This window comes from Protomyctophum parallelum, assembly GCF_964188405.1.
Source record: "Protomyctophum parallelum genome assembly, chromosome: 15".
Classification (NCBI taxonomy): Eukaryota; Metazoa; Chordata; class Actinopteri; order Myctophiformes; family Myctophidae; genus Protomyctophum; species Protomyctophum parallelum.
Window position 1 is genome coordinate 23,471,455 of NC_139710.1, and position 61,157 is coordinate 23,532,611.

The following is a 61,157-nucleotide window of genomic DNA, read 5'->3' on the forward strand; positions in this document are numbered from 1 at the left end:
ACGACTAGCAAAACAAAAGCAGATCCACAAGCTCCCAACGTGTCCAACTTGTAGATCTGCTCTTTGCGCTATTGCTTAAACGTTTTTGTATTTGACAATACAATGGCCAAATGAAAGTTGTGATTTTGTGCAACATTATGGTCTGCCTCCGAACAGACAATAATGTCACAGCCTCAGACCCCGGGTTGTGAAATGTTAGTTTATGGCCCTGCACAGCCTAAAGACTCTGCAGCCACAACATATTCAGGCCTTAATACGTATAGTATTCTGGGTTGGCTATCCATTATTTCCCCCTCTACACCAAATCTCTGCCAGTTCCACAAGCTCACAACGTGATCTTGTAGATCTGCTTTTTCTGCCCCCCCCCCCCCCCTCCCCCTCCAAAATAGGGACGCTAGGGTTCAAGTGGCTAATGGCTCCACTTCCCTGCTTCCCTCCCCGTGGCCTTAGAGGGCTAATTCTTAAGACTACAAACACGTCTCGTGTGGCCTGTATTGTACAAAGCCTATCCAGTGACTAAGGCCCGACGCGGGGAGCACCTTCGAAGAATGGGAAAAGGAAACAGTGCTGAGAACCTCTGCGGTTTGACACGGCTCCAGAATCCACTCAAAGCCCCGCGAGCTATGCTTTAGTCGCGCGCGGGTGCCGCGCGGCCGAAAGCTGGGGCCCGACCTCCAAGCTCACAGTGCATCTCGGGAGCGACGCATTGTGAGCTTGGAGGTCGGCAGCACCGCTTTCGGTCTCCAGTCTCCCTGGCCCGCCGCCAAATTGAAGTACAACTGTTTCCTTTAGTGCCGGGCCGAGGGCCCAGCGCCTTTTTTACATTTTTATATTCAGCAGAGACGAGCCCCGGAGAGGGAGAATGTGTGTGCAAACCTAAGCGGTGTTAAGAAACGGCCCCGACAATATAAACACTATCACAACTCTGTCATTTTGATTTATTTGCCCAACCTGGGGGGACTTTAAGGTAAACCATCGTAATACCTGCCGCATAGTCCTGAAAAATGACTCTGTGTAAATGTTTTTGGAAGACGTGTGTACATTTCATTACCTCCGTTAAGACCGTAATTCTATCGTTTCTTTTCTGCCGGGGGTGGGGGGGGGGGGGGGGATGCTAATAGACAGGGCGCTCCGAGACTCAACCTGCTCTCTTTTTTTGTTTACTGTTCCTTGCCAGAAATAAATATTCCCGCGTCAACCCTCCTCCGCCTGTTACAGATTGTTTTATGAAACATGGTGTTTACTCTGGGCCCGACCTCGTCTGAGCGAGTCCTCCTTGTAGGTCATGCACCGCCGTGCTCGATTTAAAGTCCTTTAAACAGGGGGGGGGGGGGCATTATCAATTAATTGGAAATGCAATGCTGTGTGGAAGGACAATTAAACAGTCATCAGGGCAGCGGACTGGACTAATGAGTGAGGAAGTTTGAAGTGGAGCGTAGGAAGGAAGCCATTTCTCTCGGAGCGTCAGAGGAAGCCATCCGCTGGGTTCAGGTCGTTAACTCCAGGGTGACAATCCCGACTGATAAAGGACCGCTGACGTCATCAGAGTTCAGAAAAAATCAAGGTCAAATGGTTCATGTCCAAAAAACCTACCGCGTGGAGGACTCTCTGGAAGAATATATTAGGGAAATGGCCAAGATGCCCCCTGTGTGTGTGGTTGTTGAGGCTATAACGCTGATTGGCTCCATTTATGATGTTTGGAACATTGATGCCAATCAGACCCCAGGCCATCACTTGAAACATGCCGCCTGGATGCCCCGAATGTTTATCCCACATCACATGCAATTGCATAATATCAACAAAGAATTCTTCCATTTGCTTTGCTCCTCTCGGCAAAGTGCAACGAGTGAGTGGGAGAGCGTGCAAGCAGTTTGTGCTGAATTAATTGACAAAATTGCGGAATCAGAATGAGGATCAGAATTGTTTTTGTGCAAGCCTCATCATTCTAAATGTAAGCTTTCAGGAGGGGGCAGAGAGGAAGAGCAAGGAGAGAGATCAAAGATAACTAGAAAAAGTGCCCCTCTGGGCACAGGTCTCCACCAGGGCAAGTCAGGTTGTGGCCTCCTGGTGGCGCTATAATAAGCCAATCTTCTTACGCCTTGGATGGCAATTGGATGATTTGAGGCCTTTTGTTCCAAAAATGTTAATCCATCCATCTTCAACCGCTTATCCGTAGTCGGGTCGCAGGGGCAACAGCTCCACCAGAGTGCTCCAGACATCCCTCTCCAGAGCAACATTAGTGACTTCCTCCTGGGGGATTCCGAGACGTTCCAAGGCCAGTGAGTCGATGTGTTTCCTCAAACTGCGCCTTGGTCTGCCCCGGGGTCTCCTCCCAGTGGGACGTGCATCGAGGACCTCCCTAGGGAGGCGCCCGAGAGGCATCCTAACCAGATGCCCAAACCACCTCAGCTGGCTCCTTTCCAGGCGAAGGAGCAGCGGTTCTACTCCGAGTCTCTCTCGTGTAACTGAACTTCTCACCCTATCTCTAAGGGAGATGCCAGCCACACGTCGAAGAAAACTCATTTTGGCTGCTTGTATTTGCAAAAACCCACCTGTTGGTGGCCAACAGGCCAATGTAAAAAAATGGTGGGATATATTCCTTAGCCTAGTAGGAACGTCTGTGAAAGATTACACGTAAATTGCACGCTGCGTTCATGATTTGAGGCTTTTTGTTAAAAACGGGCCAATCCTGTAAACTTTGAAAGTCAATGTTAGCCAATCAGGATGGATTACGAAATATTGGACAGATCCGACTTGAGCACATGGCTATCGAGATACTGTGTAACCATTTGCAGGATCTTTGGACAAACTATGGAGGAAATGTGTTTTACAAAAGTTTGGCATCGACCGGGTTAACGGTGCCGGAGATTAGCTGTACACAGACGGACGGAAGGACACACGGACGGAGTGCAAAACATACTCTCTCCCCATGCCTTTGGCCTGGTGGAGATAATTATGTACCTGCATATAGCATAAAAGAGGTTGCAGGTGTGTATAGTCTGTATACACAAGGTTTAAAGAAGAAATCGGTGTCACACACTGTGTGGCTCCATGTGAAGTTATTTTTTGTTAATGTATTGACATTAATCCAGCTGGCCTTCAACATAATTACATAATTAATTGTGATGAGGGCCAGCATCACATAAAAACAGCTTCATTATGGAACCAGAGTGTGCAGTACTTTTTCGTTCTTTTTAAAGTTTGACTCATAGTCAGCACAGCATTTGTATGCTGTTTCACAGTGTAGAATGCTGGTGGTTGGCTGCGAGACGTTTAAAAAAAACGTTTTACGCCCTATTCATACTTTATTATTTCCGTGCCATGAATAGCCGAATCATACAGCTATAAAATGTGATGCATTGGGAGTTTGTAGAATAGCTAGAATAGCAATTTTTTACTACGCTATAGTATACACCGTTGTGAAATGAAGCATAAATGTAAGCATTAATACCCTTTAACACTACTCCCACGTATCTGCTTTTATTACTCAGCTTGGTTGAATGCTTGATTCTGATTGGTCAATCGCTGAATTCAGCGGTGTTATTTCTGAATAATGACCGATAATGCAGCTCTATAACAGACCGCTGCCTAATCAAAGGCTCCGAGCACCTGGCTGCACTGCTTGGATCCAACATGACAGCCAAACAAACACACACCGCTGATTTGAAGCGAGAAATGGACGATGCAGGAAACAGAAAATTGATTTGATCAACACTAAATGTTTTTCCGAGGCGGCCGTGTTGCGGTGGGGTGCGCACGCTTATCCGACATACCATAGGACCGACATCGATCGGCTTAAGGTTGACGAACATGCGTTAAGGTTGGCGACCGGATTAAGGTTGACGAACATGCGTTAAGGTTGGCGACTGGATTAAGGTTGACGAACATGCGTTAAGGTTGGCGACCGGATTAAGGTTGACGAACATGCGTTAAGGTTGGCGACTGGATTAAGGTTGACGAACATGCGTTAAGGTTGGCGACCGGATTAAGGTTGACGAACATGCGTTAAGGTTGGCGACCGGATTAAGGTTGGCGAACATGCGTTAAATTGGCGTATTGTGCTGCTCCGTGCTTGCGGTTATGGTTAGGTTAGGGTTTGAGGTAGGTTGTCGTTGTCGGACCAATAGTATGTCGACACTAAAGCCTGTACCCGTTGCGCTGGGCGGACAGATGGAAATTGGAAATGATCAAGTAAAGTACAAATAATCAGTGGTGGAAGTTACTTTCCACCACTGCAATTTCATGGGATTACGTCCGCTTGTTGCTATACGCTCTACCTGAACACTCGCCTCAGACGTGTCGCTACGCTCTACCTGAACGCTCGCCTCTCAGACGTGTCAGGCACTTTCATTGTGAAAAGCCCATTAGCACATCGCAGCAGTCTAGCCTTAAGCTGTGTAATGATAGCCATAATTAATATACCGGTAAAGCAATAATCTCTCTAATGGTCAATGGAAGGATTTTGAGTACCCTGAAAAGTTAAGCAAGCGAATTGAATGATATGGCGTCTACTGCAGTTTCCAGGCTCATGATGCATATAAGCTCTCCGAAACCTGTAGGTAACGTTTTTCAGTTTTTCCCCCCCAAATTCCCATATGAACGAAAGGACTAAATGGAATTAGGAACATCACACAGGGCTTTAGTGGAAAGCAGGCGTTATAGTCTCCGGTCATTACCTGAAGCCAAGGGCAATCTGCATTCCTGCTGGGTCCAATGATCTCACATTACTGAAGCTCGAAGGGAATCTGAACTAATCACTTCTGACCATCGGCCAAAAACGTTTCCAATGCCTTCAACCAGATAGAGAGCTATGCTTTTGAACATTGACTGAATGGCATCCTGAACACGCAATCGAAAAGTGTCTCTATATCTGCCATGTGGCCAACAATGAAAGGACACAAATAGCTAATCTCACGTTATCTAATTGAAACAAAGAGAGCCTGAAAATGCACAAAGACCTGCGGGCAGCTGCAGAACAGGTACGAACATACCGGGGGCACATTCCTGGTACGACTGGAACCAGAATGACCAGAGCTATCTTCTGACTACAGGCTGCAAATACACTTTATTATATCTACAGTAAGTCAGCGGTTCTCTAACTTTTATCGTCAAGGACCCCATAACTCTGAGAGTGTACACATTAGTTGAAGTTCAATTTGAACAATCTCAGAGTTACAGACCTGTGCGGGTCCGTTTGGAACCCCCCCCCACCCCCCCAAGGAACCCAGAGGGTCCCTGGTCCCCACTTTGAGAGCCACTGATGTTTTTAGATTATGTATTAACCACTTAAAGGTATATTTAGTGATTTCACTTAATTCAAATATCACTTTTTTTGTTGTGATAATCCTCCCTACTATAGAGTGTGCTGACCATATAAGGAGTTCCTCCCTGTCCCCAGTTAACCCCTGGGGTCCAAAAACCTTAGGTTTCGTTTTTGGCTAGGTGGCCAAGTCTTCATCCAATCATGATCTGTCGCAGTTAAGCCCATATATGGAGATCCTGTCATCAATATTGGCCAGCAACTCATCTGCAACATCTGACCTCAAACCCTTAGATCTCCATATATGGATTGGATATACTGTATGTCAGAACCTGTCCATATGTTGATCCTTCCCCATGCATCCTTCCTCTTCGATGTCTTCATTTTGACTTATACCTGTCCATTCAAATTTCAAGCTCTGCCGGCTGCCGCGCCCGGCAGCTGGACCACCTGTCCATTCAAACTCTAGACGGACCGTCCCCAAAGTTGTTAGTGCAGCCGCGCCTGGGTACTCAACATGCCCGGCCCTACCTGAGCCCTCATCAAACCCTGTACACTCAAGAGAACGTCCCCGCTACCACCCTTAGATCTCCATAATACTGTATGGAGCTGACCTGTTCTGAGCAGTCTGCCGTCGGATGAGGCGGATGTGTGCACGCTTCTCGGCCCTTGGGCGTCTTACTGGTATTAACATTCTCTACCATACACTATGTACTAGTTATGTAAAGGATAATAATTTGCCTAGGTGGTCATTGTCGGGAGATGAAGAACACAGAGGGAAAGAGGAGCTCCGCACACCGTTTTAAAAGCTCCCGGAACTATTTATTGACAACAGAGCGGACAACAATACAACGTTTGGGCCGAGTCAGGGGCCTTCGTCAGGTATCTTGACCAGTGCTGTTTACATGGCTGTCATGAAACAGCAGTAAATCAAGCAGGGCACAGCAGGTGCTCCGAGGGTTTGATTAGGCATCGGTCTGTTAAGCGGTCTGTTATCAAGAAATAACACACCGCTGAATTCTGCGATTGACCAATCAGAATCAAGCATTCAACCAAGCCATGTAATACATTGTATTAACATCCTCTACCATAAAGATGTACTAGTCATATTAACATCCTCTACCATACAGATAAGTTATATTCTATTAACATATACTCTATACCGTACAGAAGGGTTAAAATAAGCTTTCATTCATTGCCATAGGTTCCGGATCGCAGCTTTATTGCCAGGTGTAAAGAAAAAAATTGATGAATGGATATGGTCCAACCACACAGAGTTTATTTGTTCACGTAAAGATTAGGTGAACACTAAGCAGTTACAAGGATATCTCTGTTTGGACTGAGTGGCACTGTATGTGTACATAGCTATTATTTCATTACTCCGCTAAGATAGCGATTTAAGATCCTCAGATGATTGAAATTCCTGACCCGTGCTAATCAGAGAGGCGCTTGCAGTTTGAAAAAATGTTATTCAAAGGAATGTGACTTAACTTAAAAATGTGTATTATGGGGGTAGAGATGAATACGAGTGCCTTCTATTGACTTTCCAGTGTGTGATTAGTCTGTTTTAGGTCCCCGGAGAGGTCATTCTCCACTGTCCAAATATCAAACTATATTTCCTCACATACCAAATGGTGGTATGTTATTCAGTGTTTTAATAAAAATCCAAGCCATTGGAGAGCTTCTGGAATTTCAACATGTGGACTTGGGGAGGTCAGTGCCGAGCTGGAATACAATCATAATAAATGGACAAAAGAATGTACCCCCCCCCCCCCCCCCTCCCCCAGTAGAATTCAAGTATGTTATATATACCCCAATAGCTCACAACAAACGGCTTCGCAAAACATAAAGGCGATAACGAAACCTCGCAGAGAATTCTGGAGAGGAGTTGGAAGTTTAAGTACACAGGAGCGTCGGGAAAGGGTTAATGTGATATCGCGAAGCTATCTGGTGCTACCTTGGTGAGTGGATCAAGCAACGAGACTGAATGAGCTTCGTACTGAGAAATTGCAGATGTCGGGCAAGAATCTGCTAGTTTCACTATTTCTGAAACTTCTTGTTCCGTTCCGTAGCGCAGTGGTTCCCAAACTATTTCACGTCAAGGACCCCCAAATTGACACTATAATTTGCCCGCGTACCCCCATTTGAAAACATACGCCAAGGAAGATTTTTACGGCTCTGGCAGTGATTCTCAACCCGTTAATTTCAAGGACGCCTAGTTTGACATGCATTCGTCTACGGACCCCCATTTAATGGCATTTCAAATGGATTGAAATGATTCCATTTGTACATAAGGGTCCATTTGGTTCCAAACAAACTATCATTTAGCTGGGGACCCCTGGAACTCCCTCAAGGACCCCTGGGGGTGTCCGGACCGGTGGACCCCACTTTGGGAACCACTGAATACTTGCTTCAAACGGATGCCACTACCATGATCAGTGGGACATTCTACAACACAAAGTCCCTTAAAATGGCAGAATTAGTCGATCTACAAACTCAAAACAACACGTTGTGAGCCTAGATTAGCTATTTTCTGAATAATTTTGAAAGTGAAAGACGTGGTTACGCATGTCTGTGGGTTTCATCGGTACTGAAATATTGACACGCAAGAGTTTAACACTTTTCACATGCACAATATAGACTGGCGCCTTATTTATGCCAGCAGCTATACAGTACCTGTAGTGTACCAGGGAATGTTCATATACTGCAAACATTCACACATTCATATATAGACACCCAGCAAAGCCAGATTTGAACCCACAACCTCTGTGGTGGTGGTGGGCACACTGGGCAGGCACTTTACCACTGCACCATCCGAACGCCATGCATTCACACACTCGCATGACCGCTTTGCTTGGGTGGAACAGAGGTAAAGTATTACCATAGGGCAGGCAGTGGCGGATTTAACAAAGCAAAGCTGAAGCAGGGGACTTCTCCCGCGCGTGCGAGGCGGTCTGCGTAGTGCAATAAACTGTCCCTGACCATAGGGGTTTGAATGCACCACAGTGTAGCCGGTTTGGCTGAACACACTTGGTCACGTTCGGCCGGGGAGGGTACTTTTGCTTTACTAGTATTTACTCTTTGCTACTTTTTACTTTCGCCACATCTCAGAGATGTTTTGCTCCATTAGGATTCATTGAAAACTTTAGTCACAACTTTTAGATGTTGATTATTATTATTAACAAACATAGGCTACATTACAAAGTTAAGCTATCTGAAAATAGCGTATCTATACTGTTTGTAGGCCTATAAGCGTGAGCTTGTAGATCGGCCATTTTCTTTTTGGCTTTTCTGCCTTTATTGATAGTAGATAGTAGGTAGATAACTAGTATCAAGAGAGCCATGAAAGAGGGAGGGAGAGAGACGGGGGGAGACACGCAGCAAAGGTCGTCATGAACGGGACTCGAACATGCAACGCGGGACATGGGAGGTTAGAGTGCTATTATTCTGGGGGGAACATTACCTGACAATGGCAGATCCACAAGATCCTAAGAAGTCTATAGCATCACCTAATCTGGAGGGAACATTAACCTGAAAATAGCAGATCTACAAGGTCACACCGCGACGCGTTGTGAGCTTTCAAATCAGCGAAGATGTTTGGTGTGCATGGAACAAAAAAGACCAGACCAAGTACAGAGCCAAAGGTCAAGTTCACAAAGTATTAAGCGTTTAGGTTGTTAAATGTCTTGAAAAACACACGTTTAACATGAATCCAATATTGGGGGAGGGGTCCCTGTTTCATCTCTCTCAGTACGACTTCCATCACTGGAGGCAGAACTTGGCTAAAACATGATGTAGGCTATTTTCGGCGGGCGTAGGTCTAACAACACGACACCGCCATACGTAGGTCTAACAAAGACACCGCCATACGTAGGTCTAACAAAGACACCGCCATACGTAGGTCTAACAAAGACACCGCCATACGTAGGTCTAACAAAGACACCGCCAATACGTAGGTCTAACAAAGACACCGCCATACGTAGGTCTAACAAAGACACCGCCATACGTAGGTCTAACAACACGACACCGCCATACGTAGGTCTAACAAAGACACTGCCAATACGTAGGTCTAACAAAGACACCGCCATACATAGGTCTAAAACACGACACCGCCATACGTAGGTCTAACACGACACCGCCATACGTAGGTCTAACAAAGACACCGCCATACGTAGGTCTAACAAAGACACCGCCATACGTAGGTCTAAAACACGACACCGCCATACGTAGGTCTAACAAAGACACCGCCATACGTAGGTCTAACAACACGACACCGCCATACGTAGGTCTAACACGACACCGCCATACGTAGGTCTAACAAAGACATCGCCAATACGTAGGTCTAACAAAGACACCGCCATACGTAGGTCTAAAACACGACACCGCCATACGTAGGTCTAACACAACACCGCCATACGTAGGTCTAACAAAGACACCGCCATACGTAGGTCTAACAAAGACACCGCCATACGTAGGTCTAACAAAGACACCGCCATATGTAGGTCTAACAAAGACACCGCCATACGTAGGTCTAACAAAGACACCGCCATTCGTAGGTCTAACAAAGACACCGCCATACGTAGGTCTAACAAAGACACCGCCATACGTAGGTCTAACAAAGACACCGCCATACGTAGGTCTAAAACACGACACCGCCATACGTAGGTCTAACAAAGACACCGCCATACGTAGGTCTAACAACACGACACCGCCATACGTAGGTCTAACACGACACCGCCATACGTAGGTCTAACAAAGACACCGCCATACGTAGGTCTAAAACACGACACCGCCATACGTAGGTCTAACAAAGACACCGCCATACGTAGGTCTAAAACACGACACCGCCATACGTAGGTCTAACAAAGACACCGCCATACGTAGGTCTAACAAAGACACCGCCAATACGTAGGTCTAACAAAGACACCGCCATACGTAGGTCTAAAACACGACACCGCCATACGTAGGTCTAACAAAGACACCGCCAATACGTAGGTCTAACAAAGACACCGCCATACGTAGGTCTAAAACACGACACCGCCATACGTAGGTCTAACAAGACACCGCCATACGTAGGTCTAACAAAGACACCGCCAATACGTAGGTCTAACAAAGACACCGCCATACGTAGGTCTAAAACACGACACCGCCATACGTAGGTCTAACACGTCACCGCCATACGTAGGTCTAACAAAGACACCGCCATACGTAGGTCTAACAAAGACACCGCCATACGTAGGTCTAACAAAGACACCGCCATACGTAGGTCTAACAAAGACACCGCCATACGTAGGTCTAACAAAGACACCGCCATACGTAGGTCTAACAAAGACACCGCCATACGTAGGTCTAACAAAGACACCGCCATACGTAGGTCTAACAAAGACACCGCCATACGTAGGTCTAACAAAGACACCGCCATACGTAGGTCTAACAAAGACACCGCCATACGTAGGTCTAACAAAGACACCGCCATACGTAGGTCTAACAAAGACACCGCCATACGTAGGTCTAACAAAGACACCGCCATACGTAGGTCTAACGAAGATGCCTGACATGTTGAGCCTGAAGTTTTGTAGTCCTTTGATTAAAAAGAATGTGAGGAATTTATTTTCCACCGGGCTGTACCGCTGCCAGATGTGAAGATCTGGACTGCCTGCAACTCTTCCATGTTTTAGAAAATACCCAGCTGTCCTTTGGCTGGACTGCTCCATATCAACGTATTAACAATTTTACATTGTGACATATTATCCCATGCATTATGTCAAGGACCCCCAAATTGTATGAGATAATAGAGACTTCTCATGCTTGCTATGGGGATATTTCTTTTATTTATGTTTTAACTTGCAGGCAGTATGTCTCAATAGAAGAGCAGGGAGACCAACCACCCCAATTATTTAAGTTATATTGTAGTAACATACTCCCCCATACAGATTGGTCAAAATAACATTTTATTCATAGAAAAGTACAGTACGTGGGAGCGTACCTATGTTCTCCAGGTTCTATGTTCCCCACTTAGAATAAACCTAAACCTAAACCAGAAACCTAACCTAGTAATTTCAGTAATTATTTTACTTCTAATACTTTTAGTAGCAAATTCTGATTTAAGCTCAGTCTTTGAACAATCCATTGAACTTTAGGCCTGCCTAGGCTACTTAAACTATCTAGTCTTAGCCAACTAAAAATGAACACTGGCATAAAATAAGCTAAAACATAATTGCTCAGACTCTTCAACAAACATTCTTTGTTCTGTACATTCTTTGTTCTGTAATACATTCAATCGTATAGTACAAAACACTGAAGTCCTTAAACCAGAAACCTAACCTGGGGAGCATAGGGATGACCCCCAGTACGTGAGTGTTGACAAGAGATGTTAAGACCGACGGAGAGGCGTATAGGGGCACCACAAACATAAACAGTTGCAGTTGCAGTCTGTCATACAAACTCTTTCATTCCCCCCGCAGCTTCCTCTTGTCCTGACACTTACTGACAAAGCCCCGGGTATAGGAAACCAGGCCTAAAGAGCTCGTTTCCATTGTGGTCCTTGTGTTGACTTTAGGGGTGTGCCAATAGAGCGTCGCAGTCCCGCCCCCTACCATGGCCCAGGAAATTATTCTCCGTTCATTTTCCTCATAGACATTTCAAAAAGTATTTATTTAAAGACGTTTACGCCGCGGACAAAGCCAACTGTTGTCGTGACAAATCATGACAACAAACACTATTTTGAACTCTTAACTGCATTTTATGCTTCAGCTATTCCAAAATGACCGAACTACAAACTCACAACGTGTCGCCTGATAGCGAGGCCATTTCATCACCATACGTCCCTGACCTGCACAGACTTATGAATCAGAATCAATCAACTTTATTGTCACAGCACATGTTTCTTTCCTTTTTCCTTCATACAAGCTCCGTTGTTTGATAGTTATCGACTGGACTGGGATCCCAAGTCCTATCTCTGTCCCTATAGACCTTTCTGGTGACTTTTGGATGATTGGTTCGAATGGTTGAATGACTATAACCTTCTTTTCCCATCATCCGCTATCGCTTCCCATGATTGACTAATTACTTGTATGATTGACCGTGTCCCACGACCCCCCCCCCCCCCCCCCCCCGGCCCATAACACACCATAGAGGTAGATATGAAAATTATAATAAGTAATGCAATGATAACAATAAGACTTCAGCCAAGAATCTACCACTGGAAGTAAATTGTGCCATTGTGTACTGTATAAGTACTTTGACAGTAAAAACTATAAATGGACCATTTCTTAATTACTTTGTGTGGATGAATGGTCGAATTCCAAGCCAAAGTCAGTAATACTCTTCAAGTGTTGTCGTGTCACGGAGACATCCACTTCAATCTGCCCTGAGTGCTTCCAGCTGGACACTGTCCATGCACTCTACTCTACACCGCTGGTTCCCAAACGCTGGGTCGGGGCCCATTTGTGGGTTGCGGACGCATTTTTTATGGGTCCTTTTCTTTTTTGTTTCCACATTTAGTTTTTACTTTTCATTATTATTATTATTATTATTATTTCAAAACATTTTCCGAAAACATTCCCAAAAAATTGTTTTTTTTCAGTAATGAACTTTGTGAACCTTTTAGCGTGATACTGTCTCGTGCCGCGTTATTGTTCTCCCGGGCCCGCCGCCGCTGTCGCCGTACCAAGGTATACTTCAACCGGATTGTCACACACCACCTAGCCTGACCTAAGCAGAGACATTTCTGGCCTAGATGGGAGGGTCGCGCCTCAGAAAAGCGTGCACCCTGATTGGATCTCATCGATCTGTCCGTCACCCCCGGCCCCTCCTCTCCCCCTAGTGCAGCGCTACGTCACATCATTTAGAGCGACGCCCACCCGGAAGGGTTGACTCCCACTTTTAGACTGGTTCAGCCCACGGCTTTTTCCAGGCTTTCATCTTTCGCGCAGACGAAATGAAAGCCTGGGTATCGAGGCTACACACCACCCAGCCGGCACACACTACCTGTCTGTCAAACCAGACGAGGGTCCAGTACTTATAGAGTTTACAACACCTAGGACAACTGGGGACTGCGATTCTCCAAGCAGGCTCTTTCACCCGCCAGCTATGACCACCCCAAAACCCGCAGCTAACATTGATGAGAAATCCAGCTCAAATGTGGATGTGGATCAGTCATTTTCAGCGTGTAGTGTAAAATCCGCCATTACAACGTCATCGAGAAAACTAAATCAACTGTAGATTAGTCTACTAAAATCACACAATATCTAGTCGACTAAAACTAAAACATTTCAGATGACTACAAAACTAAAACGGAATTTTATTCAAAAGACTGAGCCTAAAACTAAATAAAAATCTCCCATCGAAATCAACACCGCCATGAAGCGATGTTCTATCAGTGTCTTCAAAGACCCTCGATGACGAGCTCATCCGTCACGATGCCCCCCACATGTGTTGTCTCTCCTCCTCACTCCGTGTCAGTTCGTCTTCCCGTTTATTTTTCGAGCCATAATCTCTCCAATCTGTTTATCAGAGCAGGGCTGGCCTTAATGAGCGCCCTGGGATGTGACCAGATAAGAGACAAGTCAACAGTGGTGGTGGTGTTGTTGTAGCGTGAGTGTGATATGAACCCACCAGGGGGGTTCACCGTGTTCCACTGCAGTGCTTCCCAAACTGGGGGGTCCCCAAAACGTTTTATTTTATTTCTTTCTGGGGGGGGGGCATTAGCTTAATGTGCTCACATTGTTTTCTCACTCAACAGTAAACAAACCAACGTACACTATAAGTGTACAGTTACACATGGTATCGGCACATTTCTAAACTGGCAATTTAAGAACGTATAAGACCTTTTTAGTACCTCTAAGATTAAAAGAATGAAATAATAATGAGACCATTTCTACGTCATTTCTGTCAAAAGTAACCAACAAACTACTCAAGTATAGGTCAAATATGACCTATACGAAAGAGGCACATATTTAGTTTTCTTGTAATTCAAGCTATTTTCACAACATTTTATCTGCAGAAGCGAGTCCAACTAAATGTTATTTTGGGGGTGTGACGGCCTTAAAAATGTGGGAACCCTTGTTCTACATGAGAGCACTCGTGTTCTCCAATGAGGACACCTCCTACAGTAGACGCAATCATTTATGCTTCACAAATAGCCGATATATAAGATCGCGTTGCATCTGCGACACGTTGTGATCTTGAATATCAGCTATTTTTTCCCAGCACTGTTGTGAATTTAGTTGACCCTCAATGTGGTCCCTATAGACTCAGGGCTCCATTTTCGTCACCGCTAAACCCCTTATCCCTAAACTTCTTTGCCCTTTTTTTTTTTTACTATTTTGAAAAACATTTTTGAATAGTTCAACTAGCCAATCTACATTAACACGTTGTGAGCTTGTAGACTGGCCATTTTAACTATTCAAAAATGTTTTGCAAAATAGTAAAAAAAAAAAAGGCAAAGAAGTTTAGGTATAAGGGGTTTAGCGGTGACGAAAATGGAGTCTCCTCCTAAATACGGGTGGTGAGTGATGGTTTATACTAGAGCAGGGGTCTTCATCGTTTTTCAGACCAAGGACTGCTTAGTGGAGAGAGAGATGAAGTCAGCGAACTCCCCTACATATTGAATACAATTGTGTTGCAGATTAAGATGTTTTTCGTAATTTCATAGATAGCTTAATAGACTTATTTGACATACATTACCATTTATATCATGTCGGATTCACGTTAACGTGTATTTTCAGTAAACCTTTCAAACTCATGTGTGTATCAGTATGCACTTACACAAGCGTACACAACACTGTCATACATTGATTGATTGATTGATTGATTGATTGATTGATTGATTGATTCATTCATCGATTCATCCATTAATTTATTCATTCATTCATTGAATACTTTATTACCAGTCGGAAATGTAAAGGTACAGTCGGTACCTTTACATTTAGGGCTAAAAGGTAAACACAAAAAGGTCCTGTGGACTTGTTTCCATTGTGGTCCTATGTACTATTTCAATTAATCAACATAGCATGAAGAATTAACCCAATACATACAATAATATACCCAATACAATAATATTTGGCAGTATAAGTCAGTATTGAATGCAGGGTAAAGCATTCAAAAATCCATTATGTCATTATAAAAGACTTTATTATGAATATTGATCTAAATTCTAAACAAAGCATTGTGACTGCTTATATAGTGTTATAAGCAGATTAATGTATTACGGTTTCTAATACATTATAGACATATAGGTTTCATAGAAAGAGTTGCCCAAATGTTAATGTCGTTGATAAATTCATGGCGGAAGATGATTCAACTGACCCCTGATGTTGAACCCCTTTGTCTGATTCAACCATTAGACATTTTGGACGTTTCCGATCTTGTGTGAACGATGGCGACGGTTTAGTTTAAAAATAGCATACAGTGAGGTTCAGCAACAGTGCATTGCAGAGCATCAGTGATGCTATCCCCAGGTGGCAGCAGTTAGCTGATGGAGTTGCTGTGGAACAATTTTGCCAAAACACTAATTGCCGTATATGTCCCAAAAAGGGGACAGTGCTGCCTCACAACCAATGACGGAAGACATACTCACATGTTTTAGGTTTACTTAAGTAAACATATTAATACGGCAATGTAGAAATACTATGTTACAACATGTAAAATTACAGTAATTGTGCAGAATGTCCCATTTCACAAGTTCAAAATGAAAATACCAGATCTATAAGCTCATAGTGTGACGCATGGCATCGGTGGCCATCTCTCTCTGATATTGGAGGACTTCCGCATTTGGGACGCTAATGCGGCAAATCGAGTGGCAAAGTGAGTTTAATGTCGTTTAATGCAATCCGACTTTTCTCTTTGGATGTATGAGATGTCAAGGCCAGAAAGTAGGTTTTTTTGCCACTAAGCAGGCGTTCCCGCATAACTTCCGGGTATGATGATGATGTCACGCGCATATCCTCTACTTCCTGGATTGGTGCCAATAGAGTCTATTGGCACCAATCCAGGAAGTAGAGGTACTTTGCGGGTGCTTCATGCACTTGTGTCAAGGCCCCAGTGAGGCTCTCCAACGTTGAGACGCTCGGCCCTAGTGGTAAGAGGAGGGACTGCAGGCCGACCCATGGATTCATGACTGGGAAACCCCGTGCAGCTGGGCTTTAACATTGAGCGCTCGGTTGCAAATGCGGAAATAGACGGTTCTTCCGGGTGCTTCAAAACGCCACTGAGCAACTTCCACTGACATGAATAGCGGGGGGGCTGGGCTATTATGGGCTAGTATCTATCCTTCTTTATACTCTATGGCTTGTGTGCAACTTTAATTGCAATGAATAGGTGGAGGCGGCGGGGCAGTGATCCGATTGACTGATCAGGTAGGACGGTCGGTAGGCGATCAGGTGCAGGAGTCCAACATGTTGTTGTCATGCAGCAGTGAGGTTCAGTGTCATGTTCCTCTGTAGCTCACGTGTCCATGAGGAATGTCACACTCCCACACACACACTGACACGGCCGGTGCTTCTTCACTGGCTCTACTAGTGTACACTATATATATATATATATATATATATATATATACCACCACTGTTGGATTTTCTTCTACAAAGAAAAGAAAGGAAGAAGCTGTTTTTCAACGAATGAAATAAAATAAAGCAGCGCTATTAATAAACAGTTTAGGAATAGATAGGCTTAAAAATAGATGGGCCTACACAGAAGACGAACGTGTAAATGGTATGTGACTGATGGTACAGTATGGTGGTTCAGTACTGCTGGACAGTTTTCTTTGTAATACAATCTTGAGACATGATTTAAGTTCATTTTGAAAATGTAAAAAGAGAAGAAAAAAGAGCAGGACCGGATAAGCTTATGCTTTATTCCTAGGCTACAACTCTTCCAAACAATTAGTCTTTTTTATTGTGTGTGCTTTGTTGTTTTTATTATAATGTTTGAAATATCCATCCATCCATCCATCATTGAATGTTATTTAAACGTACTGTACAAGATTGGTTCTTCTTCTTCTGTTGCCTATTCAATTGACTGTGTGTGTGTGTGTGTGTGTGTGTGTGTGTGTGAGAGTGAATGATGAAAAGGTACTGCTTGTGCAATAGCTTGCAGAGAGCTGACGTGGGCATGTTTACAGTATTCATAGGAATGGACATTTTAGTTAACATCATCTATCAGAATTAATAATCACTGTGTTTTCAAATGATTCTGGATTAAATCAATGGGGGGCTAATAGGTTTAGGGCTATAGGCTTAGTTAGAATGTGCACTGTCGAACCAACGGTACTTCAGAACAGAGAACCGTTGAAATAGATCTTCTTATATTAAAATTTGCTTCTGGGAGGACCAGTGTAGCCTGGCTAATAAGCCAGACCGAATCAGCCGTTGGCAACAAAAGAAATTGCCTGCCGGACAGTGTTGTGTGATATTAGTCTGGCTTATTAGCCAGCAGGCTATAGGACCAGTGTGGCCGGCGGACCACGTTATCACGCTCATGTCACCATGACTCAGCCATTAACCATAATAAGTTCCTAATGCAGCTACAGCAGCTATACGGAGTGTGTTATCTAACCTCGACGTATAGTGTTGTCATGGCAATGACCTGATGCCCATACGTATATGGCCTAAAAGGGACGAGGACTGAAAAATACAGAGATCTCGGTCGGATTTGCGTGCGAGGCAGGTGTGAGGGCTGAGCAGCGGGCCGAATCTAGTGTTATAGAATGTTGTTATTATGTTATGCCCGGCTTGAGGGTCTGTGTAAACACAAACATTGAAGACAAAAGTGAGGACGCAAATTGTGATTGGCCAGAATGAGATGATGTATTATGACGGTATGATGATAAGAGAATTAATTTTTTTGTCCAATATGTATACTATGGTAAAGTATATTAATAAGTAACGTATACAATTGGGGTGGTTTACACTCTATAGCATACGACGAATTAGACCGTTCCTCACCCAGGAATCAGCCCAGCTCCTAATCCAGACAACAGTCTTGTCAAAACTTGACTATTGTAACTCACTCCTTACTGGCCTACCGGCATGTGCACTTAAGCCCCTCCAACTGATCCAAAATGCCGCAGCTCGCTTGGTCTTCAACCAGCCAAAATTCTCACACGTCCCCCCTTCTCCGCTCCCTCCATTGGCTCCCGGTCGCTGCCTGCACAGAATACAAAACTCTGATGCTGGCATTCAAAGCAACCAAAGGCATGGCTCCCCCATATCTCACAAGTATGATCGTACCCTACAAACCCTCCCGCGCACTCAGATCAGCCAATGCAGGGAAGCTGGAGGTACCTTCACTTAAAACGCCGGGACAACACTCCACACGTCCCAAACTCTTCTCCCTTCTGGCTCCAAAACTATGGAATGCACTTCCCATCACAGTCAGAACTGCAGCCTCACTCCCAATCTTCCGCCGTAGTCTGAAAACCCACCTCTTCAGACTCCACCATGGCCCGTAGCACTTGCCCTAGCCTAGCCCCTTAGATAGCATTTTAGGTCGACTTAGATAGTATTTTAGACAGACTTATAGCTCGTTACGTAGACAGCACTAGAATTGCATTTTATGTAGTCATAGCACTTTATAGTACACATGTATATTGTATAATATATAATATAGTATAGTATGTATAGTTGACATAGATACTCCACTGTTACGGTCTTAGCTTATACACGATTCATGATAACTTGTAAATTGTGGTTTTATTTAGTCTCCGGCCTGCTCTTCTATGGAGACATTTAGATCGTGTCAAAGGTCATGTCTCACCTAGACACATGGGATCTGACACAACTTATGACCTAAACATGAAAGTCCAAATGCTCCGCAGAGCAAGCAGGTATAGGCTCCATTAGCTCAATGGTAAAAAAATGTCAGCACTTGTGCAGGAAACTGCAGGTTCAAATCCAGGGTAGAAGAGGAAAGTTAAATAGTGCAGCTTTAATGTGTACACATATAGGCCTATAGAAGTATGTACATATACAGTTTTGGTCGGAGATGCATGTATTAGCCATGCTGCGTTGCATAAGCTGTCTCTCAGACTGACCACTTAAACAAACCCTATATACTTAGTTGACCACCAGGGGGTCCCCCAGGACTCAAATGTTTACCCTCTACACCAAATATCTTGGCTGAAAATAGCTGATCTGCCGTTGCACCGCCGCCGAACGGTACTATCTCCACCAAACGTTGTCCCCAGAATAGTGCCGCTATAGGCTTCACGTGGTTAAGTGTTTTCTATCCGCATGGCGCGAACCTGGCACCACGCGGCCACATGAATACTCAATAAACCAAGTCGACGTTATTTACTTCATGCAAATGAGATGCATGTGGCTAGCTGCTGCCCCCGGCGCGTCTCATCCAGCCAAGTTTCCTCACTGGCACACACACACACACACGCGTGTGCTCTGACTATATAGGTATAAATCACAACCATTTGAATCAGCGTTATTCAATGTCCAGTAACACAGACTGGTTTCTCATTGTAAACACTTACCCCCTATTCTTCTGACCACACATACGTCATGTCCGACCTAGTATGACCGAATAGGGGAAGGGGGATCAACATCACGTGATTCCCTTGCTTGACCACCGCAATGTGTCTCAAACGATCATTATCGGCAGAATCGCAGAAAGTGTATAGCATAATCAAACTATAATTCACTCAAAGTCTGAATGAATGTGTCTGTCTGAATGTCAGAAACACCGCCGCTGCTCCTTGCGGGGGCCGCATGTAAATCCGACGGAACATTATTAGTCCGGACAAGCGGACGCATGTCGGACTAGCGCCTGCTCCCGTGCTTGCGGCTCTGGTCGGGTCAGGGTTTGAGGTGGGTTGTCGTTTGTCGGACCAATGACTAGTCTAACTAAAGTACTGCACCCTCTCCTCACTGCCTGCACCAATCGCTCCCACTTTTCACACAGGTCTTAACGAAGCCCTTTTTTCCATTTTTGCAAGAGCGGTGTTTGTTGCAATTACCTGCACTACAATAGGCTACTTCAACTATGTTGCGCTACGACAAAGATGTTTTTTTTAATATAATGTGTACATCCCCTTTTTTTGCATAGTAACCTACTGCATATTTGTATGTCATTAAATGTTCTGATGAATTGAAAATAGAGGACCTCAACGTAAACCATTTTTAGTGATTTTCTGGGTTTATCCTCTTAGCAAACCTTGTATTGAACTTAATTTGCTTTCCTCAAACTTTGCTTATTCTACAAACTGTTAATAAAAATGTCAATCAATCAGCTGTGTTGTTTTCACCCCGCAAAGGAATGGCAGAATTAGCCACGGCCATACCTGTATGTGTATCCGAAAGAATTCTAAGAGAAACGGAATTGAGATACAACTGTACTTGGATTGCAATTCTTTGATTTAGAACAATGATTCTCAACCCTTTAATTTGAAGGATCCCCAATTTATTATGCATTATAGGCTACAGATCCACATTTGATTAGATGTACGGTATTTATTCTTTAACACACTTTACCTGTTTTATCAACAAACACTTGCATCTACCTTTAGCTAGTTAATACACTTCGCTATAGTAACAACCCTAGTTTTAACCACAAATATCAACAGTAGCTAACCAAATGGACCAATTTGTTTACATGTGTACATTCATAGTTAAATATTTTTCTACTAATTATTTTCTACCCGATTATTTTTCTAGCACATCTCAAGCAACAGATGAATGTTATTCATTCAAAAGATGACATAGCACTGAAAATAGTTCAATAGACGTCTTTACCATACACTTTGAAATTCACAAAAATAGGAATAAGGACATAAGCTTTGAACTGCATAATGTACAAGTGAGCACAGTGGGGGATACTGTAATACTATATTTAAAAATATACTTGATGCCCAGTATCTGCAAAACATGATTTGTTAGGAGGCCAAAATGCAACAAAGAGACAGTACAGTATTTCATAATAAATTCTAACATTTGAAGTGTCCTTAATTAAATATGTACAAAATAAGTGACTCTCAGTTTCCATTGTTGTACTAAAATACATAAATATAACTCTAATTTACACTTTCTTAAGTTCTTAAGGCTATTATACTGTTAAAACTGTTATCATGGAACTCAGCATACTTCTGGTTTATTTTGACTAGGCTTTCTACATGAAAAACAAACAAAAACTAATTTGTGCAATACCGAAGTTTGACTTTGCATATTGCATATTATCTTTTATCAACTTTCTTTATAAAGGTAAACTAGTGGAATTCTTCACACTTTCTTCAAGCTAAGAACATGATTCCAGCAAAGACTGTTAAAGGGTCTGTAAGTGATATTTGTTGTATTAATTAAAATACATGTTAAATAACTCTATTTGTGTTTGTTCAGTAACAGGAGTCTCCGCATCTTTCCACCTCTTTTTAGTAAACAGAAAATACATTTTCAAGTTGGGATACTAATGTTACCGGATACAGGATACACAAGTGGAACAAACAATTAAGCAGACACATTTGATGAATGATCTCTCCTGATTGGATACAATTGGTATCCCAACTGAAAAATTTATTCTCTGTTCACTAAACAGCTGGGGAGATGGGGGAGACCCCTGTTACTGAACAACCACTCTAGCAATGATTACTATCACAATATACAGCTTTAACAAAACAAAACCAAACAAACAAACAAAAATGTTTTACACAAAAAGCAATCACTTACATCCCTTTTAATCATCTTTGAATTGAATTTGTAATAGATAAATGCAGTGGTGTCATGTATCTATGCCATTTCAAACATGTTTGATCTTAAATCATTAAGCAGTTGAAATGTTTAATTAAACAACATCAAGGAGTGCAAATACATATAAGGGGAATGTCCTTTTATAATGTATTAATTTCTGTCTGGGCTTATGACAGCAGGAAACAGACCTTTTTGCTGGCATAGGGTTAGGGTTTCCTAAGGACAATGAAGAGCGCACGCACATTCTGAAAGAGTCATACTTTGGAGCACTGAACATAGCTGACCAACAAGCATGTGCTGCATCTGCAGTTGAAATGGGGCCTTATCTTCTACCCAGCGCAAGATGAATTTAGCGCCCTGAGAACTATAGTATCGCCCCCGCGAGTCACGACTCTATTTTCCACACAGACTTTGCGCTTCAAGTTAAGCTTGGAGCTGCTCACGTTCAACAATTGAGGTGGCATTTCAAGCACTTGATTCTTCATTAATCCTATGAAAAGCATGCAACATAACCCCTATATTCTTAGTTTTTGTGAGCTTGTAGATCGGCAGTTTCTGCGGAACTACGCCACAGAATAGTGACGGTGTGAGCCTTGATACGTGTCCTATCGATAAGCCTTTAGCCTGATTTATTGTGTCAAAAATAGTAGGTCTACAAGTTTGCAAACTGTTGCATGGCGAGCTTGTAGATCTGCTATTTCCCATAGTATGATGGTACTATACACACAGAGAAATCCTGAGATTTTACTGTGCATGACAGCGATTAATATTTAAACGACCAAATCACACATGAATATTGTTATTACACTTATTGGAGAATTAGCTAACGGCTCTCACCATTGGCAGTAATATTTACAATAAGTTCTGCAAACCCCAAACACAGCTGGAAATCAAGAATGAATGGAGCACTTCACCCCTTTTCAAATTGGTCTTCACCAATGGTCATTATAAAATGGCACTTTTCTGTCTACTCACTCTGGCACCTTTTCCACCAAAAGAACTTTGGTTCTAGTAGAAATGGTCCGTTCTAGATTCTTGGAACCTTGGTGCTTTCATGACGGGAACCAGCGGCCAGTTGTTGGTTCCAGTTCCGAACCGACTTTTAGGGTTCTGAAACAATTCATTTCCAGTGGAAACACTTGGTTGGTGGAAAAACGGGGCCTCTGTGTCTCATTTGTGGGCTATGGATGCAGTTCACAAACCTGATGACTACCAATGACATCATTGGTGAAATGGTGCCAGAAATGGTGCCATCTTATAAACGTAGTGAGTGAGGACCAATTATATGAAGATAATGGGTGAAGTGCTCCTTTAACATACAATCTTATTTTTGTCCAAATGATTCGGTAGAGCAGCTCACACTACTACATACATTACGGTAATTTCTGTACAGAGGAAATGCAAGTGAGTGGTCCTTGTGACTGTGACAAAACGTTCCTGAGTTTATGAAAGTAAAAATAAAAAAAAGACATTTAAAAGAATATAAAACAACTAGCTCTTCATTTAAATAGAATGACTCCTTTAAAACAGCCTTTTTGCAAAGTCTTTGGTTGGTCACATTTCAATTCATGCTTCCCTAAAAACGGGAATGTTTCACGGGCGACTCCTACGATAAGGGCGGCGGGCTCTACGCTGCCGAGAAGTTCGATCTGATGGAGTCCTCTCGAAGCTGACGGTGCTTCCCGATGTCACACTCTTCCCGTTGCGTGCGGCGCTCGATGGTTATCCTGTAATTCTTCCTGCAGGAAGGAATGAGAAGACATTAATAAACTGTGTCAAGAGCACTGTTTCCCAAACCAGTGGGATCCAAATATGGGCCATGTGGTCTCGCAGACAATATTTATGTTTCCAACATTGTGTTTTCAATTATTATAATACAAAATATTTTCAAAAGCAATATATGTATACCCCACAATAAATCTAGTACTTTCATAAAATAAAAAAACAAATTCAAAAGTTTTCTAAACAAAATAGAAATAAAAAATCCATTAATTAGAGTGATTATTTTTTTAATCAATCAATCAATCAACCAATCAATCAATCAATCAATCAATCAACAAATCAATCAATCAATCAATCAATCAATCAAATAGATTTGATGTATTATTATGCAAATGTGCTATGTATTATTCAGTCTGACCAGAATCTGAGATTATTTAAAACATATCCCCACTGGACATAACAATGGAAAGGGGGGGAAACCAAAGGGGGGGATATTAAAAGCAGTTTTAAGAAAATATGCACTTTTTACCTGAAGAAGTAAAACGCCATAAGCAGCGCCGTACCCAGCAAGGCTCCAACTATGATGCCAGTCACAGCTGATACCCCGAGTCCACCTGCTTGGAAAATGAGGGGCATTTATTAATAAACCTCTTATAATATAATGATCAATATAGTACAGTATAATAGGTAGTATCAAAAATAATAGCCAATCTTAAAGCTCACACAACGCATCGCATTGCCATTTCTGAATGGTTAAGTGTGTCTTACTCTTGAACCAATGCAAACGTATTAACAAGAGCTTGTGACTAAATAATAACTACGTCGGGTCCATTGGAACACAGGTTATATTATTATTATTCCATTTCCTTAATGTAACAGTTTTGGACATACAAGGTTCTACCCATGGTGTATGTCGTATTGAAAAGAAAGGGGGGGGCAGAAAGGTTTAATTTACATGATTTGTCGGGGATCTCCGTGTGAGTTTTGTGTTTTCCCCTCAGAGTGAAACAGTCCGTGTTGAAGCCCAGCACCTGGAAGCTTCCGTTGACGCCGAAATAATTGGCCACCACCTAAAACAAAAAGCAACCGGGTGTATAAAACTACTATGATCCCGTTTGGCCCAACAACTCATTCTCCCAACGTCTTTTCAATCCACAAGGGCTGTGGAACAACCTTATAAACAACTATAGCATAAATATGTCCCACAAAATTATACATTTACATGTTTATTAAGCAATAACAATCATCCTCCCATAATATATATATATATATAGGATATATATTGAAAACTATTATAACCAGGGTGTGGTGGATTGTGGTATCATTCTGAACATTGGAGTCATTTCTTCGGCTACATTGACGGCAGTTGGTTCTGACCTCATATGTGCCCGCTTCAGGATTGGTCATCGCCATCACCGAGAAATCTCCCTCTCTGTCCCCGTTGAGGTCCATGGATACGGGACCCGCTATCCCTGAGAGAGAGAGAGAGAGAGAGAGAGTGAGAGAGAGAGAGAGAGAGAGAGAGTGAGGCTTCAGCCAATCAAAAGGGAAATCTCATCCACATTTGGGCTTTTGTTGGCTCGGGGCCCAAGAACTGTAATTACATCCCCCAGTATCTATGTTCCAAAAATTCCTGACATATTTAAAATATTATTTCTTTTTACAAGAAAACACAAGCCTGTTCTTGACAATTCCTGCGGAATGGAACATTGTTATTTCATGTAGAGAGCTGGCAGCATGGAGCCTGTGCTCCCCGTGCCCCATATGCGTCAGCACGAGCCCCCCCACCCTGGACCGACATGTCTCATATCTGTGACCTGCTGTGCTTTGCTAAATATCATTTAGCTAAGGGTTCTTTATTTCAGGCAGAGGACCCCCTAGCTGAGAGAGAGATGAAGCAGGGACCCCCACTACACATTGTATAAAGTTGTTTTACAGATTAAACCTTTTCAAAGACTTAGACTTCAGCACTATCACGAGTGCTGTGTAAATTAATGTTTTTTTTGTTTGCTTTGTTTACACATGTTTTTTCCCCCTATTCATATTTTGGGATTAATTGAACCAATTGAACCGTTAATACTTAAATACTAAAACCTTTGTTACCTTTAACTATATATATAGTTAAAGGTAACCGTTTAGGAATCGGAACCTTAAAGCCCTGACTGCACCAAAGCAACTCTTTGCAACAAAACAGTTTTAAAGGACCACTTCAGCACTTTTCAACGTATCTTCATATAATTGGTCCTCACTAATGTTCATGATAAAATACCAAAAAAAAAAATCTACTCAGTCTGTGTCTCATAGGAGGGCAGTGGGCAGAATACGACCACAAAAATGGTGGTATTTTATCATGAACATTAGTGAGGACCAGTTATATGAAGATTGGTTGAAAAGTGGTCCTTTCAGGTCAACGCACCAATGCAACTCCTTGCAACTGCCATCGGGGATGATGGTTGCATTGGTGAATCATTGGTGCTGTTTGGGCTGTAAGAGGGAATCGTTAAGGGACTGGAGTCGTTAAAGTCCAAAAGGAAAGCGGCCATACTGTCCAGTGAGTTTTACCCTCAAACGTTCTGTTCCACATGCGTGAGGTTATCTCGGCTCCGTCCTTCTTGCTGTATCCGTTCTTCATGGCTTCGTGCAGAGCGATGGCGTACAGCAGCAGAGCGTCATGGAAACCCTCCACAAACATGTTGATCTGGAACACGAGACACATCTTCAATTGGACGAGAGCAAAGAGTAAAGAGACACTGGGGGGGGGGGGGCATTCGTAAAACCAGAGGATCCGACATTGAGCAACCAGGAATCGGTTCCATGATCACATTTGGATTTATCACACTGTCAGAGCTGGTATGTGGGCGTAATGGCCACTAAACAATTACAATACCAGTGGTTCTCAAACTTTTTAATTTCAAGGACCACCATAACTCTTGAGAGTTACACAGACCTGCAAGGGTCCATTTGGAACCTAGGTACCGGAATCGTTAAAATCCTAATAGGATCCAATGATGAAAGCTCTGTTCCATTCTAGTCAAACAGAGTCAGTGTTCTGGTGCTCGGCTACACCAGTGGGTCTCAAAGTGGGGTCCGGGGACCCCTCAGTGTTCCTTGAGGGGGTTCGAAATGTCCCCTTTCGGGTGTGTAAAGTGTAGCTACAAATGGCCTCATTCCATTTGTACACTCAGCCTTATAGGCGTCCTTGACATAAAAAAAACTTTTGAGAAATACTGAGCTACACTAAATGGAACAGAGCCTTAATTGGTATAAATGGTAAGACCTGTGGCGGAAGGAAGGTCCAATTTCTTTCCAATATGGCTGCTGTGCCTGTTGCATTGAAATGGGAATGGGATAGACACCCTTGCTCCTGGCCGATATCGACAAGAAGCCCCTCCATCAAACTTACATCGTATCGATTGGTCTACAAATTGCTATGATGAATAGTCGACTAAGAATGTGTATGGTTGAGGACAGGCCGAGAATAGCGCATGGCTGACACGGAGATAAGTCTGGGAAGGAGATATGCTGATACTGCAAACTGCCTGTGGTTTCACATGTTAAAAATGTTTGCTTTCACTGTACTGGCAACACATTCTGTGAATAGACATTCCACTGCTCCAAACAAATGCTTAAATCGTTTAAATAAAGTGATTGCAGTGTTCCAAAAATATCCACACGCAGGACAAATATTATAATGGAGTCTTTTTTTACAGAATGCACTGCGCTGACCATCCTTTTTGGTGACATGTTTCACATTTTTGTGTTTTATAGGCAGTGGTGGACAGTAACAAAGTACATTTACTTAAGTACTGTACTAATTACTGTAAGTAAACTTTCTGAGTAATCTGTGCTATTACTACTTATTCATTTGTTGGAAGATTATTGCTTTTGCGCCAATATCTTTAAAAGAGAAACATTGCGCTTTCTACTCCACTCCATTACCAATTTGACAGAGTAACTTTGTAGTTCAGTAATATTTGACCAGCAGTATCTATACTTTGACTCGAGTACTTTGACCACCACTTTTAATAGGAAACGTGCTATGATATAATACAATATATGGAAATATGCTACTGCTTGCACACGCTCACCCCCACCCCACCCTGCACTTACAACCGTAACCCGGATTTATGACGGATAATTTTCTTCTTTCTTTTTTACAGCGAGGCGCCGAAGAGGTCGGTCAGACTTCTAGAAAAGCGTTGGTCTGTGTGTGAGCGTGCGTGTCTGCCCCTACAAAAGTAGAACAATCACAGGGATCTTCACTGACACTGCTACACCAATTACGGGTCAAATTAGCCAAAAGGCGGGGGGGGGGGGAGATATTCAGCTATAAGACAGGGCCAAGCCCCAAAAGAAGAAAAAAAATCACACTTGTGTGAAGTGAGGGGCGCTCTTATCATCATACATCATCATACAAGGGGTTGTCTGTCAACGCTGTAGTCCCGTAACCAGAGTCAGACTCCATTTGCATGAAATGCGATTTCTTTGACATGGGCAAAAAAAAATGACCAAAAAAGGGGAATGCGCAAATCATAACAATTTACTCATCAGGAGATCTAAAGGCCAGAGGTCTATTGACGAATGAGTGTGAGCTTCAGTTCCTGAGGGATTCTCACGGCCCTCGACCATATTGCCGAATTTTGTGAAAGACGATAGCACAGAACTACCAAAACGGCAGCACTCACTTCACAAGTAGGCCATGTATGGCCTACTTGAGCGCAAGCAGAAGAAGTCTTTTTAATGCTTGGCTGCTCCGTGTCATGCTCCGAAAATAGCCGATCTACAAGCTCACAGCGCGTCAAGTATAATTATCAGACATTATACAACACAGACTAAAATGTTATGATGTTATTGGGTAGGCCCTAAAATTATGATGCCGTTGATCGCTGGGAATTATTTGGGGTAATTCCGATTCCGGTTTGGGGGCTCATTTTCACAATGCTTTTATGCTTTTAGAAATATTGAATTTCACATAATGGAGGCCAGTGGTGCTCTGATCTCAAACAGCATTTGGAGTCATACGTCATCAGACATAGGCGACTGACGTCACTGGCTGAAATCTGAGATCCACACCGTGTCTATGTGGAGCCAGAGATCCACTTCATTCGTTTCTATGTGGAGCCAGAGATCCACTTCATTCGTTTCTATGTGGAGCCAGAGATCCACTTCATTCTTTTCTATGTGGAGCCAGAGATCCACTTCATTCGTTTCTATGTGGAGCCAGAGATCCACTTCATTCGTTTCTATGTGGAGCCAGAGATCCACTTCATTCGTTTCTATGTGGAGCCAGAGATCCACTTCATTCTTTCTATGTGGAGCCAGAGATCCACTTCATTCGTTTCTATGTGGAGCCAGAGATCCACTTCATTCTTTCTATGTGGAGCCAGAGATCCACTTCATTCTTTCTATGTGGAGCCAGAGATCCACTTCATTCGTTTCTATGTGGAGCCAGAGATCCACTTCATTCGTTTCTATGTGGAGCCAGAGATCCACTTCATTCGTTTCTATGTGGAGCCAGAGATCCATATTCGTTTCTATGTGGAGCCAGAGATCCACATTCGTTTCTATGTGGAGCCAGAGATCCACTTCATTCGTTTCTATGTGGAGCCAGAGATCCACTTCATTCGTTTCTATGTGGAGCTAGAGATCCACATTCGTTTCTATGTGGAGCCAGAGATCCACTTGATTTGTTTCTATGTGGAGCCAGATATCCACTTGATTCGTTTCTATGTGGAGCCAGATATCCACTTGATTAATTTCTATGTGGAGCCAGATATCCACTTGATTCGTTTCTATGTGGAGCCAGAGATCCACTTGATTCATTTCTATGTGGAGCCAGATATCCACTTGATTCATTTATATGTGGAGCCAGATATCCACTTGATTCATTTCTATGTGGAGCCAGATATCCACTTGATTCATTTCTATGTGGAGCCAGATATCCACTTGATTCGTTTCTATGTGGAGCCAGAGATCCACTTGATTCATTTCTATGTGGAGCCAGATATCCACTTGATTCATTTCTATGTGGAGCCAGATATCCACTTGATTCATTTCTATGTGGAGCCAGATATCCACTTGATTCATTTCTATGTGGAGCCAGATATCCACTTGATTCGTTTCTATGTGGAGCCAGAGATCCACATTTGTTTCTATGAGGAGCCAGATATCCACTTGATTCATTTCTATGTGGAGCCAGATATCCACTTGATTCGTTTCTATGTGGAGCCAGAGATCCACATTTGTTTCTATGAGGAGCCAGATATCCACTTGATTCATTTCTATGTGGAGCCAGAGATCCACTTGATTCCTTTTTCAACAGTTTTTTCCATTTTTTCTCTATTTTTTTTCCTTTTTTTGAGTGGTGCAACCACTCCTATAGACAGCAATGTGTGTGGCTGGGTCCGTCCCTGGGTCCGTCCCTGGGTCCGTCCCTGGCTGTGTCCCCCCGGGGACCCCCACACAGAGTTGCAAGGCACAAGTTGGCACCTCGACAGATGTAACAAATATGTGAAACAAACTAAAATGCCAAGAGTTGTGATATAATAGATCATTGACAGCCTTTTCCCTCGGCTTCTTGAGGGTCTGACAACATTAAACAAGCGTATACCGCATCTTCTTCAACTATAGTTTCACATTTCAATGTACGACACGTCATGTGAAAGCTTCACAATGTGCACATTCATAATGTGTAAAAAAAAGATAAAAAATGAGCGAGCCGTGCTGGTGGCACATTATATCAGCCACTATCACTACGTCATGGTCAGTGTGTTTGGACCTGCCACTGGTCACTGTGGTTACTGGCTAGCACAAAGTGGACAGCTTGAATGCTTCTCTGCTGGGAGTTATGCGCTGCCCGCCTCTCACCGCGGGACCACCGGACAAAAGAGAGGATTTTCTGCGCACGCACGCACACACACACGCACGCACACACACACACACACACACACACACACACACACACACACACACACACACACACACACCATCCACGCTGTGGCCACAAGTTTTCAACTCTGGCCATTAAAATGTCTGAAAAGGGAACGCTCTATAAGCGCTTTGTTTGTACCCCCCCACACGGGTGGAAATAAATGAGGCTCATGCGATGTGTACTGTATGTGTGCAATTATGTGAGATCTGTGCTGATATCTCTTCGTTTGTCACCGGGCGGACGAGCGTCTAGTCCCAACCCACGGAGATTCTGTGTGGCCTTGGCCTTGTCCCGACTCCCCACCACCCCACACCCCCAGCAGCGTGGTGGATAAGGGGACAGCTCTGTGGGGACAACAGTATAGTGTCACGGTCCGCTCCTCGGACCGTGAACATTGACTGTCCTTATTTAGATTTTGGACTATAATATGTATTTCTGTCATTTATATGTATTTGCTCATGTATTCTGACTGTTTCTCTTTGGTTTTGGTTTTCTGTTACTCTGTTGTTGCCTTAGTTTTGTGTATCTTATTTTGTAGTATTGTTCCTAGTGTTTCCTGTCTTCCTAGTTACTGTTAGTTACCTTGTCTATCCTACCTTGTAATTTTGTCAGTGTTTCCACCTGTGTCCTTTTAGTCCCCCAGCCTATCCTAGTGTTGATTGTATTTTGGTTCCACCTGTGCCCTGTTATCCTGTGTGTATTTAAGTCCTGTGTTTGCATTATGTTCTTGTTGGTTCGTAGTTCCCTGTTGCGTGAGTTCTTGTATTATGTTTCCAGAGTTTTACCTGCCTTTTGCCCTTGTATGTAAGTTCCTGAGTTTTATTAATAAATATTCCTAAGTTTACCTGTTCTGCCTCCTGTCGCCTCCATTTGGGTCCTCATCCCTACTCATCGTGACATAATATGTCACGATGTTATATTATAGCCACAAGCTGTCCCGTTCACATAGAACAGTGGATTTGGGTTGTACCATAGGAGGTTAATTTTGTGTTGTATGCCCAAAACATGGCACATTCAGTCAACTTCAATTTCAATGTTCTTTCTTTGCGGTTTCTTCAGTGGTTAAAAGACAAAAAAACAAAAAGGAAACAAAATCACAATACGTAGATAGATATACAGAGTCAGGACAATTTTTACACCAAAAATTGCCTGCTATCCTGGTGCTATTTTCTCCCAGAACTGTTTACGCAAGTCAGAAGGCTCCCAGGTGTGGTTCATGTACCATACACAACCCGACAAGAATCATAATGTTTCGCTTAACAAGCCTAATTACAGCCAATTAATTTTGTCTCCGGAGGCTATTTTTCTTTCAAGCCACAACTCGACTCGCTTGTTGATGCCACACGCCAGAGGCCGTGGGACGGGGAGGGTGCTTTTCAAAGCTTCTACTGTTTGACTACAACATCACATTAACTCCGGCGTCCCTATTCTGGGCTGAACATTTGCCGAGAACAGCAGATCTACAAGTTAATGACAAGTATACAGGGGGCCTACTGTAAGTGAGTGGGTACATTGTGTAAAGTCGACATGGCCTAAAGGAGACCTTTTCACTCAAAATCTCTTTTTATGAGGAGCTTTTCCACCCCTCCCGTTTCACTGTAAATCCCTCCGTTTTCACTGTAAGATATACCTTAGGATTCAACTTTTAGATTTATTCCAATATGGTTTGCATTGTATTGTATGTTTTATTTTATTTTACTGTTTGTTTCTGTTTTTCTCCACCCTGGTGTACATTTGTATCTCTATAATATGTTTTTGACGATGTTGTGCACTTTTATTGTTTGTTATGTAAAGCACTTTGGTCAACTCTGTTGTTTTTAAATGTGCTATATAAATAAAGTTGGATTGGATTGGATATGTTGTATTACTGATGAATTGAGTACAATGGACCCCGTGGGGTAGTTATCCTTTTAGCATAACCTTTGACTGTACTACCTGTACAGTATAGTCCTCTGTTAACAAGCATGTTTAAATCAATGCTTAATCCAAGCTGCATAAATGCTGAATCTCTTGATGAACTATGCTTGACAGACAGTATAAGCTAGAGTCTGGGCATGCGATAATAGGCAAACATTCCGCGAAAACATTCGGCAGAAATGGCAGATCTACAAGTTGCGTCGCAATGCATTGTGAGCTTGTGAGATTTTGTGTAGAGGGAAAAGAGGGGACCAAGTACAGAGCCCTGGGGGACCCTGGTCAACTAAGTATAAAGGGTGTACTACAAAAGTTGGTGCTGGGAAAACCAAAGCGCCTGGCCTTGTTTATGGAATATCGACTGTCACATAATAAATAACAAGCTGTAAATGCTCAATTATAATACAATGCTAATTGTAAATCTAATTGCAAAAGTTGTATCTATTCATGCGGCTTCACGCTATCGTTCCAGGGGAGCAATCATTTCAACAACACACTTAATAATTCACACCTGGCGTGTTTGTAGATGATGTATGACGCATGTTCTGTACTGTCCTGCTGCACTGCCGTGTGCTCTGCATGCATCTACAGTAATAACAGTGCTGTAACGCAACACACCCATCTACTGGTTGGGACTGCATGTTAATATTTAACCACAGGGGAGGAGCTAAACCCAAGTTCCAAAAAACGGGGGGGTGTCCTGCTAGAGGCAAAAACAAGCGAATGCGGGTTGCTTAGTAGCCACTTAACCATTTTGACCTGAGATCAGATAAAAAAAAATGTCTTCTACATCCTGACAATTTTCTGAAAAAGCCATGTTTCCATGTCATTCGTTCTTCGATTTAAAAATAAATAAAATTAATAGCTAAAGCATAACATATATAGTGCTAACACCAAAAGGGGTTCCCGCCCAAAATGAGTTAACTCGAGTTATCTCTGTATCGTTTCCCCCCCGTCTGCACCAAATCACTTCAGCAAAACATTACCGACTTACATCAGCTATTCCTAAAGGGGCGTTAGAGCCTAATTATAAATCCCCTGTTGCCAGCCAAGTCTATGGACTTTTAATATTTGTTTAGAGCCTAATTATAAATTCCCCGTCGCCAGCCAAGTCTATATGGACTTTAATGTTTGTTTAGAGTAGTTATGAATTGTAATGTTTTGCCAACCAAGACTATGGCCTTTAATGTTTGTTTAGAGTAGTTAAGATGTAATGTTTTGCCAGCCAAGACTATGGCCTTTAATGTTTGTTTAGAGTAGTTAAGATGTAATGTTTTGCCAGCCAAGTCTATGGCCTTTAATGTTTGTTTAGGGCAGTACATGACAATGTAAGACATCACTTCACCAGGGGTGTGATTTTTAGCTAATGTTCACCCCAGAAGATAGATACTGGGGTGGTGAAGTGGTAAAATGTACAAAGACAAGTAAGCAGCTTTTTTTAATGCTTGTTTTTAAAGCCCTCAATGATCAGCCTCCTGCTGCTATATCTGTGATCTTTTAACTTTCAATTAACTTTTCAATGTGCCTGAGATCCTCCAGCAGGGTGCTACTTATGGTTCCATGCAGAGATATGGGCCTCTCACAAATATGGTGACATGGCTTTTTTTGCCCTGGGGGTCTTTAGCAATGCGGGGCCCTCTGCCATGCGAGTATATAGGAATAGAGACGGCACCCGGAGGAAACCCTGAGGCGAAATGGACATAGTGGCCGAATTTGGTATCGCAGCGCTGGGCCAAACTCGTGAACGCGCTGGTCCGTTGACTGTCATTGTGCACGTTCACTGTGCACGTTCAATTCAATGGATTCTGTTACAATTGTGTGTGCTAAATAACATACTAAGATGTTAGGAACAACGGACAACCAGAAAGGCATCGTTTTCAAGATAGCTAAAGGGTCTTTTTGTGTGGAGTTTGCATGTTCTCCCCTTGGGTATACCCTCACAAAAAAAAGCAATAATCCTGGTCTCTATACTGCCTCCCCCTGGTCAACCGAGGCACATGGAGGGGAAAGGAACTGGTTGGAATACCTAACGGGGAAACTCTCCCCTGTCAGGTGATAAGAAGCGGTCCTCTCACTCCTCATGCATTAAAGGAAGCATGAGCTCACTTCAGGGCTCTCCCCAGGTTGGCAGAGGGAGAGTAGCGCCCAGGATTACAGTGTAAAGAGATAACGTGTAAAAAATAATGAATAGCCAACATTACCACAAAATTGAGCTGCTCAAATGCGCCAGCTTCACCGCTGGGGTCGTATTAACCTTGCACGGTCCAATCGTCATCCACTGTGTGTGCGGTGGAAAGCACAAACTACGAGGAACTTTTACTTTACTTTGAGTATGTCCATTTTTTTATACTTCACTACATCTCAGAGGTCAATATTGCACATTTTACTCTTATCTATACGAGCTCAGAGCGTGTCGCGGTGTGAAAGAAATGGGACATTCTGCATACCTTTATGTTGGTACTTTGAGTATATGGTCTCTGTCAGGTGGAAACCTTATATGTCAAAAACGACATGCTTTACAGGCTCAAAATGTGTTGCTTCGCGCCACCGTCCGAGCTTGTGGACCTGCTACTTTTGATGCTTTTGTGTGATGCTGTAGTACGTATGATCAAGTAGTAGGGCATTGATTTACGGAGAGAAAAAACACACACAAAAATATGGAGATAAGAGCTTTCTGTCTGACAACAACAATATCTCGATGCCGTAATACTTACTCATGGGAAATTGTAAATTCCACTTACACTTCTAATTTTCTACATTGTGGCACTGCTACTTTCAGTTGAGTCAAACCTGTGTACAAACTGTGCCTGTCGGCGGCCCCACTGGGCTCCATTAACCTTGCAGGGTGGAATCGTCATCCGCTGTTTGTCCCAACATGACAGCTCCTGCTGCTCAGGGGTACAAAAGGCTTAATGGCTGCCCAGCGCTGGCTGGCAGGCAAAGCATTTCGACAAAGCCAAAAGCCATACATCCACCTCTCAGGTCCCCCATTCACACTTTACCCATCCATTTCACACTGTCCCACGTACCAGCTAGATCGGTGTTTCCCAAACCTTTTAGCTCAAGATCCCCCGAAAGATAAATTAGACGTTTCCAGGGACGCAAAGTCGCAAACTAAAAATAACAGATCTATGAGCTCACAATGCGTCGCTTCGCGCCGACCCATGTTTTGAGAACCACTGAGCTAGAGGACTGTTGTCCCTTGGCTTGGGGACCAAACGAGGCGTGTCTGGGACAAATCAATTAGCCTGATGGCATGATGACACAAGCAGCCTGTGACGTTTCCCACTAAACATGTTGACAGCCTTTGCCTGCATGAACACAACATGCTGTGCTCTGATTGACACTCACTAGCTGGGCTTGCTGCTTGTTTTGTGTGTCTGACACATACTTCCCACAGATTACACACCCCCCAAAGTGAGTTTCAACCTACGAACAACCTGGGAGAAATACAACGATGTGCAAACACAACAGCAAGAAGCTGCAAGATTTGTGAACGGTTGCAATAAAAGGTTAGCTAATGGAATACAACCACCCTAAGGACTACTCTCTGTACCAAGTAGACCGCATATAAACAGAGCTGCTACCTTTAAGCCACATCTTAATTCTGAGGCTTTCTTTTGTATAGGCTTGAGAAGAAATTATGCTATTTTGTCCCAAATTGACTGCAAAAGATTGCTGCTTTGTTTCAAAAAAGCTTTATACTCTGTTTAACATGTAACGACACAATGTGACATAGTTCTGTTTTCTCATGCCAATAAAGCTCCCCCCGAGCAGTTCCTCATGATCTGAGGAGCCATCACCTGGGTGAAGCTGAAAACTGAATACCCCACGTGGGAACACTAAAAAAAGATATGATGAAGAATTAATTGATGATGAAGATCTGGTGATCGAAACATTGAAAGCGTAATACAACAGTGGTGTGCAGACTTTTCTTTTAACGGTCGTTTGCCACGCACCTGGGTATTGAAGTAGATGTTGAGTGCACTTTCTATGACAAAGGTCTCCCTTTCCCTTCCCTAGAACGGCTATTTACACTACTCACCTTCAGTAAACAGGACTTGTATGTGCAGGAAGTGTTTTGTTTTTTAATGCTTGGACCTACACCACAGGCGAGCATGGTTCCGTCCTCGGGTTGAGTACAGAGTGACGTAGAGGGTGCGCTGTGATTGACAGCTTACACCTAAACCTAACCCTAACCGTAACCTCAGTAAAACTATACCAATTTACAATTTAGGCATTTAGCAGACGCTCTTAATCCAGAGCAGAGAAAGTAACAGTGGAATATCTATATTATGAGACTATACATATAAACTATATATCTATACTACTATGCTATACATCTGTACTATGGCGTGCTATGACTATATACAATGCAATTATAGTGCTGTCTACATAACATGCTATAAGTCTGTATCAAATGCTATCTAAGTCTACATAAATGCTATCTAAGGGGGTAGGATAAGTGCTATGGGCCATGATGGAGTCTGAAAAGGTGGGTTTTCAGACTACGGCGGAAGATTGGGAGTGATGCTGCAGTTCTGACTGCAATGGGAAGTGCATTCCACAGTTTTGGAGCCAGAAGGGAGAAGAGTTTGGGACGTGTGGAGCGTTGTCCCGGCGTTTTTAGTGAGGGTACTTCCAGCTTCCCTGCGTTGGCTGATCTGAGTGCGCGGGAGGGTTTGTAGGGTTCAATCATACTTGCAAGATAAGGGGGAGCCATACCTTTGGTTGCTTTGAATGCCAGCATCAGAGTTTTGTATTCTGTGCGGGCAGCGACCGAGAGCCAGTGGAGGGAGCGGAGCAGGGGGGAGACATGTGAGAATTTTGGCTGGTTGAAGACCTAGCGAGCTGCGGCATCTTGGATCAGCTGGAGAGGCTTAAGTGCACATGCTGGTAGGCCAGTAAGGAGGGAGTTACAATAGTCGAGTTTTGACAAGACTGTTGTCTGGATTAGGAGCTGGGCTGATTCCTGGGTGAGGAACGGTCTAATACCTAAACCTAACCCTAACCCTAACCTTAACCTCAGTAAAACTATACTTAAACCTAACCCTATCCCTAACCTTAACCTCAGTAAAACTATACCTAAACTTAACCTTAACCTCAGTAAAACTATACCTAAACCTAACCTCAGTAAACTATACCTAAACCTAACCTCAGTAAAACTAATGCAGTGGCTGGGGGGCGTTTCCAAGAACCCGAATCCGAGGACGATTCCCTCCTCGCACACCACAGACGCCACGAACAAACAAAAAGTAAGACATGATCGCTTTGCGAGGATGCAGTCTAGAGGTGGAAGTTCTTGTACAAACACACTCCCCAGGTGTTTCCTGCTGGGTCGCATCGTACACGTATCCCAAACTTACGTACACTTCCACAGTCGTTGCAGTCGTGGAGTCCCGCTCTTTCGACGGACTTCTGCACTTCGGCCGAGAAGTTCAGAAACTCGGGCTTGACCGTCCGGAGCAGCGTGACCGTGTTGAGAGCGGCGTATGCCTGTCTGGCATCGTTGTCGTACTTGTCGCCTCGCTTCCACGAACCGTTGCCTACGAACCAACAGGAGAACTTAATGTTGTCACCGGCATGATATTTTTCCTGATGATTCATTGCCACAACAATAATTGCGGGATTTAATTGCATTTTTGCCATTGAACACAGGGCAGATATGACAAATAACTTAGAATATGCAAAGAAATTACTGATATAATCAATAAATTAATACCTTTTTTTCCCTTCTATTTTTAGATCTACAAGCTTTTATCTACCAGCTCATAACGCGTCACTTTGTGACACATAAGCTTGTAGAACCTCTATTTGCATTTTTCGAAAATGTATTAAATTTTTTCAAGGTGGAAACGAATATGACAATCTAAGGAGAACAGGTCAAATATTCCACGTGGAGGTAGAACTTTGCACTCGTGCAAAGAAAGCATCGATACTAGGCATCAAAATCCAATTCCTAGCTAATATTCATTGCTTGCTGACAAGAACTCATCAGTTCCCCTCTATCTGTCCCTCTGGCTCTTTAGCAAAGAGGAAAAATAAATCACCAATTTCACCCAATCAGGAGAGAGAACTCAACTGAAATGGGAAGCGATAAAACAAACAAATGAGCAGACATAATTGGAACTTGAACACTAAAACAATTGAATCTGATAAATGAGTTCTCTCTACCGAGTGCATGGAATTGGTGAACCACCTGGAAATGTACATATTGTTTTTAAGTTTACGAAAGAACCGTAGAGCCAGGGAGACCCAATGATTACTACGAGAACGTCGTCTTAGGTTGGAACGATTTAACCATGCAAAAGTGGATGAATAAATAAATGAAACAGTTGTTAAGGAGTGGAATGTCTTTTACCATAAGAGGAGGAGTTGAAGAGTTCGATGTTGAAGAACACATAGGAGCCGTTGGTGAGGCGCCGGCGGTGCGCGGCCAGCATGATCTCTCGTATGATGTCCGTTTCTGCACACATGATCACCACTGGAAGAGAAGTGGTTACAGTAACGTTACAGTAACAGTCTGCACACATGATCACCACTGGAAGAGAAGTGGTTACAGTAACGTTACAGTAACAGTAGTCTGCACACATGATCACCACTGGAAGAGAAGTGGTTACAGTAAGGTAACAGTAACAGTCTGCACACATGATCACCACTGGAAGAGAAGTGGTTACAGTAACGTTACAGTAACAGTAACAGTCTGCACACATGATCACCACTGGAAGAGAAGTGGTTACAGTAACGTCGCAGTAACAGTAACAGTCTGCACACATGATCACCACTGGAAGAGAAGTGGTTACAGTAACGTAGCAGAATGTTAATAAGACATAACGGTGATTGTCAACTTTTATTTTATTTTTTATGTATTAGACCACATACACCCCCAGAAACCATGCAGCAAAACATACTCTCTCCCCATGCCTTTCAGCCTGGTGGAGACAAAGAGAGAGGAGAGACCTGAAAATGGAGTTAGCTGGTTTCAGCTGGACAGCGAAGACATAGGAAAAAAAATGTGATGTTGATGAGACTTCGTTGGACTATGTGGGAATGTGCATATAGCAAGTTTGGTGCTGATCGGCCCAGTGATTAGCTCTGGAAACCTGTGGGCACACACTAGGGCTGCACGATATGGACAAAAATTCATATCACGATATATATGGCAGATATCTCGATATCGATACGATACGATATAATTCATATCACGATACATATGGCAGAAAATGGCAGATATCTCGATATCGGTACGATACGATATATCGTGCAGCAACATATTTTCTTAATGGGCGTGGCTAGCGATTCAGGGCTGGAGCCAGGCTACAACAGGACAGAGGGACAAACGGAGTGATGGTTTATTTTCCGAGGGGCACAGGCTAAAACAGAGGGCTGGCTTTAGAAGTGGACGATATATCGATATGTCGACGATATATCTATATCGCGATACAGTTGCCTTTTTGCGATACTGATATTGTGCATGTTCATACCTCGATAACGATACGATAACGATATATTGTGCAGCCCTAGCACACACGCACGCACACACACACCCACGCACACACCCTAAGCACCCACCCACCCTCTCATGGATGGCTATTCTCATCCAGAGCCACCCTGTCGTAAAATCTATAACAATTTTGACAGTGAAAGCCTATAGCCAGTCACTATAGCCAACTATTGTTGTCTATTGTCTATGGTAGTGGATCTCAAAACGGCCAGAATAACGGCCAGAATAAGGAGGCTTGGACTAATATATGCCAGAGGATGCTTCCAATACCAGAGAGGCAGGGTAAGCATGGTCACACTCTTACACAATGTGAGGATGCGCTTCTAATACCAGAGAGGCAGGGTAAGCATGGTCACACTCTTAAACAATGTGAGGATGCTTCTAATACCAGAGAGGCAGGGTAAGCATGGTCACACTCTTACACAATGTGAGGATGCTTCTAATACCAGAGAGGCAGGGTAAGCATGGTCACACTCTTACACAATGTGAGGATGCTTCTAATACCAGAGAGGCAGGGTAAGCATGGTCACACTCTTAAACAATGTTTACAAGGTTGAGTGATGATGAAACCCACGTGCTCGTTAAAACCTTCAATCACGGAAAGGCTCTTCTTTTCACCGCCTCCTGAACGTTTTCACCGACTTAAGACTATTCGACATGAAATAAAACTATGGCCGATCTCACACACTCATCGGTGTCGAACATTTTTAATTGGAAATGTCAAATTCTCATCTGTAATGACATGCCCAAAATGGGTAAGAGGTTAACCATAAATAATCCATATATACCAGAGCTCCTGTGACACAAAATAAAATCTATGAATGAATTAATGAATTGATTCATTAATTGATTTATGAATCAATCAATCAATTCATAAATACATAAAGATAAATAATAATACATTGAAATAAATTAATGAATAAATGCAAAATCACCGTGGGCCAGCATCTGTAATCTGTGACGTCGTAAAAAAAAAAGAAAGAAAGAAAAGTACACAAAAAGATCCTCCACAGACCCAAGATTTGTGGAGGTTCTTTTTGTGGCCCAATGTGGCGCAATAAACCTGCCACTGACCGCTCCAGCGGTTTGCACAATTCACTCTGGAGATCCAAGCAGTCACGCAGGCAGGCAGGCAGACACACACAGACCACCCTCTTACAGACGGCTATATAGCCTCCTGCGGAGACATGCCGTAAAAGAAACAACAGCCCCCCAAACGTTATAACATTCCCAGGTTGTAAAGTCATGACGTAAAATCTCTGACTTGCAACACTTTGAAATCTGGCAAGTCCTGGAGGATCCTGTTAAAGAGGCGTGGTGGTTGCAGCTGTGTGTTTGAAACCACATCATGTAATACCTGACACCGCAACAATGCACTGGACCTTTGCTTTACACACACACACACACACACACACACACACACACACACACACACACACACAGAGAGAGGGAGACGATTCTGACTCATACAATGACTTTTCTTTTAATTCTACTGGATTTCTTCTCCACTAGTCCCTCTTTAAAATTTCGGTCTAGTTTTTTATTTCTTGATGAAAGTGTCAGTATATTTAGTCTTAGCTATCATAGCCTACGTTTTATTTAGTTTGTCAGTGGAGAAAGAAAAGGTAGTTACCGGTCTGTGTCATCATAGTTATACTCAAAATCAACAGCGCACTGCAGTCAGTCACAGTTCTCCGGAAGGTAGTACTAGTAAGTATAGACACATTTCTGGTTCCACTTGTTTCCAATTATTTTTGTGATGGGTCGAAGGCTCGAAGCACATACAGTATGAAGGTCACGTCATATTACGAGTGTCCGGTTCACATCATCTACATCTGCCTCACCAATCAAACAAAGCTATATGAGAAAATGAATCAGAATAGTATGCCACATTCAGTGATCTGGGACAGCTATGCACAGATCCCATCCCATTATCAAGTACAGACTGCATCAATGCGACTAGTCGCAACAAAACAGTTTCAATGCCAGTCCACACCAATGCAACTCCTTACAACTGCCATCGGGGATAATGGGTGCAAGTCGTTGCAAGGAGTGGCATTGGTGTGGACTGGCCTTTAGGGAAATAAACCAGGGCTGTGGTGGTTTTGTGGATTTGCGGAGGGGTGGGATATCATTTGAATTCTCTCTGGATAACGTATTCAGTCTTGGCTATCTGCCTCAATAGGACTCCAGTGGCTGATTTATACCGGGTTGCTACTGAAGATAACCGATCTACAAGCTCATAACGCTTCACATCACAGTGCATTGTGAGCTTGTAGATCTACTATTTCCGATTGATGTGACTGGCAAGTATGAATCACCCTTAGAGGTTGAGGTTGTATGTGATACAATAATAACTAGTCTATAGTAAACTAAACTAATGGTAATGCAACATGGCTAAAAGAATGGCGCCGTCTTTTCCCAACGAGATCTGTATTAAAGCAATGAAATGAACCTAATACTAATGTGTCCCTGCCTCCTCCTCCCTCCCGTATATAAGCTTTCTAAAAAGAATCTGCGTCGAAATGGCCCGATATACATTTTTTCCCCCCTCCTCTCTGGCGTACCAAGCGGTTAAAAATAAAGTGAACCAACAATCAACAAGTCGTCCGGATAAATAAGAGGGACGATTGATCGAGAAGTCACCCAAGAGGTGTCCCTGTTTCGAGAAGGAAGATTCAGAGTCTCTCTGGAACATTCCCCACAGCTCTGTCACTTTAACACACCTCCTGAAATATCCCCTTGAGTCAGCTACGGGACAAACTTGACCTCAGTGCTGCCAGCACTATAGCACCCTTTAATTACACTCGGCTCCGCACACACACTACTGGCCTCTGTGTGCGCCTACCCCCTGCCCCTTCCATGGGGTAAGCTGCTCGCAGCCAGCAATATTTCAAAAATCCTGGATTTTCCCCTCTCTCTCGCTAAGGCAACCCAACGCTAGTTACAAACGAACGCAGGAATGCTTATACGGAGGAGGGCAGCTAGCGCACACACACGGGCACACTTATTGAGGACTCACAGTGCATTTTATGTTGCCCTGGGCTCGCCATAAAATCCGTAGAGTGAGTGCATATGCAAAGCAGGGCCGCGGCCCATGCCAACTTGTCATACCGTCGTTCCTTTAACAAGGATTTATGGACGGAGCCCCGTACGTGTGAAAGGCCTGGTGGACTGGCGCACGGAGCAGAAATGGATAGAAGTCTGCCTTTGTCTTTTATATTTGGGATGACTTCTCTCTCAAATGTAACTGATCGATTGGTCGATGAATAACTGAGCTTGTAATTGATTGGACACTCGTTGCTTGACAGCAAAATATGCATGAGAGTAGGGGGCACGACGGTTTATTGGCCTAATCGATTTAATCTATTATGAAAAATAATCTATAATTAATAATAAATCTATTTTTGATTGTCATTTATAGTCAAACATCTTAACAATGTAAAGAAAAGCTGAAGGCAGATTGCAGTTTGTAGATTTGAGCTATTATCGCCGTTGTGCGACTAATTGCAAAACGGGGCTTAAGCTTTTAATCGATTCTTTCCGATTAATCAAAAAAGGTAATAGATAGAATAATAACTAGGAAAAGAATGGCTAGTTGCAGCCCCTACATGGGGAAACACTAATTGTGAATTGGGGGGGGGGGGGTTATAAAAGCAGGTCATTGAGCCATCGCTCTAAGGAGCAGGGAGGCATGTGTGCATGTGTGTGTGTGTGTGTGTGTGTGTGTGTGAGACCGACCGTGCGTGTGCATGCGTACCCGTGCGTGTGCATGTGTGTGCGTGTGTGTGTGAACACAAGGACTTTATAGACGGGCTGGGAGACGTCTTGGAGTGCATGTCTCTGGGGGGGATTCGCGTCAGAGACGCAAGCGCCATGGAGCTCCCTTCTACCCCTCAAACAGACTGCCTGCTTGGAAGCGGCATAGCGTTATGTAATGTCTAATATGGCGTGTGTGCACTTAATCCACGTGCAATATTGTGCAACTGATGCGGGAAAAGAGCGGTGGCGAGTGGACTCTGGAACGATCAGAGCATCAGATTATAGGGATCAGACTATGGGATGCACCGACAACATTGGCTGTACACGCAGTAATGTTGTCCTTGCATCCAGCGGTGGGAAAAAGTATTCAAATTAATGTTTTTACCCATTCAGGCCTGACGTCGAAATTAATAAAATGTCTTCTAAATCCTGACAGTTTTCTGTCAGGATTTGCGCCACATTTTCACGATCTTTAAAAAAAATAGCAGACCTACAAGTTCGTAGCGCACCACTCGGTGGCGCGCTATGAGCTTGTAGGTCTGCTATTTTTCAATAGCTAAATTATAACATGTTTAAAACACCAAAAGGGGTTCCCGCCCCAAAATGGGTTAAGTAAAAGTATCAATACTGTAATATAGAAATACCAGTAAAGTAAAAGTGCGGAATTCAAAACGTACTTGGGTAAAAGTACAAAGGTATCAAAATGGACTTAAAGTACCAAAAGTACTCACTACTGTGCAGAATGTCTCATATCACGTTTTCAAATGCAGATCTACAAGCTCACACTGCGTCGCGCCGCATGGCCAAAATGTATATAACTCATTTATTGCGGCTAGCTGTTAGCATAAATCCCAGTTCCATGGGTGCCACCATACGCGTTCACTTTAAAAGTCCGAGTTTGCCCGCCCCCCCTCCCCCCACACACCCCACACTTGGTCAGAAGCTTTTACATGGCGGGAGCGTGGCGGTACAAAGGCACAAATTAAATCTGGAATTTGGATGGCAGAAGATTGACCAAGGACAGCTCTCCTGGAGTCCGACTTATGGACTTATGTGAAAATCCTCCTTTCAACATGCTTTACACGGTGATTATATTTTCAATCCCATAGCTGGAGCAGTGGGGCGTTGCCATAGGGACCGGGGACCAATGTTAAAAGCTGCGGTGGGACTCAACCATTATATATAGACGGATTATATATTGGGGTCCGTAAATATACAGACCTGGGATATGACGTCCCCTAGCGTCGGGGTCCGTAAATATACAGACATGGGATATGACGTCCCCTAGCGTCGGGGTCCGTAAATATACAGACCTGGGATATGACGTCCCCTAGCGTCGGGGTCCGTAAATATACAGACATGGGATATGACGTCCCCTAGCGTCGGGGTCCGTAAATATACAGACATGGGATATGACGTCCCCTAGCGTCGGGGTCCGTAAATATACAGACATGGGATATGACGTCCCCTAGCGTCGGGGTCCGTAAATATACAGACATGGGATATGACGTCCCCTAGCGTCGGGGTCCGTAAATATACAGACATGGGATATGACATCCCCTAGCGTCGGGGTCCGTAAATATACAGACATGGGAAAGAAAGAATCAATGTATGTTTTGTAGATTTTGATTATTATTGTTATAATAATCCAAATCTACAAAGTAAGTTTTCAAATAAATGTATTGGAGTAAAAGTACAATATTTGCCTCTGAGATGTAGTGGAGTAGAAGTAAAAGTAATGGGAATTGGAAATACTCAAGTAAAGTACAAATAGCCTAACTCTAAAATGTACTTACCGATAAGTACAGTACTTAAGCAAATGTACTTACTTACTTACCGGTACTTACTTACTTACTATAGGGTTAGGGTTAGAGTAAAAAAGACAGTCCTCCTGAGGGACTCTTACAGGTTTTAAGTGGTTAAGCTGCGCCACAGTGTCGCAAACCAAAAAGATGGTTCTATGTGAGCTAACTGAGCTTGCAGATCTGTTATTTTCAGACACAGAGTGCAACCAAGTATAAATCTGAGTAGTTCACCCCCCAAAAATACTTATTTTCTATCAATTGCACACCCCATGAAGCCTTGACTCCATGCAGCATTCCTTAGCGAAAAATGTGATGACCGGAGTCTCTGGTCTCCTACTGACGGAATGCGGAGAAGAAGAAAAGAAATCCAGGAATGAAAGGCTTCATGGGGTCTGTATTGATAGAATATAAGTTCATTGCTAGAAAAGTACTTTAAAACACCTGAATGCTAGTGTTACTATTCTGCGGCGAACATTCTGCAAACATATCGGCTCTAAAAAGGTGTCATGTGTAGAGGGAAATACTGGTGCACTTATCATAGAGCCCTGGTGGACACCACCAGGTCCACTAATATATCCACTAATCCACTAATAAAATTAGCTGCTCGCTAAATCCGTAGAAGGTTATACTGCAGCTTTGCCAGCGCTTGTGAAACGCACGCCAGCGGCGGCGCTCTCATATTTGTGTTTTGGATTCCATAAAGTCGCTGTGCGCTCCGTGGTGTGCAACATGTTCAAGATGAAAAGACAAACAAAAAAAACCCAACAACAACACAGACACTGCCGAGCCAGAGTAGGAATCAAAAAGACGTCAGTCGTTTTGGAAAGTGTCCCAATGACGTCTTCCACCTGGATGAGTGGATCCTTAACGAAGCTCACCTGAGGCTATGAAGAACTGCTTGGCAACACACTGCTCCACACTGTTGGCCTCCCATGGAAGAACCGTGTTAACCTGACGCGTAATGGATTCCATTCATAGGAAGTTTGCACATGATGTGAAAGAAGGAATAAGGATTTGGTTTTCCAAAACAAATTATAAGATATCATTTTTCCTTCAAATGCAACACACCTACCTGGGTTCTTGTTGTTTTTTGTTATACCGTCTAGGCGTCTACGTGCAAGTGCTCTTGTATCTTAACCACCGAAGCATGGTGAAACCAGCTGATAGCTCATAGCGCGTTGCCACATTGTGAGCTTGTAAATATTTACAGTTTGTAGGAAGGCCTGTTGAATTGACTTCAATGCATGTATCTATGCAAAGGGAAATACCTGTAAATACATTATGCAGGGGCTCAACTGGAACTCAGAAAAATACTACACAAAACAATGTACAGCATAAAGTATACTGAAGAGAATTATGGTATTAAGGGCAGTCCATACTATCTACGACCATCAAACTTTTCGTCGGAAAGCTCCGGTACAACTACAACATGACGTCACTCGCAACTTCTGAAACGCATTCCTCCGAATTTTTGTTCTGAAAGCTGCACTCCCAGATGATGTGACTCTCCGAACTCTACTTCGGAGAAGAAGTTAAAGTCTGATCTTTCCGATGAAAAGTTCGGTGGTCGGAGAGAGTATGGACTGCCCTTTACACATAAAAGGTTTCAGCATGGATCTGGGAACTGTTAACAACAGCATCCATCCATCCATGTGTGTGTGTGTGTGTGTGTGTGTGTGTGTGTGTGTGTGTGTGTGTGTGTGTGTGTGTGTGTGTGTGTGTGTGTGCGCGTGCGTGTGTGTCATGCCTGCTAAATGCCTAAATTTTGTGCGCATGTAACTAACATCCAGCAACACTTGATCTATAACCTTACTGCCACGAAAGAATAGCAATGAGAATAGTAACGCAAGGCTGTTATGAAATGCGTGCTTCAAGGACCATTTCTTTACCGCGAAGATACACACAGATTTCTGCTAATACTGGGTTAAGCAAGGTAAACCATCTGAAAGATGATTGTTCACTTGGACTTAAATGACACTTTTCTTTATTGCCGGGGCCCAATCAAATATATGCTGAACCATGCAAACATTTACTTGGCCGCTCCTGCCCCCAAGGACCGTCAGTCAACCTTCCCTAGAACCCTTCAAAAGCTTCACAATGAAGTACCTGGCATGCCTGGAATACTAATTTCCACGCCATGCACTTTGTGGCGCTGCACTATTTAGCATGTATAATATCGGTCGATGTTGTGTGGAAACCTTGTATGTCCAAAAGCGTTACTTTTAAGTGAGCTCTTGCTACACGGTGCGCCGTGAGCTCGTCTTTGTACAGCACGACGTTGTTTTTTAATTATTTGACTGATTTATCAAAGAGCTGAAATATGGAGTATGGACAGCGGCGGTTTAAACACGATTCACATGCTAATTTATACAAGAACCATTTCTATAATATATGTTAATATAAACAGGAAGTGTTATGGGCGCCGTGTGTAGCAGCTCAACGAGCATAGGTTTCCTCCTCTGTCGGGCGGAAGCAAAATTAAAATTAAATAAGCAAAATATACAGGATTTTTGGTGAATTTCGAGCTTGTAGATCTTCTATTAATAATAATAATAATCCAAATTTACAAAGTAATTAGTAACAAAGGTTTCCAAAAAAAATGTAGTGGCGACTGTGGAGCAAAAGTGCAATATTTGCCGCTGAGATGCAGGCCTAGTGGAGTAGAAGTTAAAGTACTGGAAATTGGAAATACTCAAGTAACTAAGTACAGTACTTAGTTACTTTCCACCACTGGGTATCAGTGCTGATGAGCTGCTGCTGCATACAGCGGTACAGCCTCGACATGCAAACACTATCCCTTCTACAATGAGGTGTACTTTCCCTGCCTGGGGTCACAAACAGCTCTGTGTCATCAAGTCAAGAGGGCTGGATTGCAAAAGTGCAAAGCCAGCTATAGAGCGCTGCAGCAAGCAAGCCCCTCCTGTATGTACGAACCCAATTGGAAGTGCCACCGCAGTGGTGGATAAAGTATACTCACATTTGTTACTTAAGTAAAAGTTGCAATACTGCAATGTAGAACTATTCCGTTACAAGTAAAAGTCTGGTAGAATCCAAATTTACTTCAGTAAACGTATTGGTATCAAAATATACTTAAAATACCGAAAGTTGAAAGTACTCATTATGCAGAAAAGCTTACATTGCGTTGCATTATATATATATATATATATATATATATATATATACATACTTACTTAATTATTACAAAACATACTTCAGCCCTATATATATATATATATATATATAGGGCTGAAGTATGTTTTGTAATAATTAAGTAAGTATGTATGTAAGTAACTAGCAACTAAAGTTTTCACATTAATGTAGTGTAGTAAAAGTACAATATTTGGATCTGAGATGTAGTGGAGTTTTAAATACACAACTACTAGTACAAGTACAAATACCTTACAATTGTACTTAATTAAATGTACTTAGTGACTTTACGCCAATGACTGCGAATGCTGAACCGTTAGGGTGAGTTGCTCAAGTTCGCCTTTTGCACAGACAACCACTATAAAAATGGGCATGGCTGGTTTCCCTGCCTGCGCTGTGAGGATGGATGCCAAGGCAGTGCAATCACTGCAATGATGTGCAGCTTTGGGGGTCCACAGTGGGGTCTATGTAGCGGTGCAGGGGTCCCTGAGGGGGTTCCTCCAGGGGGTCCCCAGTGAAATCTGTTAACGCAGCGTCACAAATTCACACAATCATTTTCTTTTAACCCCTTTATCCATATTTTATATGTTGTCTATTAAGAAATTGTACAAGCTTGTTGATTTTTTAAAGATCTGTGTTGAAAGTGTATGAAAGTGGATCATTTTCGCTCCCACCCACAGGGAGCAATATAGATACTGTCTACAAATGTCAAAAATGTCAAAACATTTGTTGCATAAATGTCACACACGCGCGCACGCACACGCACACACACACACACACAAATGTGGCATCCAACAATACAAGGTCAGTTAGTATGCTTCAAAGTGACTAGAATGAACAAGTCAGCAACAAAAACATCGTAGACAAGAGTCATTAGAACTATCTTATGCAACACAGTGCACAGATCACAATCTGCTGTGTTACACTTTCTTGTGCGCCAGTGTCGTGTACCACAAATAACCACTTGTACGACAAAGCATGAATTAAGCATTATTTTAACTGCCATTTTTAACCACTTAAACCATATCATTGACCGGAGGGGTCTTTCAAAGAAATGCTAGAACAGGCTTGGGTCAGTATAACCAGCGAGGCTCTCTCTCTCTCTGTCTCTCTTTCTCTCTCTGTCTCTCTCTCTCTGTCTCTCTCCCCAAGTCCTTGGAATTCATGCCAGACATTTCAGTAGGAGGCTGCATCCAATACAAAAGCACTCAATCCAAAAATATGAAGTGAATTCCCAGAAAATCATTACGACCTGGCACGCGGCTGACGTCTGTTTCATGTAAGGTCTAATGCTGGTTTAAAGGCTTCAAAAAATATGGGTCACTTTCAAGAATGATCAGTCGTGTTGGAATAAAACTCTTCACCTATCTCCAAACGAGCATATAAGGTCACTTACGGCATTTAAATGTATCTAGTATCCATACATCCATGCTGTACTTATACATTATGGTCATATACACACAGGATGTCTTGTTACTCTGATTGGGAAATTCTGGGCCAATACCGATTTCAAATAACAATTTGTCTGATAGCTAAAACATGATGTTTTTATTCACACCTGTAGAAGCCATCCTCACTGTTTATGTATGTCTACTTATTATTATTATTATTATCACAATTGTTGTAGCTATTTGGCATTATTGGGCTTTAGTTTGATGGGTTATAATTGAATTATTGTTTGGACAACAGGTGGCACGCCTCCCCAGGCCTAATTGCTTGCCAGAGGGTATAAGTAGGCCTGGGTGATTGGGAGCGGCATGCACCTGGTGGACAAACGGTTTTTCACCAGATAGACAGAGAGAAAGGCAGCACAACACAGAGATCATGCCATAAGGAAAAGAGAATGTGCCCATGTATTGTAATGTATCTGCAAAGGAAAGTAAATGCAACCAAAAATGACATTGAATCTGTGGACAATCTGTTCCTTTGATCTGCGTACATCCAAAGTCTCTGGGTGCATCAGTGGGTCTGTTGGAAATGTTTGGAACCAACAATAGAGCCACGACCACAACACCCATTCCGTCCCTTATCATTAAAACAATTACAGATGCATGAAAGGACAGATAAAAACAGCCACTGGCATCATTGGTGAATGTATCTTAACTCTCCTCATTTGTTGATATAACTGATGGCAGTCAACAAGGCCAGTATCGGCCGATAATATACCAATGTACTGCGTGCGTGTGTGTGCATGCGTGCGTGGCAATAGACAGTATTTACCGGCACACTGCACTATAGTGGTCTCTCTCTCTCACACAGTTCTAGGCCTGGCCAATGCAACATATGGAGCCAATGGAGGGGTGTACACCTCTCTCTCTCTCTCTCTCTCTCTCTCTCTCTATCTGTTGGCTGTCCTGCATTTCCAAGACCTTATAGTCAATGCCAAGGAACAACCCACTTGGGTTTCTATCCACAGCCTGTTGCCATCTACAGATCAGTTCCGAAGTGCTGTTACAGTATGCTTCAGCCGCCCACATCCACTTATCCTGTACGGTGTACGCCCTTGTGAATGAATGAATGCCCGCAAGAACAGATCTACCAACAATGCGTTCATTAGAAATGAACCACTTACCATGTACCCTAGCGTGCCTATAGTATATTACAGCTGGGATTGACTATAGCGTGAAAGCTTGTTATCAATTATTTATTGATGGAAAAGGGGTGGGAGCAATAATTCTCACTCAATTTGCTAGCCTATATTACTTTCTAAATTGCTTTATTGAAACATTTCAAATCTAATCAAAAAACCCTAGCATCCCTATTCTGGGGGGGGGGGGGGGGGGGGTATGGCTTCAGCAGTTTATCTTAAGCCATTAAGAGTAAGACCAAATGCCTTCTACATCATTAGTTCTCAAACCTTTTTGTGCCAAGGACCCCCACATTGATAATGTATTGTAACAGGGAGCCCCAGAAGAGAACATTTGTGGTAAAACAATTCAAAACACAAAAATGCTCAAAATGTTTTCTGAAAAACGTATGTTGCCATATGTGTGTGTGTGTGTGTGTGTGTGTGTGTGTGTATATATATATATATATATATATATTCCAGGTTTTAATGGGTTAAGTGACACCTACGAGCGCTTTGTCAGGAGCTGGCATAGATGCGAGTGGCCGTGGCGATACAAGAGCCAAACAGAGACGGTATTGGGCGGTGTGTGGAGGGACAGATCTGTTGACACGTGGCCACTGCCAAGACAAACAGTGGGTCGCAGATGGAGCAGCCGGACCGGGCCCCTAGGATGAGGGTCCCACTCAGGGGCCAAGCATCGCACCGCTACATGAATAGCAATGGCGAGCATGAGGTGGCTTTGGATGGAAGTCGGTCGATTGTGTGTGAGTGTGTGTGTGTGCGCGCGCACACGTGCGTGCGTGCTTACGCTTGGTATGGGATTTTAAGTAACTATGGCAACAGACAAGGCACCTACTCTGCATGAACCAACAACAAACTGATAGAACTCTGTCATCATTTCTATTCATTACATGCTGAAAACAGAGAATTAAGCCTAGCTTATTTACTCCAGGCTCATCGCTAGCTCACAAGAACAGATCTACAAGTGCCACGAGACGTTGTATATGGATCAGCTCGAAACATCAGTAGCTCTTGCATGAAGGCTTTACACAACAATATAACACACTTGGATTCCTCACTGTCGAGGTCGTTTCCTCGCCAATATTATGCCCACAACTACCATCCATCCATCCATACAATGATTGATTTCTTTTTATCTATAATTTGTATCTATTTTAAAAAAACATTTTTTTTCCCCCAGTGTCAATTATATAACGTTATCCTGGACGCTACACTTCCTCTGCCACTACACTTCCTCTGCCAACCTGGGGGGGGGGGGGGGCAGCGGACTGACCTCATGCTTCCTTCTATGCATGAGTAGTCCAAGCTGTTTCTTTTCACCTAAAAGGGGAGAGTTTCCCCGGCCGGACGTAGCGCGTGGAAGGAACACGTTATTCCGACCAGTTCCTTTCCCCTCCATCAGGCAGTTAGTAGGTATAGTTTAGAGACCAGGATTACTGCATGTTTTTTCTGAGGGTACCTACCATAGACTGTAAAAAATATGGACAAAGCGTTCGCCGGGTCTAACATGGACGTAAAATGAAGCCTGTTATTCCTGCACTGTAAGTCGCCATCTTTCTAGATCCGTTTGGTACCAGCTGGCCATTGGCTGGCTCCGTTTTGGACCAGCTGGCCATTGGCTGCCCAGACAACGAGGCGGGACTTCCCCCCTTCTTCTCCGTTGATTTTTATTTTGACTCGAGTGGGAGGGGAATCCCGATCATAGACTGTAACGGTAGCCACGCCCCTCAGAACATACGCGATGTTTTTTTTTCTTTATGGTAATTTTTTTAATTAATGGGACCATACTTTTCCAAAAAGAATATTATGACATTAGAAATGAGACTTTAAACTAGTGACTGGAAGAAGAAAGTATTCATGACCATGTTTATTAAGGTAATACAGTCTAGGTGAAGTTGGGCCAAAATACATGGGCCTCTATGGAGCTATGGGGCTTTTTGGGTCCAGTCCAGCGCCACAACAGGCCATATATATGAACTACCGATTTCAAATGAGGCTTCACGAAATATCTGGCTGACTGCCCCCCTGGTACCTACACAGGGAGAACATGCAAACTCCACACAGAAAGGCCCTTTCGCCAACCCTGCTTCGGGTATGGGCACTGATGACGCGGAGGAGAGAACACCCAGCGGGTATCTAACCCAGGACCTTCCAGCTGTGAGGTGACAGCACTACCGGCTGTGCCACTGTGCCCCGCATACAATGATTGATTGATTGATTGGATTAATTGACTGACTGACTGATTGATTCAATCATTCACTCGGTCAATTGTGTTTCTATTTTATCATGTGTCAAAGTAGTGTCAAAGTTCAATGTTGATTATCCAAGAGTATTTTAACTGCTTGGGCACAGGCCGAAAAATGGCAGATCTACAAGCTAGCAATGCATTGTGAGTTTGTAGATCTTCTATTTTCAGTGAACGACAGCATTAACCACTTCATCCTCTAGCCTTAGTAAACTGGACCTGAATTGACTTGGACCGTTTTTCCCCCCACCCAAGAATATATGGATGGATATGTTTCAAGTGCTTAATAAACTGGCGCAAGCTTGTACATCTGCTATTTTTGAACATGTTTGACATGTTGAACGTGTGAGAACTATAGAGGTTTACTGTAAAAAGGCATTTGGCCTCATGCAGTCAGCCTGAGTCAGGTCTTACCATCGGTGTCAAAGACCTGCTGCAGGATATCATCAGTGTCCAGCCGCTCCTCTCTGGAGTGGATGGGGTAGTTCTTCATGGCGTGGTCGCCCAGCAGCAGGTACACTCCCTCCACGGCGAAGTGGCAGTTCCTCTCCTCCTTGTCGTCCTCGTACACCAGCAGCGCGCTCCGCCACGCGAAGCGCGCGAACATCGCCGCGAAGGCGTCCGCCATCTTCAGGTAGGAGGGCGCGACGCGCGTCAGGTGAGAGTACTCGCGACGCTTGTCGCTGAAGCCGCTGGCGAGCGCGCCGGCGCTCACCACCGGCACATCCCAGTGCGACGCCATGCGCGCCACGGACGCCGCGGCGTACTCGCACACGGGACCGAGGATGAGGTCTGGCTTGTCGGCGCAGCGCGCCCGGTCCACCAGGGCGAAGAGCGCGTCGTTGCCGCAGTCGGAGTCCTCGTAGTGCACGTTGAAGGTGAACCCGCCGAACGGACCCGCTGCGTCCTGCTTCAGACGCTGGCGGGCGTAGTCGATGGCCGGCGCGACGCGCGGGTAGGAGAACATGTAGGAGTTGTTCTTGGGTAAGATCACCAGCACGTTAATGTCCTCCGTGATGCTGCCGCTGCTGACAGGCCGGCAGAGCAGAAGCGGTAAAAAGCACACGAACACACAACATGACAGCATGGTGACTGACAGAACGTGGCAGTTCTTCTTCCACTGAGCAGGAATAATGGATTTGACTGTCAGGTAAGGTTTAAGATGGAGAGATGCAACCCGTTCAATAGGCTGTTCAACTTGTTTCTTTGCTCCCAACAATTTGCCTTCACTCAGTTGTAGTGCACACACACACAAACACAAACACGCACACGCACACACACACACGCACGCACACACACACACACACACACACACACGCACGCACACACACACGCACACACTCACGCACACACACACACACACACACACACACACACACACACACACACACACACACACACACACACACACACACAACACAACACAACACAACACAACACAACACAACACAGGTAAAAAAAGTATAATAGTAATAAAAAAGCCCCAAACTTGAATTCCGACGTGAATGAATACAATGTTAAATAAATATATGTATCTTTGAATAACGTTCAAACAGTTCAGTGTGTATTTGTTGGTAGTGTTATCCTCCTGGTCTCTCGTCAGTGCAGTAACAGGTTTAGGGTGCTCTACCGTGGTAACTGTCCAGCCAGCCACCACACGATGTCTGCTCTGGCCTGGCCTTATAAAGCACACTGCTCATTAATATTCATCACGTCACACCGCTCCTGTCCTGTCCCGCCTCCTTCTTAAAGAGACACACTGTTACGCACGCACGCACGCACGCAAACACACACGCACACACACACACACACACACACACACACACACACACACACACACACACACACACACAAGCTCGTTATTCTCAGGTCACTCAGAATGTGTGCTTTTCATTTGCTCCGGCTCTCTATAGTGCCTTGCTCAAGGGAATGTTCTTAACACCCACCCACACACACAATAGGCACTCGCGGTCGAACTCACCCCTAGAACACTATAAACATGGGTGATTTTCACCCGGACGATTATATTTTTGCAATTTTCATAGTGTTGCTGGGTCTTTCAGTATATACCTTCATGATGCTCAGATAGATAGATAGATAAGGTATAGGTTCGTTTCCCTGCCCACATCTCTGGTTTTTCCTACAGGCAGGTGTTCGGGTGAATTTCACCTGTGTTTAGTGATAGTGTGATAGAGAAAAATCCAATACACCCACAATGGACTTTTTTTTCTTCTTTTTTTTCACTGGGCCATTCTCACGTGTCTTAGGAATGGGTGGAGCAAAGGAGAAGTTCCCAAAATAACTTCTCTCTTTTTTTAAGGAATATTAAAAATAAATATATATATATATATATATATATATATATATACACGTTTTTCACCGATTTTGCCCCCTCGTGATAGGGCCCCCCCATGAAATCTTTTTTTTTTTTTTTTTTTTTGTGAAAAGTCATGATGAAATATTAAAGAAGAGTAGCTGAAGTTGCCATGTATTGCTGTACTGCAATATATTTTGATGAGAAATATTTTTTATGGAATATTTGTCAAAATATACCTGTGTTTAGTGATGGTGTAACAAAAATAGTTTAGTGTTCTAGGGTTAAGAGTCTTTCTAACCAAAATCTTATATTGTCTGACAGTATGCCAGAGGTAATCCATCTAAACCTTTGTAACGTTTCAAATACCCCCTTCAGATCAGTGGCTCTCAAAGTGGGGTCCGGGGACCCCCCATGTGTCTTTGAGGGGGTTTCAGGGGGACAACAGCAAAATGCACCCACATTTTAGGGGCGCTGCCCAGCTTTATGTGTTTGTGTAGTACCCCTACCCCATGGCGTTTATTTGATTGGCTGAGCACCCCATAGCGATGATTTGATTGGCTGAGCAATATATACGTATTGAGGACAGAAAATGTAGGACGCCACAAGTGATGAGCTGGATTGGACTTGAGGATACAAAGTGAGGACTCCAATTGTGAGAGCGCCCCTCACTTCACACGGGTGAATATACATTGGCTATTTTAAAAAACTTTTTTTGAAAAAATGTAACAAAGAATATTTCAGATTTGGGACTGCAGCCAAATAGGCCTACATATTCATTTGAGAAGCACTTTCAGATGATATGTTGTTCACATTGGATTTGTCTTTGCCTCCATACAAGATAATTGTGCACTTTAGAGAGCACCAGTAGGGTATTTAGTGAGTGCCATCTAGTGGCAGGGACACACAACAACCAGTACTGCTTTTTACCAGTAAAACCTCTAGCTATTATACTTTGTTGAGTCTATACTGTTGGAGTCTCCCAGTCTTTTTTTCCTCTACACCAAATCTCTTCACCACAAATAGCCAAATTTCAAGCTCACAACGCGTCAGTCAGCTTGTAGATCTGCTATTTTTGCCAAATGTTCGTGCACAAATTGGAACACTATAGGTTCATGTGGTTAACCAGTTAATCCATATTTTATACTTAGTAGTCATTTGACGGTGTCAAACAAAAAAGGTTTTAGTAAGTAAATGCATGAGTTTCAAGTGTATAGTCCTAAACCTGACATGTTGAGGACCAACACAGGTGTTTCAATTTGTCTGAACGTCTGATTAACGTTGAACTCATTTGGTCCCCAACATGGCAGGTGTAGACTACATTTGAAACTCATCAGTAAATGTTTCCCCCCCCCCTAAACTGTAGTAACTATTTTATTGAAGATTTATGAATATTTGTGTTGAAACTCATAATAACACATTAACTACATGTTTATCATGTTTTTGAGTAAGTACCAATTTAGCCCCATTCAAACAAGTTGATATTTAGCAAAACTTATGGGAAATAATAAATGTATTTCTATTTATATCTGCACCATTGGAGGGGGGAAGACAAAACAACAACAAAGACTAGAAAAAGGGCACAAGGGAATGTTTGTTGTGGGCGTGCATCGTTTGGTATTGGATGAGCATAGAAGTAGCAGTTAATAGCCAATAGACAATGACTTACAGTAGAAGGAACTTGTAGTGTGTTGTAGGTAGAGGATTTATTCTGATCACAAAGGAAAAGAGTACAAGGACATTGCGTTCATGATTTGAGGCATTTTGTTCCAAACGGGCCACTCCTGTAAACTTTAGATGGCAATATGAAAATTCAAACAGATTATTCTTGATCACAGACTATAGACATCATGTCTACCAATTTGTGTGGAATAATATGAAGGAGTAATATAAAAATAGTGTTTTACATAAGTTGGCCTCCTGGTGGCGCTATAAAAGGCAGATGTGAAGGTTTTTTAGTGTGTGTTCATGATTTGAGGCATTTTGTTCAAAACGGGGCCAGTGAGTATACTTGGCCTCCTGGTGGCACTATATCAGGCCCATTTGAAAGATGTGGGCTGAGGTTCAGCTGTGCCATCTAGAACTGGGTGCACAGTTTAGCTGCGATCAAGCCAACGGTGCCGGAGATTATCTCATTACAGACGGGAGGTCACACCTGGACGGACAGGCTGTAAAACATACTCTCCCTCCACGCCTTTGGCCTGGTGGAGACCAAAAAAAACGCTATTATCACACTCAGGTGTGATTTGAAGCATGAGGTCATAGTGGTGGTTTAGCGGAGCCTAGTGAGGCAATAGGATTCTTGTGAAATGTTAAGTGTGGCTGGTCGTAACAGAAGTGTATCCTCATTGATCCCCGTTATGTAGATTGGAGCGTGGAAACATTCTCAACATCCTGTGAGCTTTGCCCTGGTCGGGCACTAGGACATTTACTGAGCACCATCTAGTGGTGGGGACACACAACATAGGGTTGTTTGAAAGGACCCCCAGGTTTGATGTGCATTTAGGCCCCAGACATCTATTTGATAACGTGTTATCTCTGGGCCCCCAATCTACACAGCGAAATCCTCACAACTGGAATCAAATGGACCTAGTGAACAGTATACCCTCTCAGAGGTACAGACCAATATGTGTCCAATTAATTGGTTCCTAATTTGTCTACACACTACAGTATCATTTAGCATTGGGGAATGGGGACCTACTGAAAAGCCCTCAAGGACCCCTAGACCCCCAGACCTCGTGTTGAGAACCAACACTATAGACCTGACATTTAAAGGTCAAACCTAAGGGACAGATTTGTATGTGTTCACTGTGAAGAAATGGAAACAACTCGATATATCTGCTGCGCCGCAAAAACCTAAATATAGAAATAAGAATTTCTCATGGGCCATTAAGAGCTAACAAGTCCTCCAGACCAGTGCAGAGTAATTCACTGACACACAGGCCAACATTCTCCACAGTCCTGTATCACATTTAAAAACCCACTAGAAAATTAACCGAGCATAAAAAATAGGCATTGACGTAATATTAGGCAGGACTCTGTGCTCTCACTTTTTTTCTCGGGTTGTTCAAAATTACAGCAACGAGCAATTTGAAGATATTTTGCAATTAGGGTCATTTACCTTAATTACACACTTTGTTGTCTAATTTTATGGCATCCTTTATAGCCACGGGTGTACCTAGCCCTGTGCAGAGAGAGTCATTCACAAACTACCGCTGGGAAACCGCCAGTGGTGTTTTACTTGAGTAAAAGTAACATTACCACACTATTGAAATGCTCTGTTATTACAAGGCATTTCTGTTAAAAGGCCTGTATTCAAAATTATAGGTATAAAAGCAATGGCATCAAACATTAAAAAATATACTGACAGTACAAAGGTAAAAGTACTCAAATGTTTTTGAAAATGTGTCAAACATCTTCCAATAAAAGCAGTGGCTATTTATTTTCAAGTAGCCAATGAAACAGTGTAATAACAAGGCAAATCTGCAAACTAACAAGTTACTAAGGCTGTCAAATAATTGTAGTGGAGTAACTGACACTGACGTGTAGTCAAGTGGATAAGTATATATACAAGTATATAAGTATCAAAAACATAATACTTAAGTATAAGTACATGACATGTACTTTGTTACTTTCCACCACTTGAAACGGCCATGGAAATGTATTGAGAAATGTGCCACGGCTAAATGTATCAACACACATTTCCGAGGTCTTAGGTCACATTCCCACCTAATACTTCGGTAGAATCGATGCGAATTGGCGGAGAAGTTGGGATTCTTGCATATTTAATTTGCTGCGGTTTGGAAACGCAGCAGGGGGGACCTTTATCAATGTGTTCCATTCATAAACTACACAGTGAAATCTATGGTGATAAAATTATACTCATAACGTGCATGTGTCGTGCCGTCTGGGACTGGACCCGTAATCTGGAATCGTAATGAAGTGCGATTGGAAGCAAAGTGAAACCCCTGTTTTTGCTCTGAGTAGAATGCGGTTCTACAGAATTAGGATTCGAATGAGCCTTCACACACGAAGTGCACTTTCTGACAATGCGCAGCAGGATTCGTTTTAATCGCAGCAAAGCTTTCTGCATGGTGTGAATGTCACCTTAGTCTATTGGAGAACACTTGACCACTGTTGCTTGTATGCCTTTTATAATTCTCTGCCACAGCCAGTTGTTTTTTTGGTCATTTAATCTAATAAAGCTGCTGGGTTTATGAACATTGCTTGTTTCAATCTAGTAGAGTTGATGTAATTGTGGCCATCTGTTAGGCATGCTGAGATGGTGTGTTTTGCATTAATGTTTTGTGTACTCACGTAATGTGCCCACAGCTTGTTGCCTGCACCGTCATGGTTTAGAATAGCCTCTGTGTGCAGTACAGTAGAAAGCAATGGAGGACAAAGTACTCAATCCCTTTGAGCCAAAGTATACATACTCCAGGTCAAATATTATTCAACTACAACTGAAACTTGGCCTGTCAAATGTGTGCATGCTATATGCTCCCCCGAGGAGCATATAGCATAATCCAATTTTTGACTAATTGAAGTTAACAGCAGGGACGGCTTTTTAAGGACGGCTCAATACTATTGATGTGTTCAAAACATATCAATAGTATTAAACAGTGCTTAGGTGATTAAAGCCAGGCACTTATCCAAGGACAAAATGTGGTTAGTCTCATTGTGTATGTAGCTCATGGGCAGAAACCTTTTATCTCCATATATAAACTTTTCCTTTGTAAGTAATATTACTACTTTTAGTGTCAATTTCACACAAAAGATAGCCTACAGTATGTGTAAGATCCCAACACATTGCACCAGAATGCCCAGATAACGGAACCAACTAAAAGTATTCACAATCCGCTTGTGACTAAATAACGACTTTCATTTCATTGGAACACAGGCCTTTTCTCCCAAACATTTTGGACATGCCAGGTTTCTGCCGGACAGTGATAAAAATATTATTGTCCCAGCCCTATGAGATGCAGATATCTGGATGAATCACACAAGAAAGAAAGAATTCACACACACTCCAGTACTATACCAACTGGATTTATTCCACCTTAAAGCCTTGGCAGTGTGATTCATTCTCTTCATCCCAGTCCAACCCTACATCACATTAACACCCAATAGACATCCACATCCTAAGGCTTCATAGTATCCTCATCAACCCTATAGCATCCATATTCTGGGACTAATAGCCAATCTACAAGCTCACAACACGTTGCGTTATAACATGTTGTGAGCTTGTAGAGCATCTATTTCCAGCACATATATT

At 43.1% G+C, this 61,157-nt stretch overlaps 1 protein-coding gene across 2 annotated transcripts; it reads right to left on the bottom strand.

Moving 5' to 3' along the window:
* Positions 1-20,686: 20,686 nt before the first annotated feature.
* Positions 20,687-54,906, bottom strand: npr3 (natriuretic peptide receptor 3). 2 transcript variants are annotated; one of them, XM_083783155.1, is made up of 8 exons: positions 53,983-54,906; positions 38,877-38,999; positions 37,886-38,061; positions 26,233-26,368; positions 25,048-25,142; positions 24,626-24,740; positions 24,200-24,284; positions 20,687-23,687 (listed from the first exon to the last, which is right to left on the bottom strand). In XM_083783155.1, exons 1-8 carry the CDS (start codon positions 54,653-54,655, stop codon positions 23,576-23,578), a joined length of 1,515 nt encoding a protein of 504 aa, XP_083639281.1. In that variant the 5' UTR covers positions 54,656-54,906; the 3' UTR covers positions 20,687-23,575. The 2 variants fall into 2 exon arrangements, with proteins under 2 accessions (XP_083639281.1, XP_083639280.1); XM_083783154.1 differs by having other exon boundaries at positions 24,200-24,287.
* Between the last annotated feature and the right edge of the window lie 6,251 nt (positions 54,907-61,157).

What these genes read in the sequence shown, in the direction of transcription:
- npr3 (XM_083783154.1), bottom strand. Translation starts at nt 54,655, where the DNA reads ATGCTGTCATGTTGTGTGTTCGTGTGCTTTTTACCGCTTCTGCTCTGC. An exon ending in GCAGGTCTTTGACACCGATG is followed by an intron (nt 39,000 to 53,982) that starts GTAAGACCTGAC and finishes CTTCTCTTCCAG; the next exon opens with TGGTGATCATGTGTGCAGAA. An exon ending in ATGGCGTTTTACTTCTTCAG is followed by an intron (nt 23,688 to 24,199) that starts GTAAAAAGTGCA and finishes TCCTTCCTGCAG; the next exon opens with GAAGAATTACAGGATAACCA.